Source organism: Euleptes europaea, chromosome 6 (assembly GCF_029931775.1).
Source record: "Euleptes europaea isolate rEulEur1 chromosome 6, rEulEur1.hap1, whole genome shotgun sequence".
NCBI lineage: Eukaryota > Metazoa > Chordata > Lepidosauria > Squamata > Sphaerodactylidae > Euleptes > Euleptes europaea.
Genome location: NC_079317.1, coordinates 23,354,881 through 23,426,969, shown reverse-complemented (window position 1 = coordinate 23,426,969; position 72,089 = coordinate 23,354,881). Strand labels below are relative to the sequence as shown.

The 72,089-nt window shown below is 41.8% G+C and overlaps 1 protein-coding gene across 1 annotated transcript; it reads right to left on the bottom strand.

Annotated features, from left to right (window-relative positions):
• Positions 1-22,246: 22,246 nt before the first annotated feature.
• DICER1 (dicer 1, ribonuclease III) lies at positions 22,247-68,289 on the bottom strand. The gene is made up of 28 exons (XM_056852257.1): positions 68,256-68,289; positions 64,955-65,050; positions 62,920-63,112; positions 61,902-62,064; positions 61,401-61,531; positions 59,301-59,435; positions 56,373-56,533; positions 56,058-56,226; positions 54,163-54,635; positions 51,984-52,116; positions 50,100-50,342; positions 49,324-49,478; positions 48,530-48,662; positions 47,722-47,797; positions 40,500-40,639; positions 38,867-39,046; positions 37,632-37,845; positions 37,208-37,361; positions 36,117-36,299; positions 35,300-35,405; positions 34,434-34,609; positions 33,236-34,019; positions 29,699-29,854; positions 26,004-26,886; positions 25,612-25,880; positions 23,900-24,062; positions 23,740-23,815; positions 22,247-23,317 (listed from the first exon to the last, which is right to left on the bottom strand). The coding sequence occupies exons 3-28, from the start codon at positions 63,061-63,063 to the stop codon at positions 23,152-23,154; spliced, it is 5,766 nt and encodes a 1,921-aa protein (XP_056708235.1). The 5' UTR covers positions 63,064-63,112; positions 64,955-65,050; positions 68,256-68,289; the 3' UTR covers positions 22,247-23,151.
• Positions 68,290-72,089: the final 3,800 nt, after the last annotated feature.

The window sequence follows — 72,089 nt, the reverse complement described above, 5'->3', positions numbered from 1 at the left end:
AACTTGTGTGTCCTAAGACACACGGAGTGAGAGAAAGCGGCAGACAGGGTCTCCCCGGTTATTATCTTGTTTCGCTGGCTTCTTCAGACTATATGTTTCCTGTTATCTATAACAATAATAATTTTATTTTATTATTGTTATAGATAACAGGAAACATATAGTCTGAAGAAGCCAGCAAAACAAGATAAAAACCTGGATCTTGTCATATTATATTTGGTAACGCTCAAGCTGTGCACAGCAGCGGCAGCAACTCTCAGCTGGGCACAGCAGCAATATCTCTAAGGAACCTTGCCCAATTGGCCAGCAATGATCAGCTGACTACAGGAGCAAGTGCATCTCTTTGGCATTCGCGGCGCAAAGGATCCACGCAGCCGCGTTGAATTTAATGTTTAAAAAATCCCTGGTGAACCACATTACTATACAGTGGATTACAATATAGTTAAGATTTTGATCTGCAAACAGCACGGGACTGCAACGGCATAGGATCTCGTTGATCTCAGGGGACTATTGTTTACAATCAATACCCATTTGTTATATACTGTAATTGTATGAGAAATAGTTCACTGTATCATTATTTTGTATGTTGGCATATTGTTTTGTATAAGTAAGAAAGTACCTCAAGAGTAGTAAAATTGATTAGCGTTCTAGTGGCTGCGTACAGATAATTTTTCCTTAGGGATTTTTGCACAATTTCTACTTCAGTACCTGGAGGTTGGCAACCCTAAGGTGGCGACATTTGGCTGCAGGAATTTGGGGGCAACACGGAAATGACATGTTCCTGCCGCAAGAGCGAGAGGTGACCTCTGTTTCTGTCATGTCTGAGCTGTCTGCTCCCATCAGCGGAAAGCCTCCCGAGCCCGAAACACACAAGCTGCCTTTGGGCCCTGTTTCCAAATTCTACAAAACAGTAAATCCACTTGTTTTTATTTCTTTGTTCAGCAAACAGTTCTCTGTCTCGTATGGTAACCACTGTTTATATAGAGCAGTAACAACACAGCGCAGAGCACAATGAGATTATAGTATTACTTCAATATGTCCAAACCATAGTACCCCCCCACCCAAAATCAAACCTTTACAAACTATTGTTGGAACAGGTTGAGGTTCTATCTGAATCAACGATCTATGGCACAGAAAGGAAGAACTGGGCAGAATATTTTCCACAGCTGTCAAGCCTTATTTAAGAGGCAATATCCTATTTGGGAATTTAAAATTCAGATGCTGTTTATACCACATGCAATATTGTCAATCCCCTGATGAGCAGGATTTGATTACAGAGGGACAAAATGAGCCCTATACTATGGGAGGGGTTTGGGGGGCCAGCCACAGGAAACTGGGGGGCGTGTAAATTGTGCCTGGCTTTAAGAGCCCAGAGGGGGGAGACTGAGAAACCTCATCACATTTGAGGATATGTAAGAAAGAGGATATGCAAACTGAGACCACAAATAGACTCATGGGAACATTCACGTCCTATATATCCAAGCAAGATACAACGGTTGGAAATCTGCGATCACATCGTGTGCAGCTATTGAAAATACTAATAGCAGATGCTTGTGTGTGTGCGAGGGGAGGGGTTGGAACCACACTCTTGGAAGACAGGAGTACCCCTTTTCCCTCAACACCACTTTCCTGAGCTACTCAGAGCTGCTCTTTGTCTATGGGAAGAGAGTGTTCAGGTACCTATCAGTCATACAGGCTAAAAGAAACCGAATGACATAATCCCCCTAGCTGCCATTAGCTTTTTAAAGAGTTCTGCTGTTTTGCCTAGGAGTTGTTTTCGCCAAATAAGAAACAGGATACAAGTTGATTCTATGTTTGATAGAATTAGATCGGATCAGATTGGATAAATCAGATTGAGGTCCAGCCAGAAGCAAAAACAGCATCCTCTCCAGAGCAAATCTGAGACAAGATTAGGCTCACACATTCAAAGAAACAGTAAAGCTGAATCGGGCAAATGGGCCAAATCGTAGGGAAAGTTTGCTCAGGTCAAACTGTAGCAACCCTAAATACCATTTTAAATCCAAAGGTTGTATTTCTTTTTATTTTAAACAAAATATTTGTAATAAAGAAAAACAGTGTGCTGGCATTTTTGGAATTAGAAGATCCTGTTTTGGTGGAAGGTGGCATAAAAATGTTTTAAACAAACAAACAAATCAATCAATTTCCAGATTATAATCTTCTCATTTGTTTCTTTTTGTGTGAAAGCATTAGCTGTATGCACACACAGAGAGCATACTGAGTATATCCATTATAATTAATATCCAAAAATTCAAATAAAGTGTCTCATGCTTGCTTACTTACAATGTATGATACTGCCAACCAAATATTCAACTGGAATGTCCTTAATGTGTTTGATGCAAATATGTAAGTATTCATAATATCAAACATTCAGTGAAAGTATCTTGTAGTCAAAGCACTATGACCAGATCTCAGAACTCTAAAAAAAGGCCTTAAATGTTCAAATGTCCTAAAAATACCATAGCTGAACATTCATCAGATTTTAAGTATCATCGTGTTAAATTATGTCTGCTATTTTCTGTTGGTATTTTTTTTCAGTATTGAAAGGAAGGAACCCCTCCCCCAAAACTATATCAAATTACCATCAAAATGTACTTTTCCTTTCCAATTTTTTTGCAAAGTCCATGTGCATGTAAGAGCCAATGTGGTACAGTGTTTACCATGTTGGGTTAGGACTAGACATGTCTAAGTATAGATCCCACTATCTTAGCTAGGGAGCACCCAAGTAGATGTTGGGCCCGCCATTTTCTTTAAGACTAACCTACCTCACAGGGTTGTCAGGAGGATAAGATACTGGAGGAAAGCACCACAATCACCACCCTGAGCTCCTTAGAAGAAAGGTAGGATAAAAGGACAGAGAAAGGTAGGATAAAAGGACAGAGAAGCATAATATTCCATATTTTAGCTCACCATAAGTTCACAGATAACACTCTCATTTGTGATGAAAACAAATTTGAAATAGAAATTTTCATTCACAACCTCAAATTTCAGGTTTGTAAATTCAACCTAATTACATTTAACCTAATTTTTGAACTGGAATATGAAATTTCATTTTGAATGTACTTTAAGCCTTCTTGGACTTCACAATCAGCTCCCTCTTTTGGCGAACAGGATATGACCCAAACCAGTGAGTCATCAAGCATCCCTACAATAAATAAATCTGTTGCTTTTAATACCTGGAGGTTCTCAAGAACTGTTTATCTATTGATTGCATTTGCATCCTGTCTTTCTTCCTTTGTGGAACTTCAGGCAGCTTATATAGCGTTCCAGGAGGGCTTCCATCCAGACTGGAAAAAGACCAACAGCTTCTACAAAATGGGTTGTATAATGTACCCTCTAACCATTTTTTGGGTAAAGCTAAAGGACTGCATGTCCTGAAATGGATGGCCCAGGCTAGCCTGGTCTCATCCGATCTCAGAAGCTTAGCAGGTCAGCCCTGGTTAGTCCTTGGATGGGAGACCACCAATGAAGCCCAGTGTTGCTACGTGGAGGCAGGCAATGGCAAACTATCCCTGTTCATCTCTTGACTTGCAAACCCTACAGGGTCACCATAAATTGGCTGTGACCTTTTGGGCCTTTCAACCACCACTGGTCTGTATAGCCAGAGAACAGCATGGCTAGGCTATTCATTATGCTAGATATCACTGGTGCTAGATCCCCAATTTAAGTGAGAGAACTAAGATGCAGTTCATTAGTTGGAGATTCCCAGTACTCTGAATATCACTAATCAGCATTTGATTAGTAGGGAAGGGACCAAATCCAACCTCCCTGTTCACTGATATTTATAATATCTAAAGAAGAAGAAGAGCTGGTTTTTAGACCCCGATTTTCTCTACTTTTAAGGAGTCTCAAACCGGCTGACAATCTCCTTCCCTTCCTCTCCCTACAACAAACACCTTGTGAGGTAGGTGCGGCTGAGAGAGTTCTAAGAGAACCATGACTGGCCCAGCAGGCTTCATGTGTAGGAGTTGGGAAACAAACCCGGTTCTCTCCTGGTTCTGGGACTACACATCCGCCAACAGCCCTGTTGTTGTTTGGACAGAAGAACTAAATACAGTGATTTCATACCCAATTCACATCCAGCTAGGGATAAGTGCCACATGTGGCCCCTACCCAGACCAGGGCTAAAGAGAACCTTTTCCTTCTTAAGGGAAACTAGCCAAAATACACACAACCAAGTGGTTTTAAATGTAACACATAGCTTTTGATTTGTGTCACAAATATAGTTGCTGTTGGTGATGGATTGATCACCGAGGTGCCTTCTTCTAGTAAAGGAGGGATTTGAAAAAAAAATGGGGGCAACTTGGTTCATCGGATTCTGTTCATCTGCGACACAGGCTAGAGATTCACTGAAGGAATATGGGCCTGCTTTCCCTTCTGCTCTGCTGACATTGAGGTTATTATTTCTGACAAGACAGCGTTTTTGAGGGACATTAATCCTAACTCAATGCTTCTCAGGTGTTTTATCCTCTCTGAAAGGCTACCAATCCCCAAAGGGTCTTCTGCACTTGCTTGCGCTCTCTGGGACTGATCAACATCATGTTCTCTCCAGATCATGCCGTGGGGCCTATTTGCCATATTTTCTCGCACGGAGTTCTTTCTGAGAGGGCAAAGTGGAGAGACAAATGATTGCCCTCCTGACAGTAATATGACGCACAGCCAGAACGACTCTTTTGCATATGTGTGCATGTATGTGGCACAATTCAGGATGGAACCATTACCCAGGCTGTGCTCTTCCAACAGAGTTCAACAGGAACCTATCACTGACAGGTTTCAAGGGGCTTGAGAATTGACGTGAATCCTCCAGGATGCCTTCTAATCTGTCAGTATTCTAACAGCTGCCATTAAAAGTGGTGGATCCTGCCACATGACAGGGTTTGAACCTCTGTAGAAGCCTGGACAGTGTCACGTGACTGGAGTCAAACCATAAATACCACTCACTGAGCAGCATTTTACATGTCATGCCTTTATTACACAGTCCGATGCTGTTTCCTCTCCATAGTATCATGTAACATTTCTTGGAATTCCCTATAGTTTTTAGGTCAGTACTTAGAAAGCCTACAAGCCATGGAATTTTGTAAAATCAAATGGATTCTCTAAAGCCATTGAATGAACTAAAAGTAAAATGCCAGATGTACAGGTCTGATCTGGAAAGTACAATAATTATCTGAAGGAAAATATTTGTCCTGGATGAATAAAATCTGGTATTTTTTTTAAAGGGGGTATAGTGTACTTACTGATTTGTTCTCAGCTCTGCTTCTCTGTCCTACCCTGCTTATCCAGGTAAGGGTTGGCATCTCTTTCTTTTCTAGTAACGGATAAATCCCTCAATAATTGCATTCAGAACACTCCTAACTGAATTAACTCTTGGTTCTGATCTCTCTTGTAGGAACAAGGGAAAAAAAGACTTCACGGTTACCACACATTCCTTTGTTCATACAAATGAGAAACAGTAAATGAATGAAGGACAAGGAAAGGACACTGCCGCTTCCAGGAAGAAGGGAAATTAAGTCTGCATTTGTATGCACACTTTCTTGGAAGTAAATCCCATTGTACTCAGTGGGATTTGCTTCCAGATAAACATGCAGAGGATCAGTTGCTTCCTGCTGTTCACACTAGATAAATATGGAACAGAAGTATTTTGCGTGGACATTCTGGCATTAATCAACTAACTCAAGTAAGTTACCCGAGTTTCCTTACCTTACCTAAGTAAGTAAGTAGCCAAAGTAAGTTTATCACTGGAGAAAATATGGATAGGACATTAGTAATTATGTCACTTAAACCCTGCCACCACTCTGCAATATAGTTGTAGAACATACATGCACAATACTATTCCATCACAGAATCTCTGTTTTTTCCCCTTCTGCCTCCTCCATCTGTCCATTTGGAGAGGGGCTGTGGCTCAGCGGTAGAGCATCTGTTTGGTATGCAGAAAGTCCCAGGTTCAGTCCCCAGAATCTCTGGTGGAAAGGATTAGGTAGCTGGTGATGTGAAAGACCTCTACCTGAGACACTGGAGAGCTGCTGCCAGTCTGAATGGACAATACCTGCCTTGATAGACCAATAGCCTGATTCAGTATAAGGTAGCTTCATCCGTTCTCCCTTGCATTGACAATGAATGGGCTTCCTAGGCAGGACATCTACATTGTCCCTGTGATCCAGAGTATCATACATGCACCAAGATTTCCCATTAACTTCAGTGAAGCAACTGCTTTATATAAATAATTATAGCATTGGTGGGTGGTATTTATGATCAAGCAATATGTATTGCAGATTGTTGCTGTATACTGCAGCAAGACTACTTCCCAAAGCCAGGCTAACTTCCCACCATGGAAAACTGCGTCCAGTTTAGCAGGGCAGAAGATTGCATTTAGCAATTGTTGTTGTTATTTGCACAGTTTTCCATTTTTGTAACCCTGGTTCTGCTGCATTGTTTATTAAAGGCCTTTGCTGTCTGAGTTAACACTTTTTTAAAATGTTGTAGTACACCTTGAGTCTCGATGAGAAAGGCAGGCTATAAATGAAGTAAGTAAGTAAAAGTAAGTAAGTAAATAAATAAATAGATACATTTTATGTGGATTTGCCAGCACAACAATGATCACAAAGAGACATCCATGAAAAATTCAGCCCAGGGATTGCATACGGCGCAGACAGCAATTTGACCACAGTAGCAACAGAAGTTTTTAGTATGTAGCATAAGGAAGGCCGCTTACCACACAGGCACCAAAATTTTTAAAATGCTCACAAAGTGGTCAGAAACTACAGCCAAAAGAACTTTGGGAGAAATTGCAGTTCTCATAACATTTCTGGAAATTAGAAGGTTGCCAGTCTCATAGTGGGAGCATATTTATAGTGAACTTCAATGTTATCTGTGTTTCGAACATAACTTCATTCTGCCCATTAACTTTCGTGATGATTCAGTGGTTTACTCTGCCACGGGTAAAAAGCCTTTCTGGGCTATCAGCTTGTAGCAAAACAAAATGGCACAGTGAATGCTCACTCAGGATAACAGATCTGGACATTTATCCTAAGGCTTGTTTCTGATACAGTAACATCACCTATCCATAAAGAAGGCAGTTCTCGGCTGGCAATCCTTGGGAGCACTAGAAGGACGGAGATCTTGGAAGTCATTATAACATCCTAGGAATTTCAAAATATTTATGGTAAAACCATAGAGATTTTTGAAATTGAGCCTTCCAGTTTTACCATAGAGATTTCTGAAATTCTTTGGGTGTCGTGATGTCACTTTCTGCTCTGAAACAGGAAGTGATTTCCAGGTACTTTCCCTGCCCATTCTCCAAACACACACACACACACCCAGCTCGTCCGTTAAGTTAGGGCAGGTTACAGGGAGAATCATTGGGAGGTTTCCCACCATTACTGGGTAAGTGGTAACCCTACCTATCCAACATTCAAACCACATAACATTTTGTTGGTCTTGTTTTTGTGATCTCCCTTCCCTCCTTCCTGTTATGTCACCATTATGATTGTGAGTGCTATGTAAAATATAACTAATGAGTATCATGGACATCTCTTGGATAATTCATATGACGTCAGCATCAACTCTGGTCAGACCAGCATCATTTTTTTGACTATCTTGTAATTTTTAAAAACAATTTGGGACGTTTTTTTACAAGCTCAGCAGTCTGTGCTGTGTCCCATAATCCTGCGAATGCTTATGTAGCCCTTTCAAAACAAACAAAAGAAGTAGACTAAGTAGGCAGGGAAATGGGTGTGGCACACAGCTATGGCCTGACTGGCAGTAATAAAATAAATGAAAGAAGAGTCTTGAGCTACAATACTAGCTACGGTTTCCAGTCCTATACTGGCAGGGCCCCACCATGGCAACTGTGGACATGACTCCACTACTTCACTGTGGATTGTATCCAGCCAGTTTTTCCTAGCCATTTCCCCTTATTATCAGGGTTGCCAGCACTGGGTTGGAAAATTCCTGGAGATTTGTGGGATGCAGACTGGGGAGACTGGAGTGTGGGGAGGGGTAGGAGCTAAGTGAGGATGTGATGTCAGAGCCCACCCTCTGAAGCTGCCATTATTTCCTGGGGAAGCAACCTCTGTAGTGTGAACAGTTGTAATTAGGGCTGTGCATATCGATAAACCCAAACTGAAAATAACCCCGAAATTAGCTGTTTCGGCAATAATTGGGTTTATTTTTGGCCAAATACCAAAAACTGGGAATCTGCCCAAAGCCAAATTGGCAATTCCCGAAAAGCCAAACAGACGTTCGGCTTTTACGGCTATTCGCCTTTGCTCAGATGCATGGCTCTGTGCCTTCTCCCATTTTTCTATCTTTGACTGGTTTTCTTAGCACCCTATAGTTGGGGCCCTTTTGAGGTAGGAGTTGTGTTATCGGAGCCAACTTGGTCTGCCCAACCTTCCAGGGACATCACCAGATCCTTAGGTGCCAGCCTGCCAATCGGCTCTTTCCGCCAGTCCTCTGCAATGCTGACCTTCTAAACCAATTGACAGCTCGGCTCTCACAAATGCCTGGAGGATGGGGGCAACCTTCTGTCCCAAATTTCCCCAAACTCCAGTGTCCATCTAAGGAGAGTCCCTTGCAGCTGTGCTGCAAATTGGGTTACTCTACCCTGGAAAGCGCCCCCTATGGAGCCTCAATAATAAATTCTATACACTTTAATGGACCCAATTTTTTTTTCCAGGAAACCCGGAAATAAAGCTGAATGTCCATTTACCGGTATGGGTTTTCAGCTTATTTCAGGTTTACTGAAAAAATTCAGGCTCAATAAACCCAAACCCAAAATTTACCATTTTTTGTTTGTTTTTGCACAGCCCTAGTTGTAATTCTGGGAGGTTTGCAATCCTAATGACAGCTCCCATTTCACATGTCTTTAATAACACATAGGCCTGATTGTTGGAAGCCACCCTGAGCTCGACTTGGTTAGGAAAGGGCAAGGTATAAACAAACAAACAAACCTCCAGGTGGGAGCTGGGAATCTCCTAGAATTATAGCTGATTTCTAGACCACATAGATGGCTTGTTTATTGTTTATTTATTTAAAACATTTATTCCATTTCTCCTGGAGAAAATGGCTGCTTTGGAAGATAGACTGTATGGCATTATACTCTACCAATGTCCCTCCCCTCCCTAAACCCCACCCTCCCAGGCTCCATCCTTAAATCTTCAGGTATTTATGAACCCAAAGCTGGCAACCCTATGTAGGCCTTATGAATCTCAGCATAGCTTTTTTGGCTGGTCAAAGAGGATGCCTCCTTCCTTTTCCATTGGCAGAAATCCAACCCTGTACCTGCCATAATGTCTAATTGCCAACCTCCAGGTGGGGCCTAGCGATCTCCTGGAATTACAGCTGATCTTCAGACAACAGACATCAGTTCCACTGGAGAAAATGGCTCCTTTGGAGGGTGGACCCTATACCATTATATCCCATTGGTTTTCCTCCCCTTCCCAAAACTCACCATCCCAGGTTTCACCTCCCAAATTTCCAGGAATTTCCCCACCTGAAGCTGGCAACCCTACTTAATGCCTAGTCCCTGCTTGAGTCCAGATGTGGTAGAACCCAATGGTAGAGCATCTGCTTTGCATGCAGAAGGTCCCAGGTTCAATCCCCGGCATCTCCAGTTAAAGGGACTAGGCAAGTAGGTGATGTGAAAGACCTCAGCCTGAGACCCTGGAGAGCCGCTGCCGGTCTGAGTAGACAATACTGACTTTGATGGACCAAGGGTCTGATTCAGTATAAGGCAGCTTCATATGTCTGTCTCTTTTATGTTTGTACCCTGAACAGTATGCTTAACTGCTGGGATTCTCCCGCCACCAACCCCAAGGCTCTTGAAAACATTTTCATAACACAGTTAAAAAGGGGAAGGGGGGTCATTTTCTTTCCCTTCACCCTCCTCTGTAGTTTTCATTTGTCGTCTATAATTTATGCCCCTACACAATTCATTGCTGAAAATAAATACTGAAACCCAAGAGAAAAGCTCTGTGCAGGATTTGTAAAGTTTTTTTTTTCCACCCTCTTTAAGTCACACCAAAGTGCCAAGAATATGGAAGTTGTGGTTAACTTCAGCTCTAGTCTTATTAGTAGTCTCTGGGAGTACTGTAAAACAGAGTTAGCGTTCGTTTCACCCCCGTCCCCTCCTTGACTAGCCTCTATTGTGTCTGTTGAGCTGCGCTGCTCTGCCTTGAGCACAGTCCCTAGCCATTGCAACCTTCTATTAAAACCACCTGCGGGCCTCTGTCAGCGGAGGCGAACACTGTCAAATAAATGGGGCTGCTTAAGCCAATACAAGTCATTAGGAAGAAGGTGAATTAGAGATTTTGACGTTGCCAATAGGAGCTATCTGTGATCAATTGATCCCTTCCTCTGATAAAGTGGGGCTCCGCAGACGACACCCACTCCCCCGCGCTCTCCCTGGCCTCATCCACCTAGGCTTCAAGCCCTGGATCCAATTAGGAGTGAGGAATACCAGGCCCAAGCCTGTGCTGAAAGGCCATCAGTAGGCCCAGCCATTAATAACTCTCCAGTGCGCTGTACATTGTAATTGTCAGGCTGCAATTTACAGTAATCCTCCGATGCAAAAAAAAAAAAAAGAAAGAAAGAAAGAAAAAAAGAGCAAGAAAGAAAGGAGGAGAAGCCGGGGCGGGGGGACGACTTAAAGAGCTGCAGCTGATTTGAAATTCATACAACCAGTTGAAAGAGAGAAAAACAAGATGCATGGGTTAAAAGGCCAAGCCGAGCAAGTGTGCGCGTTGAGTGACAGACATTTTAGTACTAGCAGGGGACCATATTTTAAAAGGTCACTGAAAACTCTTGGCTTGGGCCCTCCGACAAACAATGAACTTTCCATATATTTATTTGCCATCTCTCTGTTTTTACAGCAAGCCGAATAAATGAGTTAAATGACGTTGCGGGGGCCTGCACACTGTCAGCACAGGTTATAAGTCATTATTAAACGCCATCAAATCAGACTCAACCCGGCCTAGGCAACGAGACTAAAAGTTATTTGCATTCCTTCTGTCATAAAAAATCATATCCCCTTACCCCGAGACTTTCGTTTCTTTATTAAATGCAGCCACAAGAGTATTTCAGGTCTGGCAACGTGAGTTCAGGAAACCTTACTCTGTATAACTCAGTGTAACAGTTTAGAACTGATTCCACTAAAATGTCCCAGTTGAGTGTATCTGGGCACTCAATCAAGAAACACATATTACTTTTAAATAAGATTAGCCTTTCTATTTTGCTGCTTAAGTTAAAAACTTTTCATGTCATTCTCTGGCTTTATGTAAACCTTCATTCTGTTTAGGAGAATGAAGGGCTCCAAATTATATATATATATAAATAAAAACACCCTCAGGCTAGAGAGGTGTCTTAACAAACCTCACCTCGGGGCTGTGTGGTGACAATAAAGCGCCATTAAATAAGATGAATTTCCCTTGTGTTGCTTCCCTGGGTTTGCAATTATGCCTGAGCTGCAAATGCCCTTTTCCTTTCACAATGGGAAAAGCAGAACATCGAGTCAAGGACTTACATGACCTATCCCTCTGTCTCTCCCCCACCCCCAAAATCACAGGTGATCTGCAGCTGTTTATTAAACATTGATGTTCAGTTGTTTTTTCATATATCACAGTTCAATTTTGTGCAGGTTGATGCAGAATAAAGTCTGGTTGTATTCAGTTGGGCTATTCCCTAGTAAGCTTGAACGGGGTTGCAGCCCAAAGCTGTAGCCACTTACTGCTGGATATTGCTCTGTAGGAATCTTTTGCAACTGGATTGGCTTGTGCACACAGAAAATCCACTTATGAATGACTGCTATAGGGTAATCCTCCACAAACACCTGGTTGGTCACTGTGTGAACAGACTGCTGGACTTGATGGACCTTGGTTTGATCCAGCATGTTCTTATGTTCTTAAGTGGTTGTCATGGTGCCCACTTCTACCCCAAAGCAAAGAGCCAATCTGGCCTTCTTCAGCTTCACTGGAGTAGGAGGAGCTCCAGAAAATCCCAGGAGGCATCACCCTTACATCTCCCATTTGGGAAACATCTGCCTCCATCCACTGTAGGAGGATGCTTGGCTGGGAACCATATACTATTTTGTACACTCTTCCAGTGTTTCGTAGTTGGGACTTCCTCCTTGACAGCCATTTTGTTGAAGTGCTCACGAATAGTTTTGAAAATTCCAAAAAGTGCCCATGAATTCAACAAAGTTGGGGACCCCTGCTGTTGGGCAATGATTAGGCAATATCTAGTTTTGTGTGGACACAGGGCAAGCCAGACCTGGAGGAGGCCAGAATGGGGACCTATATTGGTTTTGTGCATACTTGCTAACCTGTAAGCATGTGGACTCCTCTATGGTCTCCTTCCTTGCACTTTGAGATGTACAGATGTGGCCTTGCTCTCTGTCCTATTTATGAAGGTGAGCTCAGAGAGGACCTATTTCATGGAATGTTGCTCTCAGGGTCAGCTTCCTTCTGTCGATTACTCAAAAGGGACACCATTGTGTAAGTACAGAATGTAAGGAAGCAAAACACAGGAGCAAAAGTATATCACAAAGTGCTAAATATAATATGATACAAGCTACGTAACATAAACAGCAGGACCAATGACAGTGCAACTATATATCTGTCCTCATAGCTATAAATAGCCAAGTAAATAACACAAGATTACGATCCCCAAATTGGCTAGCATGTGTTATAAAAGTCCAATATTGGTACAAAAGCCTGCAAGAGTATACGTAGTGGTGGATCTTCTTATTTTCAGATGTCCTTCAGCCAGGTACAAGAGAAAAAGCAGGTTCCAAATGTCAAGAAAAGTTTTCTTTCCTTCTGTCAATTAGCAAAAACCTATCTTGATTTATATGTATTTTAGACTACTGGCAGAGATGGTTTATTATTTTCTGTGCTCTTTTCACAAAGAATTGCTTAGAACTATTGACACTGATATGTTATAGGGTTTGCTTTATCTTTGTTATATTTGCTTTTCTCATGCCTTTAAGGCAGTGTAGGTTTTGTGGAACGTCAACAACATTTTAATTTAAGGGTTGGCACTCTACCAAGTATTATTTGATCACAAAAAAATTGCCAAATATTTCATGAACTCAGGAATGCCATTATGTAGAGGCCAGAGTCCCAGTGTGGTGTAGTGGTTAGAGCAGTGTTTCTCAACTAGGGTTCCACGAGAAATTGCTAGGGATTCTGCGAGAAATAGCGATGAATAGGCTAATCATACGTAAATCATACGTAGGGATTCCCTGACATATTAATATAATTTCAAGGGTTCTGCAAGGGTAAAAAGGTTGAGAAATGCTGGGTTAGAGTGTCAGATTAGGATCTAGAAAGCCCAGGTTTGAATCTCCACTCTGCCATGAAAGCTAGCTGGGTGCTTGAGGGCTAGTTGCACTTAGCCTCACCTACCTCATAGGGTTGTTGTGGGAATAAATGGAGAACAGAACAATGTAAGATGCTTTTTGTCCCCACTGGGAAGGCAGGGTATAAATGAAGTAAATAAATAAAATTGTAATTATGATGACATGCCTAAGTAAGGGAAGCTTGCCCCCGAGTACTGCAGCCATCAAAGATATACCTAGTAGCATAACAAACCACCTTCTCATGGCCACCTGCTATTACTGCATGCATCTCTATATGAGAATTGGCTTGTTGCCTACTAAACACACCTACTTTTAAAAACTGACTTAAAAATACTTGCCATTCTTTTGCTTCATTTTCTTATAGTTCCATTTAAAAAAATGAAACCGGAGTTTCAGGAGAAAAGGCAAAGGAGAACAGTTTGGTGAAGAATTGCTCACATTTATCAGAAACCTTACCTAACATTGTTAAGGAGCAATAATTCTTAACAGTTCTAAGCTAATTTGATAAAGAGATAGGAGCCAATTGTAGCATATTTTTCCAGCTTACCTTTTCTTGGGAAAGTAATTGAGCACATGGTGACAGAGCAACTCCAGAGCTTCTCATCTGCCCTTCAGCCTTCCTAATCGGTCTTTAGGCCTGGGTATGGGATGATGGGTTTGATGCACACACGAAGCTTTACTGAACCAGACCATTGGCATATCACAGCTAGTATTGTATATCTGACTGGCAGTGGCTCTCCAGGGTCTCAGGTCAAGGACTTTCACTTCATCTTGTTAACCTGACCTTGTACACCAGAGATTGAATATGGGACCCTTCTACAGGTAAAGCTGATGCTCTTCCACTGAGCTATGGCCCTTCCCCCAACAATCTGTCTGCAAATGGGCAAAGGGAATGTGCTCTACTGGTTTTGCCTTGATCTGCTTTTAACACTGTTGACTACTCCATTCTGTTGGTAGACCTTGAAACTGGAGTTGGGATAGGTGGGATGACTCTTAAAGGTAAAGGTCCCCTGTGCAAGCACCGAGTCATTCCTGACCCATGGGGTGACATCACATCCCGACGTTTACTAGGCAGACTTTGTTTATGGGGTGGCTTGCCAGTGCCTTCCCCAGTCATCTTCCCTTTACCCCCAGCAAGCTGGGTACTCATTTTACTGACATTGGAAGGATGGAAGGCTGAGTCAACCTTGAGCCGGCTACCTGAAACTGACTTCTGTCAGTATTGAACTCCGGTCATGAGCAGAGCTTCGACTGCAGTACTGCAGCTGACCACTCTGCACAATCTTAAATCATGTCTGATTGGGTTCAGAAGATTGTTACTGTGGATTCAAAAGGCCTGGATCCACCTGTTTCAGTGAATTGAGGGATTTCCACCCAAGAACTTTATTCCAGTAGACATTTTAGGCTGTAGTGGGAGGACTAGCAAGAAAACCATGCTCCATAAGCAATGATTCCATCTACAGAAACTGTTCACTGGATCTAAGCCTTTGTCAGCTGTTTGAGAATCAGTATGGTGGACTAAGTATGGTTGTGTTATCTCCCATACTTTTGAATATTTCTATTAGAGCTTTGAACAAAGTTATCTGAAGCTTTGGGACTGGGTGTCATCAATATGCTGATGGCATCAAACTATACGTCTCTTTCCATAAGCTCCCAGAGACTGCCATCTTGATCTTGAGTTAATGTCTCATAACAATGATCAAGTTGCTGAGGAAAAACTGGTTGAACCTGATTCTAGGCAGGGCACTGGTAATAGTGGTTGGGAAGGCTGGTACCCTGGAAAGGACTGAACTGCCTGCTTTGGACGGGATGGATCTTTTAAAAACTGACCCCATTACAAGTTTCTGAGTTTGATTACATCCTGTCCTTCCGCTCGACAAGTGAGTTTGATGACCATTGCAGGTGGGTAACCATGTTAGTCTGTAGCAGCAGAACAAAATCATATTAGCCTGTAGTAGTAGAACAAAAGTCCACTAGCCCCTTAAAGACTAACACCATTGTTCTAGGTTATAAACTTCTGTAAGTCAAAACTTCATTATTCACAGTGTAATCCTAGGAAGAGTCATACTGTGACAAGCCCCTTTTTTCCTATTAAGGGGACACATACAAAGCCTCCTAAGATTTTGGGGATCTAGGTTCCTTTGGAACTATAAACCATCCCCTCAGTTTCCAGGTATTCTACAGGTAGCGAGCGTGTAGGCTTTGGGTCTGCTGCTGAGCGACTAATTTTGTGGAGCACAAGGAGATTATATATTAATCTAGCCTGAGTGATCACAATAAACAACTACGATTTATTTATTCACTGGTTGGTTTTAAAGGAACGAACCAGCAGCACAGGTCTCCAGGTAGACAAAGCTGAAACCTTGCTGAGGCACAAAAAAGCCGGTTGTGACTTCAGAGAGTAGTTCTACAATGCTTTCTGGCACAGACAGACTTTTATTGACTAGCCACTAGGATGGATCCTCTCTCACACACAGGATTCCCCCACCCACACACACACCAGCCTGCCCTTTCCCTAGAGTCTGACTCAACGGTGCAAGGTCTGCTCATCATCAGAGACAGGCCTAACAATAGAGCACTCTCTTCTCTCCCAGAGATAGAGCTAAACCGCTCTGCCGCACTAGCAGGCACAACCACCCTTAACTCTGTCTGCACTTTTTTCCTGAGCCAGACCTGAACTGTCCCTGCTCTCTCCCTGAGGCAGAACTCCACTCCCCCTTCTCCTGCGTTCCCTCCAACATCTCACCCCCCCTTCCCAAAGGTGACTGGATGCTGGAGCAGCACTCCTATGGGTGCCGGATGATTTTCCCTTCAGGGGCAGGACAGCCTCCTGTCCATCACACACACCAAAGCCTCTTCAAATCCTTCAATGGATTTTAAAAGCTCTCTCTCTGCTTATGGCTGCAGTCAAAAACTCTTCGACAATTGCACTTACCTGGATGTTTGAACTCTGTAAAAGAAACTGTCAAGTCATTGATAAGCAACAACATTTAATACTTACCTTATCTTTTTGATCTTTTGTATTTTAAAATATTGTCGAAGGCTTTCACGGTCAGAGTTCATTGGTTCTTGTAGGTTATCCGGGCTGTGTAACCGTGGTCTTGGTATTTTCTTTCCTGATGTTTCGCCAGCAGCTGTGGCAGGCATCTTCAGAGGAGTAACACTATTTTTTTGTATTTTGTGTATTGTTTGTTGTATGTGTTTTCACTGTACACCTCTTTGCACTTAATATATTTAATTGCATTGGAAATTTGTGGTTTTTGTTTTCTCCATATTATTTTAAAGCAACAAATCTCAGATCAGCACTGAATGAAGTGAGTGGGAAAATCCTCTTGCACAAATAGAACTTTTATGCATACTGCTTATAACATTTTCCACTGCCCTTCTATCTTGGCAGAAAAGTAACCGGTCACCTTTCTAAAGTGAGCCAGTTCACAGGACATCTTTATAAAGTCTTAAATTGGTCAGTTGAAAGACAGTAGAAGGACTATTAAAGAATCCGAGCACTGTACTTTTTAAAAAACTTTGGCTCATAAATTAAATATTGTTTATTATATACTGCCCCTCCCACCATAAAAATGTCCACATATAGAGCTGGGGGTAGAAGCAAAGGCTGATTCCTGTAAGAGGTGCAAAAGGATCGGGGGGGGGGGGTCTGGTCCGGGGTGAACGAACAGCTGTAACCTTCAGTGCTTTGATACTTCTTGAAAGGCAAGACAAGAGGGATAACCTTGGGATCACACTGGTCCAGCAAGGCATGCAAACAGGACTGGATCCCAGGACATAATTCAAATGAGCAAAGGGGGGGGGGCAATCTCTAACTTAGTACCAAAGTGTAACTGTGGTGGCTCTGATCACCTGGCTGAGATGTGGGGGGTTGACATTCCCTGAGATCACCCCCCACACACACACACAATAAGTAATATCTTCTGTCAAAATGGCAGTTATTTGTTTAGCAGTATGTGCACATTTTTTAGCTGTGCAAGATGTTTTTAAAACGCTGATCTGAGATTTGTTGCTTTAAAATAATAAGTAAAATATTCGGAGGAAAATTGACTTCTGCAGAATTTCTCTTTACAGCCTTTAAAACTCATTACATTGTTAAGGCTCATTATGTAACTTTAGAGAACAAATCCTCATGAAAACATTTTAAGGTCTAATCAAGCTGTATGCATCCAGTATCCATTCTTGCTATAAGCTGTCATAAAACCGGGCATTCCACGGAATAACTCAGAGCTCTACAAGCAATTCATAAACATATTTCATGACCAATTTCTGCAGTAACTTCACAACTGTAGTCAAAATACATAAAGTCAGAATTCATTATCTATGGTACAAAGTTGCATTTATTCTATAGAGGGTTTACTCTGCTACTCTGCTCAGCATCTGTTGGAGGAAGGTTCTTTGGGACAGAGGAAGGCTTCGCACTTAGGTAAGTGGAGTGATAGGACACAACCCTATATATATTTCATATGCAATAAGACCTCCCGTGCCAAAACACTAACACAGAGATAAACCGCTGAGACAAAAATTGTTTCATTCTGTACTGAAATGGACCTGGCTCTAACATGGAATATAAAGCTGAAAACTCCCAGCTTTTACAGAGAGGAATGCAGAATAGGGCGTTAAGAAATAAAACTGAAGAGCAAGAGGCCAATCAAATGAGTGTCATGGTGGTACAACAAACGCTCAGCATCCAACAATTAAGAGTCTCCCAACATTTTGTAACTGGCCCTAGGTCCCCTGGCAGTCATTTTGTGATGGCTACGCCCCCCCATGACGTCCATTATATGTTCTCAAAATAATCAGGATGACCCACCCCATTGGTATTTCACCTGCCTAATGCTGAAGTTCCAATGTGATGCATAAAGCAAACAACTGTGGCATCAGCAACTATCCCAAAATATTTTGTGAATGTCTGAAAACAGGTATCTTTCCAACCTCCCTTTTCAGACACACACACACACACACAGAATTCAATTGAGATGCTTCAGGATATATTATTTGAGTGTTCAGAGATTCACAACATTGAGCTTGGATCCAGTGCAAAATTTGTGCAAGTGGAAGTGCAAGAAAAAGCCGCTTGTGCCAAGTCACACTTACTGTATCTCCACTTGCATTTTCACAAGATCTTTCTGGGCACTATAATATATAGGGTGAAAAATGCTAATGTTGCACAACACCTTGCACAAGCAGAACTGTGCTGAATCTGTTTCTGCTTGCACACCACTAGATCAAACCTTTGGCTGGGTTGTCAGTATTAGTGTTACTGTCAAATCACACCAAATTTCAGACATTCACTGACATATCTGTTGATTTCTTAAACTAATGGGCAGTTCACTTCAATTAGAAAAACGATTGAGAAATATTTTGTACAAACCTTTCCAGGAAAAAAAAGCAAGCACACAAGTGAACAGACCATAACTTTATTGGAGATATATTCAGCTACAATTATTACAAAAATCTATTAAAGGTAATTGTGATCCATAAGGTGCAGACTGCAAATTTCTGCAGCATGATTACAGTATGAATGAATTACATTTTATGTCCCTTAGACAACTGCAGCATGTGATGGGAAATATTTTATTGTCCATCAAATTACGTTATTCATTCTACTTGATTTTAACCACCTCTTAAAGTCAAACTATTTACAATAAAAAGCCTGCAATTTTCAAATGCCTGTTCAGCTTGCTTCTCTCTCTAGATAACTTGCTGCTATGGTAAACTGAGTGCATCTAACACATCAATTTAGACAGTCTGTGGTTGTTACCCAAATTAAATGGAAAGCAGGGGGGGAAATCTTTACTAATATTTTGGAGACAAAATGCTTGTAATAAATGAAGAATTACTCTTGGAAAGTTGCACGTAACTGATTTGACTTCTGCTGGTGAAAGCAGTTAGATTTTAATTACATTTTACAGTTGCACATGTTAGGGTTTAAAGACACAAATGTATGAGTATTAATGCACCTTCACTTGTTGAAAATATTTGCCATTAAGGATGTAAAATTGTCCTAGGTTCCCATCCTGTTTGCATCGGTCACACACAATACATTTCAGTACATTCATTGAGGAACGTAGGCGGACAGCCGGTTTATGCCACCTGCAGGTGCGGTCCCACACTTTAAGGGACGGCTCAGAGCTGAACCTAGTCTGTGCTCATATTGATAAAAGCTTTTGTTTAATTCTCTGCTCTGCACTCCTCACTTAAAGGAAGAATTTAATCGACAGTTAATATACACTTGACCAGTGATCCTTTATAACGTGGGGAAGGTGAAAGGATATTCTAAAAATTGTCAACAAATTCAAAGAACAATATAATATGGCATAATTAAAATGACAAAAAGTTTTAAATCCTTTAAAAAAAACATAGCAAAATGCCACAGACATTAACAAATGATCTATTTCAGTTGTGCAAATTAAGTGACACCGTTGCAGGCATTCTAGTGATCTTTTTTTCTTTTCTTTCTTTTCTAATCCAGTAAATCAAATCAGCAGCAAGGCCCAGTCCCCATTTTCCCTCTATTAAGTATATTTCTCCTTGAAATGAGGTAAAGCATGGTAACAAGTGCAATGCTTATTTGTGCTCTATGAACAGAACAGCACAAAACAAAGCCATAAAAAAATTAAAATGCAGCATAGTTAGGATTGTTAAAAAAAAAAAGTACAGTATAACAGAACAAAAAAAAAGGAAGGGGGGAGATTCCAAAACTAGGTTTATGCCTCCTCTATTTGCATGAGGAATGTGTGTGGTTGATTTTTTGAAGACAGGTTTGCCACGGGTCTATTTCCTTGCTTGTAGCATATCAAAGGCTTTCAAACCCAACTTTCAAAAAAACAATCAGGATTAGGCATTGTCTAATACCCTAATTATATATTTTAAAGGGTAAAGCAGTTGCACAGCACAGAAACCAGTGTGATTTCTGCATCTAAGAGCGCTAGGAAATATGTGAATGACATCATACAGCGAAAAGGTGTGGCGTCATGCAAAACAATCAGCAGGAAAACCCCTACTCAAATCAGTCTTTCCAATCAGCTCCTTGCACATTCAGGGAGGACGCTGAATTCTCCTGGTATATAATACAACCAAAGTCTCCTATTGCCGCCAGGCTACACTGTAATCTCAGGAAATATGTTCACTGAATTTTTCCATTTCACGAAACTGGTTTAGACTTTGGGCAAGTCATAAAAAAAATAATTAGTACACATTTGACTGGGATAATACAGGCTGTTTTGAATATATGGATGTTTTAATTTTTCATAAGTGATATATGGGTCTGCAGAGAAGAACTACCAGCATTAATAACTATTATTTCCTAGAGCTGCAAAACTTTCATTCAGGATTACAGTTGCGCATTTAAGATTGTGTTCCTTAATGAACTTCCTATACAGCTTTATTCTTGCACAGTGAACTTCAACAGCAATTCTCAATCCAGTTACCATTGAAAAGTCCCATTAAACTGTTGTTAAAAAATACTTTAAGTCAGCAGTACCTAAAAAATGTAACAGATGTTTCCACAATCCAAAACTATGTGCATGAGGGGGACAATGCTACATGCATAACTAGAGGCTTCTTTCAGTTTCTGAAGGCAGCTACTCCCATTGCTGAAGACTCAAGCCATTTTTTAAAAGCTGAAAAAGCAGCTAGCCTCTATGGCCGTAAGGGCACTGGGGTGGAAACAAACATGTTTTGAGATGCACGCGGAATTTGTTCAATTTGGGGGACCACATGCTTTGTGTTTTCTCTAATATACTACTCTGTCAGTGTGACTGAGACCCCTTCACAAATATTTTAGTTCACTGGCATTACTAGAAAATCTAAGCAAAAAAAAATAATTGTTATTCAAAACTAAATTTCATATTTCAGACAAGTGTAACATCCCCAGCCTCTCAGGTATGTTTGTTCTCATTTAAATAGGTAAACCAGATTTCCTTCCTCCCCCCTTTAAATCTTGAATGAGTCGGGTCTGGGGGGGGGGTTGTCTTTAAAAGCAGAAAATACAGTATTTATTTGTAAAAGGGCACATAAAACAGCATCAAGAGCCGACCACTGTCCGGGAAACCATTTAAAAAAATCTTGCTCAGCTTTCTGAAACTTCAAGCATAATTAATGGGGCAAAATTGCAGCAAACCTCTATTGATATTGGTGGGAGCACAAGACAGCCCACCGCTTTTTTCTTTAAAAAAAAAAGGTAAATTAAGAGGTATTATAGTTACAGTGCAAAAATTAAAATTTCAAGCATAATACAAACACATAGCACCAAAACAGAAAAACAATGCATGCAAAAAAAAAGGGGGGGGGCGAGAAAGACAAAAGAACAAAGAAGAACTGAGGTATTTAAGTGAAGGATGCCTACAGATACCTAAAGAAATTAGGCATAGCCTAAAAAAAGTATGCTTTCATATCAGCTGAAACAATAATAATGAGCTACTTACTCTACATTAAAGGACCTAAATCACAGATGTATCAAAAAGTATGGCAGTTTCTCTCACGACAACTTCCATGGCATTTTAAACAGCACAGCTTTGGTAAATGAAATATGCATGCAATTCTTAAAAGTACAGTAAGAAATTTATGTGGAAATTGCTCTTAAAGGTGTAAAGGTGCTCCATTTGTTAAATATGTATCCAATATAAAATCTGCAGCATATTTTAGGTGCGATATGTTGAAGGTTCTCTCCCCCTGCCCTCCCCAAAAGCAACAGTTTGCACTGTGCGATTAGCTACTGTTACAACGTTCTGATACTGGAAACAACATCTTCAGTCCATCAAGGAAATCCTCCTGCACAAGCTCCTTGAAGTGAAAGAGGGTTCTATTACATGAGCGATGGATCGTGCCCAGTCTAGCTCTTGGTTTTTGTAACAATGGAAATTTGGAAGAGACTTTTTTTGTTTTGTTTTCAATATCAAAAACAAAAATCTGTACTAACAATTTCCTCTGAATCGTTAAAAATAACCACACTACATATATATGAATATGAATTCTATTACAGTCCTGTAATAAGTTAAGTCACAGCTAAACTACCCTGTTGTACTGCAAATACAGAGCCGTATCATAAAATGCATTCTAAAAATGAAGGGAATGTAAAACAGTTGTGCTCCGAAGAGACCAGAAATTAAAGGTTGCAATTAATGAGGGTTTTATATACTTTTAAGGCAAGAACCTTTCAAATGCAAGACTACGCGGGCATCCATTTTCTCTCTCTCAGATGCCAGACATTTCAATTAAAAACCTGTCCCTAACAAATAAGTGCAATAATGATTGGGAATGCCATCTTAATGCCAAGATGGCACGGAAAGAACAAGGACAATACTGGCACACTTATCCTTTACACCAAATCATCCAGTACAGTTTATAAACTGCTTTGTGACTGGCACTAGTGCACAGATTTGAGAAATTTCAAGATTTTTATATACATATACACATGTATATATATAAAAATCTAGTAACTGCGTTCGGCAAAAGCTCCCTGGCCTTTAACACTAAGCAAAGCTGTACTGACAAAGTAAATCAAATGTTACCTGACAACAATTTTGAACACTTGCTAAATGTTATCATTAAAGCACTCTTGTGATTAAACAAAGCAGAAGTGAGGAAAGAAGACAAAGATTGTGTTTGCGCAAAAAGAAAAAAAAACCTATCACTACAATTAGTTCCAAAATTATGTATATATGTTAAATGTTGTTAGCTATTTTTGTTATCAAATTTTAAATGCTGTCTTCAATTTGTTCCTCTCAACATCAACTTTAAAATCTCTCCTTTTTTTCCCAAGAGGTGTCTCAGCTATTTGGAACCTGAGGTTGATTTGCTTTGAGGCTTCGTAGAGCTCTTCGCGCTGCGGCAGATTTGGCGATCCGATAGCTTCTTCCAACACCTTTAAACTTTCCCTTCCCTACAACTTCCACGGTTACTCTGACTTTTCCATCATAGGTTCTCTCTGCAGGGCTGCACCAGTTTTTTGGGGGGGAGAGTAAGAAAAACAGAAATAAACATATAAATTACAGCCAGCATAGTCAGAAGGGAATTAATTCCCTTCCACAGAACTATGTTAATCCACAGCACAAACCACACTGTGAACCTCAAAGTAATTTACTGCAAGAACTTTCACAGGGGTAACTGCCTACTTCACCAGATGCATGCAAACATGTGACTATGCAGATAAACACAAAGAAATAGAAAGCATCAAGGCTGTTGGTATTTCCCAAATGGACGCAAAATGTGTTTTCCACTTCAACAGTATCGTGCATTATTTCACTTATCTTTGCAATCTTTCTGCACAGCTGTATTTAAACCACTTTACAGCAAGGCCACTGTAATTCAATGTATTTTGCATGATTTCAAGAGATGCCCAGAAAACAGATCCTTACCTAAATTTAGCTGTCTCTGGCTCCATCTCCAGTAGCTCTCGTACTGGGGAACGGGGAACATTTGCAGAGAATTTTTCTGTGATGAAAAAATTTATATTTTTAACCCTACTAATAGAAACCATGAACTACTGAAATTTTCTTCTGAGAGCTCTTACGTTACCTATTAACGGCCTCATCATTGGATAGTACACTTGCCAAACCATTTCCAGAGACATTCCACTATCCATGTAAATGGCACCAGCAAGAGATTCAAATATATCCCCCATGGCCTTTGGTACTTCTATATCTTCTTCTTTTTCTTCATCTTCTTCAGATCTTCGGAGCTACAAATTAAATAAAATCTCACTTTACAAAAGTCCTTGCAAAGTATCCATCCTTTTTAAAATACACACACAAAAATGCATTCACTTGGACTACCCTGTTCCTTGTAAAAAAAATTTAATCATTTGAATGTTGGTTAAGCAAGGAAAGATCGGCCACTTTAAATTTAGATTGTGCTTACTTAAATTCAGATTTAAGCATGTATCTATAAAAATAACCACCTAAACAGCCCAATCAATTTGATTTCACTAAAGTATCATTAGCTACTATCTCTGGTTAAACAAAAATGGTGTGATCTTCTCCCTGTGTGAGGGCAACAGCGCCCACAAGTGGAGAGATTCCTTACAAGACTCAAGTTATTCAGGATCTAAAATGCAGGTTACTCACAAAGTGCAGAGGGATCAGGCACACAAACCTCCCATTCCATGTATTTTCCTAGCCTGCAGCTTCTGTGTACACTCTTTCTTTGGAGGTTTTTAAGCAGAGGCTAAATGGAAATCTGACAGTAATGCTGATTCTTTGAACTTAGGAAGATCATGAGAGGGAGGGCAGGAAGGGATGAGCCAGTGCTCGGCTCTTGTGGCCCTTTCTTACTTGCCCAAGATAATGCCGATTGTCACTTTGAGGTCAGGAAGCAATTTCCCTCCAGGCCAGATTGGCCAGGGATCCTGGAGGGGTTTTTTTGGCCATCTTCTGGGCATGCAGCTGGGGTCACTGAGGGAGTGGGGGAGGAGGTAGTTGTGAATTTTGTGTTGTGCAGGGGGTTGGACTAGATGACCCTTGAGGTCCCTTCCAGATGTATGTTTCTATGAAGGTGATGGGGGGGGGGAAGAAAAGGGCTCTATTCAGCTCCCCAAGGATCTTTCCATGTACATGTGCTACATCCTCATGCAAAGAAGGATCAGAAGCAAAATTCTGTTTCAATGTGACCAATTCATAGGCAAGGCTATAGGTATGCTGTGAGTTTGCAGCAGTTACAGCCCAGGATGTGGGATTGTGTATGGTATTTAGCATCTGGAAACCCCTCAGCTTTCATCTTTTGAACAAATAGTTTCTAGCCCTTACCCATGAAGCTACAACTGAAAGTGAGTACTGGCCAACACCAGATGAGATATCCGAAGCAAGAAACGGGGCCAAATATGACTCCCAGCGGATGGGAACAGCATCCAGCATCCTATATTACTTCCTCTACTCCTCACATTTAGCAAAATGAGACTCAGGCATGAGTAAAATTAATATTTATGCCGAATAAGAGAAATTATCTACATTTGTCCCTTTTGCAAAATGTATACAAATGTATATAGGTCCAGTTTTTTTTCCACATTCTTTTTTTATTGTCAGAAAATGTAAAGAACAGATTTGAGGAACACACACAGCCCTCACTGCAGGGTCAGTAGTTCAGGACAGTTGTAGCAAGTCGCCAATAACTAGTTATTTGAACCAAGTTATATTTCGTTAAAAAACAAACCAAAACCCATCACTGGCTTGTGGTTCTTGGAAATGAGGCAACATGCTAAGTGGAAGTCAAAACTACTTTCCTACAGTACTCACCTCTGAATCCATTCCTTGCATTTCATTTTTTTCCATCTGAAACTGCACAAAGTCATCAATAACATGGAACAGCTCAGGAGAGACCGCTTTGAAGTACTTGTGGTAGTCATACTTTACAGCCAAAGAGGCAAAGATGGTGTTGTTAACGAGAGCAGATCGCAGGTCTGTCAGAACTCCGGGAGAGTGCTGCCGTGGGTCTTCGTAAAGGTGCTTGGTTATGAGGTAGTCCAAAATTGCATCTCCCAGGAATTCCAACCGCTGGTAACAATCTTAACACACACAAGAGTCGAGGGAAGGGAGGGAATACACAACAATACAGTTTAGCATTCCTTTCAAAGCAATCTGCATTCCTTCACATTTAATGCAAAAAGAGATTTTTTCAAATGACTTACCGGTAATGGTGTTGTAATGATAAGAGGCATGAGTAAATGCCTGGAGTAGGTAAGCCTTGTTCTTAAAACTGTAGTTAATTTTCTTCTCAAAGTTTTCAAAGCCAGATATAAGGTGATTTAAGGTTCTCTCAGCATCTGGATGATCAAACATACATCTTGGCGGAATCTTTAAACAGCCGTAAACCAAGTCTTTATACAAAGAAAACTCTTGATTGGCTAGAGAGGCAGAAATACAGTTTGCTGAAGGATGTTTCTGTTGGCTGTTCAAATGGTCTCTGCAACCGTATGGAACACTGTCCCCGTCAGTTTTTTTAATTATCGGAAGCACTTTCAGGCCCAGCGAACAGAGGAAAAGCTGGGCAGCTCTCTCACCACAGCTGGTCAGGTAGCAGCCCAGAAGGGCTTCCACACAGTCTGCAATGCTTTTGTCAGCGATGCACTGTTCTGTGTGCAAATCATACGAGATGGACTGTTTCCCAGCATCGATGCCGCAATTCTCCTCCGACGGATTCCAGAAACCGACGACAAAGTCATCTTCCTCCACGGCCTTGCTCGGGTCTAGATAGCACATTGCATCCCAAGAGCTGTAGTCAAAATCGTCAAAATCTGACGAAAACTGGACGTTAGACAAGGATGACTTCTTGGGCGCTTTCCATTCATAGCTGTTGTCAGCGGGCGAAAAGGGGGAGAGGGATATTTTCTTCACAAATGCTCCAGAGCCCATCAGCATATTGTCAATGAACTTGATATGCTCCTGATCGTACTCTAAAAAGTCATCTTCCAAGTCAGCTTCCTCCTTGGGTACCTGCCACATCAAATCATCGTCATCGTCATCGTCGTACTCATCATCAAGTTTTCCATTCGACAGCAGGCCCTCCTTTGTCTGGAAAAGGAGTAAAATAAAATTTGAAGGAGGCGTATTAAACTTTACTACAAAAATTAAAAATTTCACAACTTCATAGTGGCTGATGGTGTAACTAAACTAATTTTAAGTCTGTTTTTTATTAGCTCCATTGGATGTAGACACACAATGGTTCACACAAAGAACTACAGATTTGAGAAAATGTGAGTGACAAAAATACAAGAATACTGCAATCAGATCTAGGATTTATTATTTGCTCCAACACATGAATTAAAAACTAAGCACACCGTTTAATCTGGATTTGTATGATTATCATTACCAAAGAGTGCTCCTCACTTCCCCTATATGTGCAAACTTTGGCTCCTGGATGCATTAAAAAACAGTCCCCAGTGTAGGGTTTACAGGATTCCCCAAGGTCTATTTAAAATCCCAGGCACATTCTCGTATCAATATTCCAGCACTGAAATGTGTTTAGTGATAAATAAGCATCTACAGTGAGAAAACAGAAATCCTCATTTTTCTGGGCTACTATAAATGTAATTGTGCTTAAGCAGAAAAATGGCAATTTTTCACATTAGTAAATAGAGCCGTTTGCAGAACAGCTACAAACCCATTTGGTTAGCATGAATGAAACCAGTTTAGACAATGTCTAAGCATATCCACATACACATGCAAGAGCTCTAGACCAAATATTTTAATCAAGGTTTGACATTCATGTAAACATCTGCTTGGATAATACCGAAACACTGAGTTGGGAATTTGAGAACTTGGTAAATACTACGGCTTCAATGAATGTTTTGGTTTTCAAACACAAATTGTATCTGGGAGACTACAGCAAAATAGGAACAATTTAGACCTAGCACAGATAACAATTCTCTTGCTGTTTGCTAATATATTTTTCAGTTATGATTTGGGACAAATATATGAAGTAAACTAAGCTGGCAGTGAAACACTCTTCCGTAGAAATAAGCTGCATCCATAATCAAAATGGGTCCTTGTTAGTGCTCACTCTAAGGAGCCAGTGTGGTGTAGTGGTTAAGAGCGGGGGACTAATCTGGAGAACCACGTTCGATTCCCTGCTTTTCCACATGAAGCCTGCTGGGTGACCTTGGGCCAGTCAGAGTTCTCTCAGGACTCTCTCAGCCCAACCTACCTCACAAGGTACCTGTTGTGGGGAGGGGAAGGTGGTTGTAATCCACTTTGAGACCCTTTAAGTTACAGAAAATTAAGGTAAAAAAGCCAACTATTCTTCTTCTTCTTAGACTGGAGCAAAAAAAAAAGGCTTGGGGGCGGTTCAGATGGACAGCCAAACCATGGCGAGCCTCAGGTTCACTCATCTGTTCCCCCTGACCCTCTTGTGCTAGGGCACTTTCTGGTTATTGACAAGGCGCAGTTTGTTGGCTCAGAATAAATGCCAAACTCTGATTCGCTGACAAACAGGAAGTATGAAAGGGTACTGGGGAGAAGGGAGGGAGTACACAATTGACTCTTGCTCCCAACCTCTAAGCTGAGCCATTATCTACGTGACCTTCTAAAACTTTTGACTAAGGTCAAAGGTTTCTGGGCAAGCCTAACAGTCATGAGACAAGACCAAAAGGCAACAGGTGGCTAAATTAAAAAAACAAACAGAAGGTAGGACTAAACACGCAGTTCTAACAGAAGTAAGTAAGCTGTGCCCCCCCCCCCCACTGCAAGACCTGCATTGGGCCCAGTGCTTCTTCAATTAGCCACAAATTATCTGGAGTCAGAGGTGAGCAGTGACAGAGCCAAGTTTACAGCTATCATATTATTTAGGATTATGAAAAAATGAAGACAACTCAAGAGCTCCAGAAGGACAGCATGGTAAGCTTGCCTATGTGAAGTGGCCCTGAAATTATCTGATTTTGTTTTTAAATGGGCTTTCGTTTGCAGTTAGAACATCCGTGCATATTCTTTCATAAAAGGAATTTACTGCACACATACCATGCTAAATAATACCTTCTTAATATACATTGTCCCTGACCTCGATGGCCCAGGCTAGCCTGATCTCGTCAGATCTCAGAAGCTAAGCAGGGTCAGCCCTGGTTAGTATTTGGATGGGAGACAACCAAGGAATACCAGGGTTGCTGTGCAGAGGAAGGCACTGGCAAACCACCTCTGTTAGTCTCTTGCCTTGAAAACCCCAAAAAGGAGTTGCCATAAGTCGACTGCGACTTGTCGGCACTTTACACACACACACACACACACACACACACAATATACATTGTAATATTTTATTTCCTGAAGAGTGGGGGCAGATGGAGGGCTCAGTGTTTTAACACATTTATACAATACTTAGAATGTTTTACTGTGCAATAAACATTCCAATAGATTTTTAATATTTTGGTATACCCTCTGGTGGTTTTGTCATCAAAGCATGCATTGAAAAAAATTCTGTTCATCTATGCACCATTTCTGATCTTGATTCTGACTTTCTACTTTCCAACTTCAAAGCAAGGAAAAGCTCTTATGCTCACAGTTCACCACTATGCAAATTTATCCTGGTCTAAACCCTATGCAGAATAACTCTGCATAGGACTGCACCATCAGTTTTGTACTGTTTATTAAACAGTGTAATGCTAACAAATTTCGCTAACAATGGACATGTGAATCTTTTTGACAACAGGCATTCTTGTTGATAAAATGAAATGTGAGAGGACTCGGTCAAAAACCATCAGTGCCAATGGTTTATGTAAGATAATGCTTTATACTGAATAAGGGCTTCAAAGGCCCCACTCACTTTCCTCTTTCATTTGTAATGATATGCTCATAGATGGAAACATTTAATTGTAAATTCATTTCAGCAGTGGCTTACCATTTCATCTTTTCCCCATTTGTCTGTGTTATTCTTGTCTTGGTTTACTATGTAACCAGGTGGAAGCCAGTTGACAGGTGGATCAAAAATAGATACCACCATGCGACTAGGAAGCCCTTTCTTTTTCCCAAGACGATACAAATTACAATTGCTGACCTTTAAGAAAAAGTATTTATCATAATCTATAGATATTTACACAAAAGAACACAAAGCAAGTTTAGGCTATACGTGTGTGTGTGTGTGTACACACACACACACACACACATGCTATTACAGGAAAAAATTCCCTTTTATATTCAAACCAACATAGACAAAACATATACAACATTTCATAATTAAACTGCTCAGATTCGGTTTGCAACCTTGTGTTGACCAAAACACTTTAACATGAAGAATGTTCATATGAAGAATGCCCCAGATTTATAGGCAAAACACAGCTGCTTTATTATTTCAAAAAAGCGTAAGCAAAAGAGAGCCACAAATGGACTGCAGAGTAAATCAACAATGGTTCAATGGAAAAGATCAGATTTCGGTCTTGTATTTTTCTTTAGGAATACAAAAATTAATGCTAAACTTACACAGTTCCATGAGCAGAACAGAAAGGAAAGTCAGATTTTGCCCAATTCTCTCTTCTCGCTGCAGTGCCCTTACCTGTATGCCTTCCTGTCCATGCAAAAACTGCAACTTCCAGTGACCGTTTTTCAGGGTTCAAGGGGGACTTGTTGGAGAAAAATCCACCACCACAAGAAGATTCAACTCATTGCTATTTAAGCCAGGAAATTTACATGGTGAAGGTAGTACAATGGCTAATAAACTGGAGCTTGGCTGTGGGAAATAAGTTCAAATTCCTACTGAGCTATAAAGATCAGTGAGTGGCTTTGGGCAAGTCAGTGTAAGCGTATCCTACTTTATAGGATTTCCTACAAGGTTTCACAGAGAGTAAAAGCTCTTTATTGGAAAGGTGGGATAATAATATATCCAGCAAAGGATTTCCAAGGTGGAATATGCAAGGTGGGATAAAATATTGCTTTCCGACGCTATGCCTTAATATGAGAATTCCATAAATACTTTAGAGCACCTAAATATTGCAGCAACTTTCAAGTAAATTAAGGTTAGTCTATGTCTACAATTTTCAAAAGGTTGCAATTTTTGATCTCTGCTTTTTCTTGGTACAGTTTTTAGGGTGAAGTCAATAGATTTCCCCCTTTTTTATTTTGTCCCTACTTATTTCAACTTTCGCTTAATTAAGCTCACGTCGCCTACTCTATCCACCAATTCTATGTAGAGTTGCCATGTTCCATGTGACACTTGGAGATCTCCCACAATTACAACTGATCTCAAGACTTCAGACATCAGTTCCCCTGGAGAAAATGGCTGCTTTGGAGGGTGGACTCTGTGGTATCACATCCTTGCTGAGGTCCCTCCCAAAACACCACTCTCCCCAAGCAAACGCCCCCCCCAACATTCCAGGACTTCCCAACCTGAAATTGGCAACCCTAATTCTATGAGAAATATGGAATCACAGCAAATGAAATCTGGTGGTCTGATGCAATATGTAATAGCAATATTTGCATAGCGTTTTGCTGAAATCTGCATCTGAAAGTCACATTTCTTACTAAATTCCTCAGCTCGGCATACATCTCTAAACTTGGGAGGGGGTGAAAATTATAATAAATTATTTTTTACTCTGTAATACCTGAAGATACCCTGATCAAACACGTATGGTAAATGTCTTGTGAGCCTAAGCATAATGGCTGTCTCAAGCTAAGATTGTTTTGAGAAGCATAAACTTTTCAGATATATAACCCAACTGCCCCTGATTAGTGATGATCAAGGTCCCACAAGGATCAGAATTGGGACTAGGGGTGTGCATTCGGATGTGCCAAACAACAAAATAAGCTGAAAAATACCAGTTGGCCGAAAAAAGGCTCCCTTTAACAGCAGCTGAAAAATATGAATCCCAACAAGCCGGAAAAAGCCAGCTTTTTCTGGCTTTTCTGTGATTGCTGGTTACTGTTAAGAGGCATCTACAGAAGCAAAAAAACAAAACAAAAAAAGCCTATGGGGAATCTATCCTAGGCCCTGATTTTTTTAAAGGTAGATGCACCAAATTCACAACATAGCTGCTGGTGAATCTCCTTACAAGAATCCCCAAATTTGGTAGATTGGGTCAGGGGGATGCAATTTTATTGGCCCCCATTTTTTCCATTTCCCCCTGACCCAATCTTTATCAACCCCCCCCCTAGAGTGTAATGGAGTTGAACATTTTCAAGATTCCTGAAAAAAGCCAGGAAAAAAACCCCATACTGATATAGGGATTTGTCATTTTTCGTAAATTCTGAAATTTTTCAGGTGCAATATACCCGAATCTGAAAAATGCTGAATTTTTTTGTGTGCACACCCCAAATGGGGACCAGTGCTATTTAATTTGTTCATAATTGATCTGGAATTGGAGCGAGCAGAGTAGTTGCCAAGTTTGTGGATGTTACCAAATTATTCAGGATGGTGAAAAGCTACCGTAAGATCTATCTAAAAAAGCGTGAGTGGGCAACATGAGAAGAGCTGTTCAATGTAAAAGAGTAATTTTTAATGACGGGAACTGGTAGAGACTGAAAGGGAAAGAGATCTTGGGGTTGAGGTGGGCTCTCTGTGCAGCTGCCGTAAAAAACTACGAACTCCTTGCTGTGGATTACTAGGATAGGGACTGAAAATAAAAGGGCCAATATTATGATACCCCTGTGTGGACTGATGGTGTGGCTTCATTTGGAATACTATGTGCACTGCTGGTCACCATATCTCAATAGAATATTGTACTGAAAATACAGAGGAAGGCAACCAAGACAATTAAACGTTGGAGCGCCTTTCATTTGAGAAAAGGCTAAAGTCTGGGGCTTTTAAATTCAGAAAAAAAGATGACTGGGGAGCAGATCTGACAAAAGTTCATAAAGTCATCCAATTTCTCCACCACATGTATAGAGAGACCTTTTTCTCCCTCTCTCAAGTTTTAGAACTTGGGGGCTCAACATTATTTAGCTGTGGAATTCATGGCCAATGGGCATAGTGATGGAGCAGATGGTTTTAAAATGGGATTAGACAGATTAAGGGAGGAGAGGTCTACAAATGGCTACTAGCCATGGTCACTAAAGAGATCTCCATGTTCAGAGGTAGGAAACATCTGAAAGCCAGTATTAGGAACAACATCAAGGGAGAGCCTTGGCCTCTATGCCCTATTTGTTTGCCCTCCATGGCAAATTGCTGGCCAGTGTGTGAAACAGGATGCTGGACTAGGGGAACCACTGGTCTAATCCAGTAAGGCTATTCTTCATACCTTCTGGTTCTAGAAATTCCTAAGAGTCCTTAAACAATTAATTTGCAGTAGCGTTTGTACTGTAGAATCATAGAACATATTAACAAATATATTCAATGGCTGAAATTCTCAAGGCAGATTATGATAATACTATTGGCACATCTAACATTCAATGAAGTTACCTATTTCTGTCTTTTACAAAATATTTAGAATGTGGAAATCCTACTCACTTTTTTGCTTCTCATATATGACAGGCGTCCCTCATGAGCATCGGGATAAGTGCAAAACAAGTAAGTAGTGATGGCATGCTTTAGAAACGAATCACCAAGCATTTCAAGCCGCTCCAGATTAAATCCATCGCTAGCATTTGAAAGAGTCAAAGCCTGAAGAATGAGACCAGGGTTTGGGCCAAGGGTTTTTGAGGAGTATCCATTGCAAGGGCTTACTGCAGAATCCATTTTGTCTTTTGAAAGAGTACAAGTATCTGAAGCACTGCTGGTCATTGCCATTTTGGGGCATCCATCTGAGGTAGATTTGTTAGCATTTCCATCAAGATATTTATGACTCAGTAGAGTACATTCATTGCTGGGCTTGAGCTGGTTCTCACTGTTGTATAAATTCTGAATAGGATACGAGGTAGTTGGTTGTACAGGTATTTCCTGCTTGCAGTAATTTAGCTGATTTCCTTGGCAAAAGTCTCTGCTAGCTAAGTCGCAATTGCCATTGGCAAGGTTTTTATTGTAAGAAACACCATTAATGGTTGCCAGTTCTACTGAGACATCACTCTGGAGCTTACTGGGTGACTCATCAATCAATGTTCTGTAGTTCACAGACATTTGGTCATGCTTTTCTGCAGAAGAGGTTCTATTAGCACCTTGATGTGCAGCATTTTCAGGGACTACAATTGCGCTGTACTTACAGTGATTTTCATTCTCTGCCAGAGAGGAGCAGGCAGCAGAAATGAAGGATTTGCTGTCAATAGATTTCTTCCAGCCAAAATCCAGATTAGGGTATCTGTGAGATAAAATGATCTAATTAACAAAGAAATCATGTGTATGTTCATGCTGGTGCTTTCCACCCACAGTCATCCTACTGCATTAAAAAACTGCTTTTGAAGCACAATTTCACAAATACTTTTGAACATGCCGGTAGAACAGTCTGTGCAGTGCTGTACTGGTTAAGTTCTATAGCAATTCTCATGCTTGCATAAACAGAAAATCATCTCTAGATTTAGTTTTACTGTTGCTGCTCAACAACCTAGTGCCCTTAAGTTTTCTGCAAGTGTAAGTCACTTACTACGTTGCAGAAGGGCACCTTTGGATCCAACTGTACATTGTCCATTGAAAAGTTACAAGTTCAGCATATGCAGAATTTCAAGCTAATGTTCAACATAACGATAAGGGAGTTAAAATATAGTAAATACAATACCTGAAATCCGCAGGAAGTGACTTTACTCCTACACCAGCATCAATGGCGGTTTGGGATCTGAGTTCCTCGGCTGTCAAAAGGCAGTGTAGACGATAAAGAATGCTTGGGAGACAAACAGCTTTTCTCCACAGTGATGCTGGAATAGGATGTATAGCACAGAGTTCTGGAACAAGGATCTATAATAAAGAAAAACATTACTCTTTCAATGTCCACAATTACCCTTTAATGATAATAATCAAATGGAAAATACTAATGGTCAGGCTCTACGTTTACGGTGCCTTTGCAGTTTAAAGAATTTTTTTGGAAGCATTACATCAATGATAACTATCTCTGTATAAATTACCAAAAATCTATAAGAATTTGCCTGATAGAGGTTGATACTGTAATCTTCCTAGAGCTGATTTTTATCACATGTAGCATACGTGAATTTGAACTAAAACTATTAGCAATCCTGTCTCGATGTAAGGCAAGCTGGTTTTGGTTCTGATTTAACTAGCAATTGAGGCTTTTTTGCTTAATTATATACCACAGGTTTCTAATAACCTGCTTTCTATTTTGTTACATACCACAGCTGCTAGAATCGTACTTGCAAAGCACTGGAAATAAACCATGGCACGGACTATTCACGGACGGACACAAAAAAACCTTAGAGACGTATCAGCTGATCAGATTGACGGTACTGAGGAATGGGAAGAATGTTCAACAGATAGCCAAAATTGAACTCCAGAGCAAGTCTAAGTCATGTTATCTCACCAAGTAGGGTCATTATTTTGTTTTTCTTTTATGTATTTTTCCCTGTATACTGTGTGTTTTTAAATATGTTTAAAATTCATAATAATTTTTTAAAAAGGAAAATACGCCATTACCTGTTTATTCTGCAAACTTTCCCACTTAGCTTTTCTCTTCTCAGCACTGCTTAATGGAAGAGCTTTTCCTTTCTGATTCAAATGACGAGGAGTCAAAAGATTAAGCCTAAAAATAGATGTTATGAAAACATTTAGTTTAAATGACTTGTGGGACAGTCCTATGCAGTCACACCCTTCTAACCCCACTGAAGTCAACGGCTTTGAAAAGTGGCAACTTCACTTAGTTAGAAGTCAGCATGACTTACGAAAGCTCATATTGAAATAAACATTGCTAGTCTTGAAGGTGCCACTGGACTTCTGTGTTATTTTGCTACAACAGACAGGGCTACACCTTTGCAATAGTAGTGTTAGACAGAAGCAGTTGGCTGGAGGGGGAGAAAGTAAGGGGGGAAAAGGCTTGATTTACAGGAAGATGTTAAGGGTATGAATTTGTGGATCCCTTCTGAGACATCTCTAACTTTATAGAAACGTTTCTTTTCCATGAAATATATAGAAGCTTTACCCAAACAAAACCACCAAATTCACTTTAAATTTTCACTTTAAGCAGAGCCCAATAGCAACTCTAGTTAATGCCCGTTTTCTGAAAACGGGTACCGAAATAGCGGGAGAAAGTATGAAGCCACATATAAAAATCATCACTCAATTTGGAAACTTTATGGTATATATTTTTACACTGCAATCATAAGCAGTTACTCCCTTCTGCTTAGCATTGCACTGTTAATCACATACACAAAAACGATTGTAAACAACTACATGATTAACGAGCAGCCCTGAATTCAAATGAACATTCCTTTTAAGTTCTCAGAAAGCTCTTTACCTTGAAGATGTATGGTCCACATCCAGCAATGGCTGGTTGAGATTGGTCAGGTCAAGATTATACTTGGTTTTATAATATTCAGCAAAAGTTTCATATTCTGGGGAAGGAAATTTGCTCAATGGAGTAAGATCTGTGTAGACATCAGCAACATAGAATCGATGAGGCTGATCAAAATTTCGATACCTAGAAAGAAGTAAATGTTTGGGATTATAATGTCAAGTGCTAAACTGAACAAGCTTCCTAACAGATCCTGAGTTTGAAATGCTTCTACTGCTGAAATTCCCCCCTTTGTCCTAATTAGTCTGATGTCAGGTATTAGCGAAAGGCTCAAAATATTTATATTAAAAAGTAGAGGGACACAGGATGAGTTGCTTGGTTCTTTGGATCCTGAGCATTACACTTCAACAGAAACAGGAAAGCCAAGACCATTTAAAAGAAACAAAGGATTTACCATACGGGCTGGATATAGCCAGCTTTTTCGCTCTATCTTGCCCAATCTTCCTCTTTATTACAACCCCTAACCCACAATACTTTTATCCATGCAAGTTCCATGGGCCACATCATGGACTCTGTGGTGGTCAAAAGGACCCCTTCCTCCTTTTTTTCACCAGTGGAAAAGCAAGTTGGTTCCAACCCTATGTTTTAAGAACACAAGTATAATGATACAGATTTTAGGCTTTTGTCCTTGTTTAAATGTCATTATCAACCCAGAATCTGTCTTGTTTCTTTTTTCAATGTATGCTTGAAGTTGCATAAATATTCAAGGTTTATGTATTGCTTCCTTAGTTTTCTACATCTGTGCTAGCAACAGTGCTAATAACCTCCATGCCTTCCTGTTACCTATTTTAAAGTCAAGTTAACTGTACTACAAAATCGCACCAAGTAGTGATAATTTCATACTGAGCAATTACTGGGAATGAGAGTACCTTGTTACAAAAAAACTGTTATTTTCTACTTTATCAAAAAACCCTATCAGACAGCCAGAAAGTTCTAAACCAGATGATTTACATACCCTTATGTTTGCATCTGTGAAATGTTAGCGAGCCAACAATATTTGTTAGAAACACACACACAGATCACAAAGTGCTCACCTTGGAATGATAACCGCATCCTGGTAATCTTCTAATTTGAAAATAAAAGGTGTTTCTTTTGTATACTGTGTGCTGGGAATGCCGGTACGAGCTTCAGATTTTTCAATATCTTCCATAAATTTAAAATCAATATCCAAAGTGCTGGAACCATCAACTTAAACAAAGAAAGATCTTTTTTACTTATCTGATTACGTTTCAAAGCTGAATGTTCTTTCCATAATGTGCTTTTAGATTCTTAATGCATATTTCCAAGGGGTAGCTATGTTAAGTATGTTGCAATAAAACCAACCATTCCTTCAAAGCTGGTTGTTTCTGGTACAGATTATACAATGTGACGCCACTGTGATACTATCCTTCCCTCAAACTTTAACCCCCACCTAAATAGAACCATACACATGAATATTTTTTTTAAGTTCCTTCTTACCAACATTAAGAGGTAGAACACAGTAGGCTGAATCAGCATCCGTAGGTCTGAATTCTAGTGCAGGTTTCTCAAGCCGAAGAATGTGAGAGAAAATGTACTGGTGAAGTCTTGTGATCAACTCGAGCATTTGTAAAGATAAAGTGAAACCTGATTTCTTCAGCTCAATAGATATGGTCACCTCTCCTGAGCGGGTATATACAGGAAAGTGAGGAATCTAAGTATAGAAAACAAACCAGAGGAAGTCAATGTGTTTCCTGCAAGGCACGGACACAAGTATAAACAATGGTTAGACTGTAACACAAAACTATTGTTGAACATGTAGAACAGTGGATCCCAAAGTGGGCAGTACCACCCCCTGGGGGGGGGATTACCTAGGGGGTACTAAGAGACAAGGGGGCAGCAGGGGGGTGCCAGAGGTGGGCCCCTTCAACTGTGTAGTTGGATATGGTAGGGGGCACTGGGGTTGAGTTTGTGGAACCAAAGGCCCGAAAAGTTTGGGAACCAGTGATGTAGAGCAACGGCATACGATTTCATAAACAGAGCTAACATTTTTAGCAACTTATTCCTATTAATGTTTTTTTGTGATCAGAAACTCAAAGGAACAATGTGTCAACAGCTGGTTCAGTTTCCAAGCTAGCAGAAAGAAAGTTATACAATGGCTCTGTTCAGATGTAACATGGAACCATGGTTTAAGTTAACTATTGGTAGTTAGTTAAACCAGGACTTAGGTGCTGTGGAACACAGGCAGGATAATGCTGCTGTAGTTGTCTTGTTTGTGGGCTTTCTAGAGGCACCTGGTTGACCACTGTGTGAACAGACTGCTAGACTTTGATGGGCCTCGGTCTGACCCAGCATGGCTGTTCTTATGTTCATATGAGACTTGCCTTGCAAGTGATCACTCAACAACAGTCGTTTCAGGGCCTTCTTCCCCACCCCCACCCTGCGAAGACATGGCTGGTATCCTGGCCTGCACTGCAGCACTGACTAGAGGGCAAAGCCTCCTCACATTAGCCAACTGCACTGTGAAGGTAGGGAAGTGGAATACTCAGCTACTCTCAATATGGTAAGCGGCAATTCAACAAAGGAAGCCACCTAGCCTTTCCTTGACTTCAGTGGATTTAAAAGTGACAACTCTGCTTAGGGTGGTACTGTTAGTTATGTGATACTCTGGCCCCTTTACAAAATCTAGGACATCTTAATGCATAATACAAGTGTACAAACACATATTTTGCTACCTGAGGTATAGGTTTGGCTGTCAGTATTCCAAAGCATCTTGTAGTATCCTCAGGAGGATAAAGCTTCCGCCGCCTGAAGTTGAGCTCGTCAGGTAGAGGTGTAGTTAATACCATTCCGATTACATAAAGGTAACATGGTTGATCAGGTTTCGGATAACTATTCCTCAAACATTCTGGAATCTACAAAGACAGCACAGAACTATTTATCAAGTTTGCTTAACTGTGGATATATTTTTGGCAAGTATCTGATGAAAAGATTAACCACAAAATTATCATTAAAAATGGAAAATCAGTCAGAATAAAGGAATATATTGGATTGGAAACCATGACTTCCTTCCACCAAGTTTTCCTCCAACAAAGGAAGCCTTTCTCCACTGAAGGAACAGCTTGTGAAAAAGTCATAGAAGCCAACTTAGCGGATGGTAGTTACAGGGTTGGATTCAACTGGCTTTCTGATTCAGCCTCACCCAATTCCCCTACAGTTCCCATCCCCATGTGGTTTTTGCCCATATAAATCCCATGATCCCAGCAGAGCCTTTCGTCATGGTCAACGGGGGACCCCCCCTTTTCCTTTTTTTTTTTTTAAATCAGCAGAAAAGTTGGTTGGGTCCAACCCATAATGAGTTTAGACTACAGGAAAAACTGGCACTATCAGTCACAGGAAACTTCTTCTACATAACTGGATAATTTCCATCATATACAAATGTTGTCTCATGAGGAACTGTAAACACTAAAGCAGCAAATACACCACAGCTCGTGGAATGGAGCGAACTCACGAAGCAGGCTCTAGCCTACAAAAGCTGATGCTCAGTAAGTTGGACAGTCATTAAGGTGACACAGGAATCTGTTTACGCCCTCTTAATTTATATCCCTCTTGTGCATAAAGGTCAGGTAAAGGTCCCCTGTGCAAGCACTGGGTCATTCCTGACCCATGGGGTGACGTCACATCCTGACGTTTCCTAGGCAGACTCTGTTTATGGGGTGGTTTGCCAGTGCCTTCCCCAGTCATCTTCCCTTTACCCCCAGAAAGCTGGGTACTCATTTGACCGACCTCAGAAGGGTGGAAGGCTGAGTCAACCTTGAGCTGGCTACCTGAAACCAACTTGTGCATAAAAGCAGGGCATAAATACACCTGAAGTTGATGCAATGAAGTAGCTCATTAGCTGCTATTTAAATATCAAACGCTAAAAAAAAAAATACTTCCTTAAAATTTTTATTTCAGCTAAGAATGGTTTCAGATTTTACAACACCACGGAGTATGGCGGGGAGAGGTGCAAGCGGCTTTCGTTTACGATTAGTCCGCAACACCCTTCCAATTAAAAAAAAATGACTGCTGCGTCTTCCCTGTCTCGAATGTACATCTTCTGAATTGGGGAGATGCCAGCACTGTATTCTATTCCTCTCTTCCACACCACTGCATTTAAAGATGGCTCATATTCATTGGTAAGCATGGAACAACGGTGTTGTTTCAATGCAGCAAGTAACATAAAAACAATACTGTATGTAGAACCTCAGGATTACAAAAACTTCAGGTTGTTTACATCATCCTTTGCCATAAAAGTTAGAATCATCACACTCTCTCACACACACACTGTAACAACCAAAGGCAGTGAGAGCACAGAACTATACTAACAGCTTTAGGGTAGCATTGCCTTCGTTTTGTGGAGCCTGGCCTTCCTGGAACATTGGTTTCTTCTTCGTCGTGCAAATCCAGCTCTTCCTCATATTTTACTGTCTCTTTTCCAACAGGCATCAAGTGGTCATCCAGTTCACCTAAAATGCATCAAGTAATAAAATAATAAAATCCAGTATTGATCTATTTGCTATGGCTATCAGCTGCCACACTTTCCATGGCTAAAGGGTTATTGTTTTAGACACCAGACTGTATTGTGAAGTGTCTGAAAACAATCCTATGTATGCTTACTATGAGGCAAGTGCCACTAGGTTCATGGGAACTTACAAGCAAGTTCTCATAGGAGTTCAGCCTTTGAAAAACGCAGCCCTCCCTTATGGACAACAAAGTTAAATCACCAACAAAATTTCAAATACTGAGGATTTTAAAAACCGTCTAAAGTAACTGCACCAGCATTCCCACTGTGATTTCCATGACCACTTGAAATATTCCAGGCAGCTGATATATAACAAGTTGTAAAAAGGACTACTAAACCACACAGATGTCAGGCTGCTATCTCGGTTTCGTTATTGCCTCTGTCTCTGTGCTGTATTGTCTGCCCCCCAAGGTCGCATGCCTAAGCCTAAGCCTGGGAACTCAGCTCCTGGGAAACTGTATTCCTGCGTGTAATCTCCCGCCTTTCCTGCCTTATAATATCTCCCAGCTAGTGAGCCTTTCATAGCTGTCATTTTATTCGTTTGCACTGTATGCCTATTTGATCAGTAAAATCCACCTGTTTGGACTCTATACGACTTTGTGGTGATTTCTGGTTCTGTGGGCCAAGGGCTGACATTATGACAGCTATCCCACATCTTCACCGTTCTCCTAGCCAGGCTGGAGCCCAGGGGGGTTCGCCTGCCACTTGGATGGGAGCTGTGCAGCTCTCCAGGTGATCTACTACCCTGGAGCCCTTCTCAGAGGACCCTACTCTGTTACAGGACTTAATTGCTGAACTTTTCCGGACGAACCGAGAGGTTTGCCGCTTGAGGGGACTGGTACACGCGCAGTGGCAATCTCTTACAGGACGTCTCTGGATGTTAACATCGGAGGATACTGATGCTCGTTTAGATCTTCAGGACTTGGATCAATTACTGGACGATGCTCGATTGGCGACTGAGGATTTACAAATATTAACTGGACTTCTGGATAATCTTATTTCTCGACAAACTCTTTCTACCATGGCGGGAGCCCCACCGGAGGGTTTTTCCCTGATCCCGGATGCGGCCAGCTGCCAGGCTGAGGCCAAGCGAGTCGCTATTAGCACCGCTCTTCTCCTTGTGGAATGTACAAAGGACACCCCGGTAGCCACCTTGGCTCAAGTTTTGACCCCGACGTTTGGAGCCGAGGCATCCGCACTGGCGGTTCGAGTACAACCTCTGCTGGGCGGGGAACCTGACCCCATACTCTTGCTCCTCGAGACAGAACTTTTGCCGCGCATTACGGCAGAGGCTGCCCTAAGACTTGAGAACGCCAAAGTTCTTGCGGATCAGCAAGCCGCCGAAGCGGCTAGGGTCGCAAGAGAGAGAGAGGCGGCGGAAGCAGCCAGGGCGGCTGCAGCAAGGAATCAGGCGAACGTGGGCACGCGCCCCAAGGACTATGTACTGGGACTATCAGGTCTCACCTTTTCCCCGGCGTTTGTCCCGTCGCGTACGACCCAACGCGCACGCCGTTTGGCTGACCGACGTCGAGACTCAGATGAGTCTGAAGACGAGGATTTATATGGGGATAGCTCTCAATGGGCCACGAGCTTCCGAACCAGTAAGCCTCATCTTACTGGGGGCCCAAGTGAGGAGGTTCATCTTTTACGAGCCCAGAATCGGGAGCTCTCCGACCGTGTGGATCAACTCCAAGAAGTAATGGAACTTATGCTTCACGAGAACAGGCAATTACAACAAACCCTGATAGCTCAGAGACAGCCCGTTCCGATACCGGGTCAGGCGGTACCCGTACAACCACCCGCTAATGTGCCTGCTCCACCCTTACCTCCTGGAGCTCCTGTTGCTCCTCCGCTCCGACCACCCGTGCAACCACCTGCTAATGTGCCTGCTCCACCCTTGCCTCCTGGAGCTCCTGTTGCTCCTCCGCCCGGACCACCCGTGCAACCGGGTCAGCCCGCGCCCGGCCCTTGGAAGCAACTCAAATTGAGGACTACGTATGACGGATCTCTTGAGACTTTGCCTTGTTTCTTGCATCAAGTGGACAGTTATATGCGAGAACAAGGTCAACTTTTCCCCACGGAAGATAGCCGGGTGCGGTACGTAGCTTCCCTCCTGACAGGCAAAGCGGCTGACTGGATGGTCCTCCAGTTTGACACCCGCTCTCGTGCGATTCGTTCCCTCAACAACTTCATGACTGCCCTGAGAAGGAGGTTTGAGGACCCCTTCCTGGGAGAAAGAGCCAAAACGGAACTTTTACAATTAAAACAAGGCTCTGCTACAGTTCGGGAATTTGCCGATGAATTTCAGCGACTGGCAAGTAAAATTGTAGGTTGGCCCGAGACCACCCTAATCCATCATTTCAGGGAAGCCTTGCATCCTGACATTCTGAACTGGTCTTACATGCGGGGCGATCCCGATACCCTCGAAGGCTGGATCCTATTAGCCGAGGAAGTGGAAAGCCGCCGCCGCTTTATTTCTCTCGTCCGTCAAAAGCACAAGGAGAAGGGCACCCAAAAGCCTCAACCCAAGGCACCACTGCTCGTCCCACGAAATCCCCCACGTCCGCTCCAGGAACGTGAAGTCCGATTTCAGAGGGGTGCCTGTCTTACATGCGGAGAAATGGGCCACTTTGCAGCCGTTTGCCCACGCCGCCAGGAATTATTTCGTCCCAGCACGACAACCCGCGCCCGAGGTCGTCCACCACGCAGAGGCACCGCGGCCACCCGCAGCGCAGCTCCGGGAAGGCCCACACCCTCTGCACTCCATGCCGGGGACCCAGCCTCCCTGCCTGCTTCCAACGACCCCGCCGGGTCTCGGATTACAAGTGCCCCATTGGGGGACAGCTTTCCCTCTTCGGATGAGGAAAACCCTTGGATTTCTCCAGCCTTAAACCTGGAATCTCCCCTCGACTTGTCAAAAAACGGCTCCGGTCTGTGGTGAATGGAGCATCTCCACAGACCTCTCAGGATCTTCCTATCAAACCGAATGCTCCTACCAAAATCAAAGAAGTGGACTCCACCGTCTACGTAGATGCAGTTTTACAACAACTTAACGGAGGTCCACAAATCCCCGTCAAAGCACTAATTGACTCCGGTTGCTGTCGCACTCTCATAAGCGAAGCCACGTTTGCTGCCCTCAGAGCCGACTCAGAGGCTTTACCCGCCCCCGTCCAATTTGCTCAAATGGACGGGAGCCAATTCCAGGGGGGTCCAGTTGATCATCGCACCATAGGGGTGGCAATGGGAATTGGTTCCCACTGGGAACAAATAGACTTCACTATAGCCCCTATCCGATTTGAAGTGGTCTTGGGAATTAACTGGATTAAAGGACATAGTCCCAGTATTGATTGGGAAACAGACACTATTTCTTTCGCTAGTCCCACCTGCGACCAGCATCGGCAAAACTTTGCTCTGCCATTTCCGCCCGTTCCAGCGTTAACCTCTACTGCCCCAGTACCACCGGCTCTACCCGCTGTATACCGGGACTTTGAAGATGTCTTCGACCTTAAGGAATGTGATGCCTTACCCCCCCACCGGGCCTCAGACTGTGCGATTGAAGTAGTAAAGGACTGCACATTAACCAAAAGTAAGATTTACCCTATGAGCGCTTCCGAGCGCACTGTCCTCCGGGACTTTTTGGACAAAAACCTCGCCAGAGGGTTCATTCGCCCTTCGAATGCCCCAAACTCGGCCCCCGCGTTTTTCGTCCGGAAAAAAGAGGGCGACCTTCGCCTGTGCATTGACTTCAGAAAGCTCAATGCGGTTACCCAGACCAACGCCTATCCTATCCCATTAATATCGGATATTTTGGGACAATTACAGGAAGGCCGTGTGTTCTCTAAATTAGACTTGGTGGAAGCCTACTACCGAGTCCGTATCCGCGAAGGAGATGAACACCTCACTGCCTTCTCTAGCTGTTTCGGAATGTATGAATTCCTTGTAATGCCGTTCGGATTAAAAGGGGCCCCGGGGGTCTTCATGCAACTCATCAATGAAATCCTACATGACCTTCTATATCGTGGGGTGGTGGTCTACTTAGATGACATTCTCATTTATTCGAAAACTATGGACGAGCATGTGACTCTGGTCAGAGAAGTTCTACAACGCCTGCGTAACCATCAACTGTTCGCTAAACTAGCTAAGTGTGAATTTCACCAAAGCAAACTCACGTTTTTGGGATACATCATCTCCCACCAAGGTCTTCGCATGGACCCCGCCAAAGTCCAAGCCGTCCTCGATTGGACTCCCCCCACCAACCGTAAGCAAGTACAGCAATTTCTGGGATTTGCAAACTTCTATCGGGGATTCATCCCTAACTTCGCCCAAGTGGCTCTACCCATTACGGACCTGCTGAAAACTAAAGGAAAAGTAAGCTCGGCTGCCTTGCCCTCCGCAAAGATCCTATGGACTGAGCAATGCCAAGCCGCCTTTCTGGCCCTCAAACGCCTCTTCACTTCGGAGCCGGTGCTACGGCACCCAGACCCAAATCAAATGTTCATTGTGCAAGTCGATGCTTCCGATGTAGCCATGGGAGGGGCTCTCCTCCAGCAAGGACCGGACGGTCTTCTTCACCCTTGCGCTTACTTTTCAAAAAAATTTGCGCACGCTCAATTAAACTGGCCCATCTGGGAGAAAGAGGCCTCTGCAGTTCATCATGCACTGACTTTATGGCGGCAATTCTTGGAAGGGTCTAAAATACCCTTTGAAGTTTGGACCGATCACAAAAATCTAGCTGCCCTCACGGGGTCCCATAAGCTATCGGCGAAACAACAACGGTGGGCGGAGTTCTTTGCTCAGTTCCGTTTCACCCTGAAGCACGTCCCTGGGAAGCAGAACGTTCTCGCGGATGCCCTCTCCCGTTTACCACAATATCCGGTAAAACTCGAAAGACCCACCAACTCTCTGTTCACCCCTATGCAACGTGGGGCCCTACCTATGCTGGCTGTGCAAACCCGATCCCAGCATCAACATACCTCGCAAGCTCCGCCAGCCCAACCGGCTGCCCAGCCGCCACCGCAACAGACCGGAGTTCCCGCCCCTCCTACCCCTCCGACCGCTCAGCCGCCTGCAGTCTGCGCGCCGCCACACGTAAGCACTAGCCCTATAACTATTTCTCAGATCTCCAGAACCGACGGGGGGGCTCCCTCCAAACTCCCCATCTCCGAATCCTTTTTAACTGTCCTTCGGGACCAGTGCCTTTTAGAACGTTCCGCTCATACCCTACCTCCTGGTGTTTTGGAACAAGGGGGGTCCTGGTACAAAGACTCAAAATTGTATGTACCCAAAGCTCTCCGGAAGGACGTTTTACATTTAGCTCATGGAGCCAAAACAGCTGGGCACTTTGGGTTTCTGAAGACCCTTCACTTATTGCGCAGACAATTCTGGTGGGGGGGAATGCGTTCCGACATTGACTCCTTCATCCGCAGCTGTCCCGTTTGTGCCGCTGCGAAACGATCGCAGGGCAAACCCCCAGGACTGCTACAACCTCTTGAAACGCCCAGCAAACCTTGGGAAGTGATCGCTATGGACTTCATGACTGATCTCCCTCTCAGTGGGGGTAAAACTGTGTTGTGGGTTGTTACTGATTTGTTTTCTAAGCAAATACATTTGATTCCATGTGCAGGGATCCCCTCTGCTCAGAAACTAGCCCGCCTCTTCGTGACGCATATATTTCGTTTACATTCGTTTCCGCGTAAAATAATTTGTGACCGCGGAAGTGGTTTCGTTTCTAAGTTTTGGAAAGCTTTCCTCAAGTTGGTGGGGGTGGAACAGGGATTGTCTAGTGCATACCATCCTCAAACTGATGGTCAAACTGAACGTGTCAATGCTGTACTCGAATGTTATTTGCGTTGTTATGTTAACTACCACCAGGATAACTGGGTGGAACTGCTACCTTTAGCAGAATATGCCTACAATAATGCCATGCATCAATCCACAGGTTTTAGCCCGTTTTTTGCTGTGTATGGACAAGATTTCAGTCCCATCGTTCCTACAGATGATGTAGAGGGGGAGGGGAACCCCGACATTGCCTCCTGGGCACACGCCCTCCGTACCACTTGGCCCTGGCTCGTTAGCAACCTCGACCGGGCCAAACGTAAATACAAAGCGCAAGCTGACAAACATCGCTCCCCCGGGGGTGATCTGCAAGTGGGTGCTTTGGTTTACCTTTCCACCAAAAACCTCCGGTCCACCCAACCGTGCCATAAACTCAGCGCCAAATTCATTGGCCCTTTCCCCATTACTCGGGTCATAAACCCTGTCACAGTGGAACTGGCTCTCCCCAAATCTTTGAGGCGTGTGCATCCTGTTTTCCACATAAGCCTCCTCAAACCCCATGTTGCTTCTCCACGGTGGCATCCGGACCCACCGCCTGCGCAACCCATCATGGTGGGGGGGGAAGAACACTTCGAAGTCTCCAAGATCCTTGACTCCCGTATTCACCATGGTACTCTCCAGTATCTAGTTCGTTGGAAACATTTCCCCCCTGCCTATGACGAATGGGTGCGCGCACGGGATGTCTCCGCCCCCGACCTCATTGACGCCTTTCACATTGCTTACCCGAACAGGCCAGCCCCCTTGCGAACTGGGAGGGGGCCTTGAGGGGAGCAGAATGTCAGGCTGCTATCTCGGTTTCGTTATTGCCTCTGTCTCTGTGCTGTATTGTCTGCCCCCCAAGGTCGCATGCCTAAGCCTAAGCCTGGGAACTCAGCTCCTGGGAAACTGTATTCCTGCGTGTAATCTCCCGCCTTTCCTGCCTTATAATATCTCCCAGCTAGTGAGCCTTTCATAGCTGTCATTTTATTCGTTTGCACTGTATGCCTATTTGATCAGTAAAATCCACCTGTTTGGACTCTATACGACTTTGTGGTGATTTCTGGTTCTGTGGGCCAAGGGCTGACAACAGATTAGAGTACATGTGAAATCATTAACAAGTGATTTATTATAATTATATGAAAAGAACTATCGGAACTGTTCCTTCATATTTCCACAGCCAATTAAATCATTTTTGCTTTTAAAGTTACTTACCAATTTTATGCAATTTTTCACAGCAAATAAGAGCCACAACTCTTTCTGCTAATCGTGTACAACTCATCGGAGGACCCTAGAAATAAATTGAAGGGAGCCTAGAATTAAGCATGCTGCAGTGTTCTAAAATATTAAATACACAATTCCCACAATGCAATTCAATGAAAACCTTTTGCTTCGCTTTTAATTCAGTCAATATTTTTACAAAAAAGACATCAGTTCCCAAACAAATGACACCAGATGTAACAATAATGAAGACAATTTCAAAAATAAGCCAAGCCCTACAAAGAACATACAAATGCACCCCATGCAAGTTGCTGTTTTACAACAAGGTGTGATGAGTGAGGTTCATGACACCGTAGTGCGTGCCATAACACACCTTTATAATGTTCAGGTAAACAGTCAAGGTTAACCAAAACATATTTTTGTTTACAGATCCCATCAGCCCCTAAGAAAGCTGCCAACAAAAACAGGTCCCAGGAAAAATCCCAGCCCTGGTACTTCCTCTGTCACTGGCACAGAACACGTCTTCCATTCAAGCACTGTTGTACCTGCCTGGTGGGGATGGAGAGGAAGAGGCCCTAGGGGTTTCTTTAGGGCCCTCGTGATTTCAATGTTTGGTGCACTGTCAACTTGTGCTCCGCTTGATGACTCAAACTTTGGCTGTGGCAGCATAAATCACTACTAGGACACGGGATCAGGAGCACAGAAGGCCTGCACCTAGCACTACAGCAAAGTCGAGTATTGTAAAGTAAGCACGAATGGAAAATTCATCTACAGTGCATAAATACAAACGCAAAGTACTTACAACAATTGATGCTCGAAGAGGAGAATTGATAGGCAGATAAAGTGTTGAGTAAAATGTGTTATCAGGGAGTTCTCTAGTCTTACACTTAGGAGCCAGGTGAGTAAATGGGTCACTGGGCAATCTAGCACAGTACCTATTAGATGCAAAATTGGGGGGGGGGGATAAATTAATCTAAGGATAGTGCTATATGGCTAGTTTACAGGATTACACTAGGTAGAGGGGGATCCATCTGTAAGATTTTCTCTCACAACATTTATGCAATATTTTTAAATCAATGCAGACTCCCCACAGGGATTTGGAATAACGGGAATAACACTCTTTAGCACAACACTGTTCCTGGGTCAGAAGCAATTCTGGACTAGAGCTTACTTTTTGGTTTTGCTGCGTAAGTCTTTACCCTATTTCATTCGCAATTGATATCATGATAAAAACAGTCACATGCCATGAAGTGATAGAAAAGCAAACAATCCTCTCTGAATTGGAGACATGTTGATCGGCACATGCTTAATACAATCAGGAAAGTGGAAGGACAAGAAGTAGTTCCTACTTCTGCTACAATGTCCCCGTATCAATTTTTCCTCCTGCAACTGAGAGGGCCAAGAAGGCCCTCGGACCACTATTCACCACTAGCTGCCATCGATAACATTAAATGATTTAAAAAAACCCACATCTTTCTTCATTAATACATTAATAGAGGGCAGCTAATCTTTACTATTATACAGTATTATGGTGGTAATTAGGCTGGTTTATGATAGAGGTTTAAAAGAAATTCAGTGAAGATATCAAAAGCATACCTATTAATATGTCCTATAGCAGTGTTTATCGTGACTTTTGGACCGCCATCTTCCGGTCTCAAAACATACGGCGGAAAGATGTCATCGTCATCTACAATGGGTTCATTTTCTGTTTCGCTAGTATCTACAGACTTAGAGCATTTGTTCCTTAAGATCTGCGGGGGGTGGGGGGGAACCAGACAAAATGATGAGAATTCTGATACGAGTTTTTTATTGATCATTAACAAAGCTACTATAAAAATTACAATGAGCTCCGAATGATAATATTCATAACATACAGCACTGAGGCCAAACTACCTGCCACACTCAGACCTCCTAGAGACCAACTAGCATACTCATATTTTTTTTAAAAAATACTGATTGGCCTGCAAAGATCGGAGTGGCCACCCATTCGGCCAGACTACTACCTAGCTCTTCGTCTGTGTAACAAACTAGGTGGTATCGTGGATAACCCTGTGATTCCTCCAGCCCTGGCTTGTCTTCCTGGCTCCAGCTCCCATGAACTAACTCACTAGCCTTCTCACCTAGCCCTCTTTCTCCTGCTACTTGTCAAAACCTCACCCTACGCTAAGTTTGGATTCTTACCTCACCGACTCTCTAGCACCCAGTTCTACTCTTTCCCGAGTTTGTCGCGTTTCTTTCAGTAAGCCATTTTCATGTTTTGGGCCCAGAGGGTGACGTCACCTCCTTCCTCCCCGTTTCTCTCACCATTTAAGAGTCCTGCAAAAGCTTTTCATGAACGATGCCCAGTCTGTTTTTTTTTTCACCCTACGTACCTTCTCAATGGCTTTGTAGGTTTTAAGATCTTCATCGAAACCTTTGATTTTGTCTGAATCTGCTAACATGATGTAGTTTGAGATTGGTGCCCTGGCTCTTCCTTTGGACTGCACATATGAACGGTACTCTGTGGGCAAATCAAAACGAACCACCAAATTGCATTTTGGGATGTCAACGCCCTCTTCTACAATACTGGTTGCAATTAGCAAGTTGGTCTCGTGTGCTCGAAATTTTCTAAGTACCTACAAAAGTAACCGAGAAGATACATTTCTAAGTGAAGTTGCAAGATCATCAGCTTGGCAGAAACTGAATAAAAGGTACTTTCAAAAGTCAAGAAAATAACCAACTGTAATACATTTGCTAAATAAATAAACCAGTTTGAAATTCAATGCTCGATACAAAGCAAATTATGGTTAGAAAGTAGTTTCAAAGGATTCTAAAAAGCTTTCATCTTATTTCCATCTTTTGCTTGTTTCCTTTTTTGTAGTGCAGTCTTTCTTGTATAACGTGCATTGATCTCATACCTGGCTGCCAGGTAATTGAGAAATTCCACACTCACTTTAAAATGCCAACAGAGGCCTCAACAAATTTTGAATGCCACTTTGAACTACCACTAAGAAGCCGCTTCTATCTTCAGAATGCTACATACCTACATTGTTACAACGGCTCTGTAAGGTAGGCCAAGGTTGTCCCTATAATGCAGAGGGGTGTTGACGCAGATACAGCAACTTGCCTGAACACATCTATTGTCTGTTGCAGGGATTAAATTTAAACCAGAAAGCTTCAAGCCACTACAACAACTCTCAGGTTTCAGAATTCTCTTCATTGGACTCTTAACAAGTCAATTTAAAATGACACGGAGTTCCATGATATACGACGGTTCTAGTGGTAACAAATTTTGCATGGAGATACCACCACTAAAAGGATAAACTGTACTGAATATTTTTAGCTCTATTTAAGTGTTACATTATTTTTTAAAAAAATCTTTACTTTTTTTGTTATTACATCACTTCCTGTTTTACAATTCAGGATTTGAAGATATAATTGTCAAGCCCACTAAAAATCCAATGTTGTGAATGAAAAAGGTCTTTTTGAATTGCACTTCAGTATACAATATAGAAACCAAGCCAGCATGCCAACGTAGCTACAATAAAACACTGCTACAAACCTACTTGTTTGACATGGGTAATGAATGCCTGAAATCTGACCAAAGAGTAGCTATGATCACATATCAAATATTCTGGCACAAATATTCCACATTGTATTTGACTGTCCTGTTCCTCCATAAAAGGAAGCATGCTCCTGCTATGAAAGCAGAGTAGCAATTCATCCCAAGCATGCACTAATGCAAATCATGTATAGAATCATTTGAAACGTATTTTTATAAAGGGGTGGCATTTTGGTGTTTTTAAAAATTATTCACTAATAAGACACCACAAACCCATGGATTAAAATTGTACCAAAACCTCAAAACAGAAATAGAGACTGGAAACGTGCTATCAAACAGCATTTTGACAAATGACTGCAGTTTAAAGGCAAATATACAGATTTTTACCCTGAAGTGTGTTCAATATAAACCTAAGCTCATAAGCAGTAAAGCTACAATTATCACAAAAAGCACATAAGACTTAGCCAACTTCACTAACACTACAAATGAAATGACTGATCAAAACCACAATTCTCTATTGGTGATGTTTTAAATGCAAACATACTTAGATTTAGAAAAGTAAAACACATTCCTTCTATGAAGGTTGATAAATACACAAAAGCTTCACCAACAACTATGCAAGGCCCTCAAACCAGGGAATTTCCTGGACTTGGCAAAGGTTTCAAATGCAAAGCGAAACACAGCATTTTTGGACAATTATTTTCATTAAAGTTACCTCTTCCTGCTTTCGAAACTCTACTTCCATCTGTTTGCTACGTGGCTGATTCTTTCCAATGCCATGTCCAGTTATAAAATTGCTGCTGATGTAAGCCAGCTCTGGGTCTTGCTTGCCAGCCTCCTTTATCAACCTAAACATAGCATATGCATTTTAGAAGTCGTATGCAGTTGAGAAAACGTTAAATGCGAATCATTCATTTGGCAATGGAGGTATGATGGCTTACTCTGGGGGTGTATATTTATCTATGTTCTATACAGACACACTCAGCTTTGTCATTCTCTCTTTAAAAACCGATAAAACATACATCTATACACACACAAACATATATATACACACACACATATGTTTACATTCCCTCCAGTAGTACTATAACCGATACTGACAAGGAAAGCTTTACACATTTTTTTCTTAACTGCAGAAGGTATCATTTTAAAGACTGAGCACCAAGTCAACAGCAAGTTTTCTTTTAAACAAGGATTGACACAAAAATAATGGACTTAACAGACCTGTAGGGGTTATGTAACCCACTATGCACTGAAACAAGATCCTGATTCTGACAACCTAGCTAATTTTTCTGGAAGACCAAAAACCATGTATATTGATGTTCTTGTGCCTCTTAGTGGTCGATGGTTCCAGGAGCCATTACAAGCAGCTATGGCTGGCCCCTGCTTCGCTCCACACTATTGGCAAGGAAAGAGCCACTGTCTATTCACTCTTATACCTGCTGCGCCTCTTTGCCTTGCCAGCGAAAGCACATGAACTGCTGTACTGATGGGTTTTCTTTCCTTGTACTCTTTGCAGGCAGCTGGTTTCCCCTCTCAACTGCCACTGCCAAAATATGAATTCTCGCGTGGTTTGCTGCTGGCTAGTGAATGAGACAGCGAACCCTCAAGTTCTAAGAAGTATTTTACAACAGACAATTACTGGAAATGAAAATATTAAACAGCAAGATTTCCCCTCATCTGCTGCAGACTTCTCCACTTCTTGTCTTCCCGGGTTATGTTCCGTCCAAGGTCTGTTAAGTGTGAGTTGTACTATACACAATAATCCCCCTTCTGGAATAAGGAAATTAGCACCCTACTTCCTATAGCCTCCTTTCCTTCCTAATTTCGATAAAATCTGATAGCGTGAATAATAATTGCTGTTTCTACATAATTTCAGTACCTATATTCATTTTCATACAAATTCAATTATCCAAAAGCCATAGTTCGCAGGTCAGTTTAAAAAAACTGAGAGCAAAAATAATAATGTATTCATGATTTTAAATCTGCTTTACTTTTGTTCCTGAAATTCATATCGTAATGAGGCTTTGGTTTCTCAGTCTATGAAGCAAGATGGCATCAACATACATAAACATCTCCCTTCCAAGATTTTAAAAACCACAGCAGCAAGTTGTTTTTATCTACATGTCACCAAATAAATTGTACAAATATCTACTATCTTTTTCTATGCATCCTGTACCTTTCCCTTTACCTGAAGTCAAAACCATTAATGAGCCTCTATCAGAACCATTCAGAGATCTTGATCACAGAATATTTCACACAATTTAGACATTAAAGCCTTACCACCTTGGATTATACTAAAGTCATATTGAAATGGACCCAGCTATCCTCCAAGGAACCTTTCTCCTTAGATTGGAGGAAAACTTCAAACTTCACCCAAAAGGAAAGGGGAGGAGGTTTGCTCAGTGGAGTAGCAGGTAGATGTAGGACCCACCCCACTGTATTAGCAGATACTGATTCTATAGTGCCTATTCACTGTATTGTGGATATTATTTACCTTCTTGTACCAAACGTGTTGATACAGATTTGCACACCAAAAAAGGGGGGGAGAAACAGACTATTTAGACATAATTCCTAAACAAATTAGGGTTGCCAGGTTCCCCCTGGCCACTGGGGGGGGGGGGGGTAGGATTGCCAGGTCTAGGTTGGGAAACTCCTGGAGATTTGGGGATGGCGCCTGGGGAGGACAGGGACCTCAGTGGGGTACCATGCCATATAGTCCACCTTCCAAAGCACCTATTCTTCTCCAGAGGAACTGATCTCTGTAGTCTGGAGATGAGGTGTAATTCTGGGGGGTCCCCAGGTCCCACCTGGAGGCTGGCATCCCTAAAATTAATCCACATTAGCATATTTTTTGTACCCAATATTTATTTTATATTTCCATTTGATTTTACCTGTTTAGAACAACTGCTGTGTATCTTCTTTCCACAAAAATTATTCCACATAAGATATTAGTAAAGGGAGAAGGGAAGTTAGTCTCAGTTTTCTCTTTCTCCTCAATTTCTTCATCCTCATCCTCATCTTCCGAATCACTCCAAGACACATAATTATCCTGGTTCCTATTATTATACCACTCGACGCTTTCAAACTGCTGCCGTTCATAGGGCTTATATTTACGCAGGATTTCAAGCAGTTTTATGACTTTCGGAGTTACAAATTTCAGGTCAAGTGAGGCAGGCGAGAAGTGCTCTTCACAGAGTGCATGGATTTTCCTTAGGAAAGTGTCTGTAAACAATAAAAATTTCCGGTGCAGCTCCTCTTGCTCATGTTTAATGTACTTCTGCAGCTCTCTCACCATCATCCCAGCTACTTTATCGGCACACCAAGGTCCCAGAACAAGCAACACTGCTCGGCAGTCAGACAGTATCTGCAAACAAAAAGCCATTCATCGGTTTAGTACAGCAGGGTAACGAACACAGCTTTTGTAGGGCCCCTTAAACTGTATATAAGGAAAACAATGATTCTGAAAGCGTAAACTATTAAGTTTCTTTGTAGATAAACTAAGGATCAAGACAGGGTTTACTGTTCTCCACACATTTCATTTTAGGAGCAGCCATACACACTGTGAACACATGAAGCTGCCTTATACTTGAGTCAGACCTCTGGTCTATCGAAGTCACTATTGTCTACTCAGACTGGTAGCGCCTCTCCAGGGTATCAGGCAGAGGTATTCCACATCACCTACTGCCTGGTTCTTCTTCTTTTTTAACTGGAGATGCTGGGGATTGAAACTGGGACCTCCTGCGTGCCAACCAGTTGCTGTACCACTGAGCCATGGATCTCCTCCAACATCCCCAAAGACCAGTTATAATTTCAAGTGGAATTGCACCTATACTTGATTATGGTTAAAGAAATCCATATGGCCACATAACCGAGCATGTGGAAAGTTCTGAATGCTGAAATTCTAGTCTAGAAACAAGGCAAAACTTGATATGCATTTGTCACAGCCATCACACCAAAGACATCCCTTTTATAAGAATATAGAATTCCCATGAAAACACAACAAGTTAAATAGTGTTAATATAGTTCAACATCTGTCCTTTCAAAGCATGTTTCTTTTTGTTGTTACTTTAAAAAAACTTCTATTCTTTTTACTTTAATAAGTAATTAATCTTGTTGGAATACCACTGAGTGAAGCAGACAAAAGTATTAATACACTCAGAGAATGACCTAAGAATATTATTCATACATTTATTTCCAATAACATAAATGTTAAATGAGGAAGGGATATTGCTCCAGGATCCTGAGCACTAAATTAACCACCGTTTTCTTAATTTAGACTAGGAAAAGTGTTGGCAGTTTCCGTATTAACAGTCTTTGCTTCAAACTGTTGCTCGTTTGTTATCATATCTTTCAGATACTGTCAAATAAATTTCAGATCAGGCAAACAAAAGGACAGATTCTGTGACACATAAAGCCTTGGTACTGGGAGGGAGGTAAATGAGGAAACAGCTGTGTGACTGCGTTGGCTCTAGAAACGTATCAGGAATGCTCAGCTATTTTGTCTTCCATGATCAGAAGCGCAAGTCCCGGCTTCCATATTTTTAAATTATTTCAAGTTTCATCCACGAAGGTCAGAGACTTGACTTTGATTTTTCAAACAGACTAGCTACTAACGTGTACAAATTGTTGCGTGGCGTGAAAGGAACACTTATGGTATTTCTAGGTGGAAGGAGTCAGGCTTTCTATAGGCTCGGCTGAGAAGCATACTGGGAAAAAACCAAACCTCTTTTTAAGCAGATCTAGAAGCAAATTACAGTTAAGCAAACTGAGCAATGTGTATCCTTACCTGTTTAGAAATTAAGGTAGAATCTCTCTCTCTACAATGTATAGGTATGTTGCAATCATTCAAGAAGCTGAGCGCATCATCCAGCTCAGTTAACAGCCTTTCATAGAGACCACTTTTGTCAGAGTATGGTCCACAATCTACCACAATCTCACATGGCTGAGAAGTATACCTTTAGCATGAAAAACAAATATTTTTGTCACACATTTAATTTTTGTGAACAAGTTGAGCCCTTCTGGACCAGACAGCTCCCGCCTGAAATGTTTTATAAATAGCATTCAGCAAATGTAAATGTCATTCAAATTTATCAAAACATACCTGTCCAAGACCACGAGATCAGTTGCTGTCTCAGCGCTGCTCTTTAGAATTTTCTCCAGTTTTTGAATCTTTTCTTCCAACTCTGCTGGGTCACATTTCCCATTTAAAATGGAGGCTGTAAGTCCCAAGATTCGAGGGCATGAGGGACAACTCTCACAGAGCTGAAAAATACACCAAATGACTCTTAAGGATGTCAATTTTGCTCCTGCGTTGGGACACTACCCAATGGTGGGGAGGAAAAAAAGTGAACAGTGGAGATCTGGCACCCCCACAGTGTCAAACCGAGGGGGTTTGACAGACTTACAGTGTAATCCTAAGCAGAATCAAACCCTTCTAAACCCACTGACTTTAATGGGCCTAGAAGGGAGCAAATCTGCTTGGGGATTCAAGTGGGACTGACTCAGAAATGTCTGTGTCTGACTTTCTGCCTCCAGGGGAGGTACAGAGATATGGACTAATGACATCATTTAGACTGGGCTGGTGTACCAAGCTAGGATGTTGTTGCCGTTGCCTCCATAAAGTGGAAGAGTGTGTCAAACTTATTTAGCATATTTTTATCTCACCCTTCTCCTAGCTCAGTGTAGCATATATTATTTCCTCTTCTCCATTTTATCCTCACCATGACCCTGTGAAGGAGACCAAAAGCAACTGGCCCACTGTCACACTTGGCAGAATGGGGAACTGAACCCAGTTCTTCCAAACTCTAACCACTACACCACAGTAGCTCATACTGGGCTTTAGTAGACCCAAACCCTAGTGGCAGACACTGATTTGGAAACATTCAAAACCTACCAGATTATTTCTTAACAAGAATCAATGATGTTTTCATGCTGATGCTCCTGAACAGTGGATGTAGGTTTACAGCCCAATGTCTTAGCTCATAAGACTTTTAACCAGAAATATATAAAATATCCTAATTTCTTAAGAGATTTTCCGTCCAGTATGGCAAATCCAAATAGCAATGCAACTAGACAAATTAACCTGGAACATTATAGTTAGTTTAATGAAATAAACTATGGGGAGGGGCCGTGACTCAGTGGTAGCCTATGCTTGGCATGCAGAAGGTCCCAGGTTCAATTCCTGGCATCTCCAGTTAAAGGGACTAGGCAAGTAGGTGATGTGAAAGACTTCTGCCTGAGACCCTGGAGAGCTGCTGCCGGTTTGAGTAGACAATACTGACTTCGATGGACCAAGGGTCTTATTCAGTATAAGGCAGCTTCATGTGTTAATGTTATAGTTTAATTAAAACAACAACAACAAGCAAACACTCATAATGGAATTTATAACAAGGCGACTAAATAACTGCTTTCATGTCATGTTCAGATATTCATGGAACATAACACAGATTCATTGGGTAAGCTATGAAGAAGGAAGAGGAGGAGAGTTGGTTTTTATATGCTGATTTTCTCTACCTTTTAAGGAGAACCAAACCAGCTTACAATCTCCTTCCCTTCCTCTCCCCACAACAGACACCTTGTGAGGTAGGTGAGGCTGACTTCCAAACAGGCCGGGTAACACAGTTTGAGGAGATGGAGGAAACAACAAACAGAATAAAAAGCCTTGGATGCAGATTTAAGAGTGAGTGAGTGAGAGGGAGGGAGGGGGAGGGAGGGGGAGGGAGGGGGAGGGAGGGGGAGGGAGGGGGAGGGAGGGGGAGGGAGGGAGGGGGAGGGAGGGGGAGGGAGGGGGAGGGGGAGGGGGAGGGAGGGGAGGGGGAGGGAGAGGGAGGGAGAGGGAGAGGGAGGGAGAGGGAGGGAGAGAGGGAGGGAGAGAGGGAGGGAGAGAGGGAGAGAGAGAGGGAGAGAGAGAGGGAGAGAGAGAGGGAGAGAGAGAGGGAGAGAGAGAGGGAGAGAGAGAAAGAATTGGTTGGGCAGATTGCAGAGAACTGGGTACAGAGAGTGCTGAGCTAAATTAGGAGAACGGATTAGATTTATAGGGAGTATTGAGCCTCTGGCAACATTGCATAAAAGTAACGATCATTTTTGTTTTCAGCAATAAAAAGTGACGCTGGCCTTGTAAAAATGTTATGCAGTAAATTTTGCAGCCTCGTAGGAGGTCAGGCCAGGTAACCTGGATAGCTTAAGGTGATTCCATCTACCCACTGTATACTCCCAAGCAAGTAACCTAATGCTCTACAAAAGGGCTGTACAGACTCGACTGAAGTCCTGGTTTTACTGTGCAATGTCATGCAACAATTACTCCCCAATTTTTTTTAACACATGGTGCCAGTAAGAGAGTCACAGTAATTTCTCTGCCAGCTCACCCATTTGACAGTTTCATAGGAAGCTGCCAACACTTAATACAGCACCTCATGCCAGACCCTCGTAATGGAAAGAGCATTAGCAGAGTCTGCCTCCATCAGCCACTACGTGGGGGCAACTGAACATTGTTTCCAGGCACACAGTTGGTCTCCACAAGAAGCTTTGTACACTCATTGTAAAAAGAGTTCTCCTAGCCGCTAACGCCACTGCCCATTTTCTGCCTGTGCAGGCTCTGTTCCTTTTTGCATTCATTCCAGCAGCATTTGCTTCTCCCAGAGCAGATTTCCCATCTAACACTCAATTCCTTGGAGGAATGAACTGCGAGAAAATTTACAGGAGTGAATGTTGTGCCGGATGAGCGAACCACAGTTTCAGCACTAGTCTGGGAGGGCACGGCAGAACTGTAAGAAAGCATATTCTCCAGTTCTGGCTCCCTGCAGTGACTTCTAGCATGCTCCCTTTTCTCAGAGAGTAGCAAAGGAAGAAGGGGGCTGGATTATATGCAAGTCCACAATTAAGCGGGCCAACCCTCAAAATGGATCAGCAACAACAAAATGTCAGGGTAACTGAAGTGTTAGTGCATATTACGCAATGCCTTCAGCTCGACTTTATGATTTGTATATCAAAAGTGAAAAGTTAGGAGATGCAGATAGATCGTACCGCCTACCTTCATAATTTCTCGATAAGGGTGATTCTGGATTGCAAGATGGCACTCATCAAAAATAAGGAGATTAATGTTTGACAGGGATAAATGCTCATTTTTTAAAACATTCAAAGCTACATGACAAGTCATCACCAGAACCTGAAATATGAACAGAAGCAAGCATTTCAAAAGGTTATTCGTAGGGCAAGACAGCATTAATAATCAGTCTAACTTTTCTTCAGTATATGAACATTCAAGACACAAGAATTTGATCTCTTGCTTGAAAATTACACAATAACTCTGCCAATGGGCCACTCTACTGAGATTACACTCTTATGCCAATTCCACCTAGTCTAAGTGCCAAACTGAGGAGTCATTAAAACAATGGATGTCCTGCTGAAAACTGTTGTCTTAGCTCCCTTCTCCCCCTCCAATAAATGTCTAGTAAAACTTACTTCATCCATTTTGTGTTCCCTGATCCCACCAGCCAAGGAGGTGGAGCTTTTGGAGATTTATCAAGCAGAGTGACATCACCTCCGGGTTTCCCCCAGAAGTATCGTAACACCATTCGCTGAGAGTTACTCCCGTATTGCTGCCCTAACCCTCCTGCCAACTCCCGGCCACTGCCTACCATGCACACTGGGGTTTTTTTTAGTCACATGTACACTTTCATGCTAGCTTTCCCCTATTCAGGTATTACCAATGCATTTTGAATGTACAGAGCACTTCCTAGTAACATCTCCGTTTTGGTAGCAATTTTGAAGTGTGCCATGCATTCAGCGGTGAAGTACAGAGCAGGGGCTACACTTCAGTTAATGTGGAAAGGACTGTGCCTAATGCTATTCCTGTTTCTTCCCCGGACATAACCCTTCTCTGCCCAGCTTTGACTTCTGTAGTACAGCTGAACCATCACAAGAGATCTGTTCCTTTGATGCAGCACCACAAAGTTGCCTTAATTCAGCATTCCTTGAGCCTGTTTTTTACACCGTACCATAGGAACAGGTCTAAACAGTGATGGTTATGGAGGCTAGACATTTTATATGATTGGAAGGAAGTCTTACAGTACAAAATAACATACTCTAACATACTCTAATAGATATTACATACTAAATCACTCATTGAAAATAAAAATTTCTATGCGCTGTATATCTCTGACAATGAATTGACAGAGGAAGTATTTATTCTACACAGTACAGAGATTTTACAGTAATTCCTCCCCACCCCCAGAACTTTCAGCACCTTCATCAAATTACAATTCTGAGGAGTCTCTGGGGGAAGACATAACAGTTAAGTCTACAGAGTTGATCTACCCAAAGACTAATCAAATGAATTAGTACAAATATAACTCTTAAGTAAAAGTAAATCAAATAATTATTTAAATCGCAAGAAAAAGCTGTGCTCCTTTCAAAGAATGCAGTAAACATGCTGCTGGGGAGAATTTTAAAGAATATACATCATGAGCTGTTTCTAAAATCATCACTTCTTTGCCTTCTCAAGGTTTTATTCGTCATCTTTGCTGCACCAAGGAATGATCAATGCAACTCAGGGGCTTCTACCAGTAAGCTCCAAGATTTCAATGGGGCTGTTACAGTGCTTCCATGTTGTTCAGCTGCAGTGCAAATCAGTAGCTTAACAAAGCATCTCAAGCTTCTCCAAATAAATGTACTCCTGCTCCTCCAAGAAAAAAAAATCTTGAAGAAGCACGAACTACTAATAATTATCAAAAAGTAACAACAAATAGAACAAAAGAACTGAACAATTCCAAGGGGGGGAAAACATATTTTACAGTTATTTTAATCCCAGAACCCAGGGAAGACTACTTTAGAAGCAACAAAATAGTATAATTTGGCAACAGCTAATTTTCATTCAAACGGTTGAGGGAACCAGAAGCAGCATCTGATGTAACATTGGGGCTACATTAATCTTACTGCACTACTGAGTGCAGGAAAGCTGCTATGCAAAACAAAATAAAAACCTATTTTGCACACTTTGGTTTTTCCACATGTTTTCCTGGATCCGCAGCATTACCTACTTCCTGGAAATCAGAACAACTTTAAACTTTGGCACTGGTTTATTTTACAGACACTTAGGGTAATAATTATGGAGAGACATGATTTTCCTTACTTGGTATTTAGCAAATTCTTGGTTCCATTTCTCTTTTGTCCACAAGTCGGTTATTTCTAAACTCGAATACTCTCCCACCTTGAGATCGGAATGAGTTCGAACAGTTGACACTTGCTGAGCAACTTGATTTGCTTTAAGGAAGAGATGGAGTTCCAGCAATTAAGTAACTTTTGTATTGTCAGTTTGACACGTTAAATATAATAACCTTAACTAAAACAATATACAGACTTGTCATGGCAAGTTGTTCAGTTATAATTAGCTTCTAGAATATGTACATAATTAAGCAGGTATAGGTGTAAATGATAACCATTTACTTCACTCAAATATGAAAGACAATCCCATACATAACTTTAAGTCATCTTAACAAAGGCAGTAACTTCACTTTAGTTAGCATTTTCCTGGAAAAGGTAATACTGCCCCTAATTATTTTTTTTAACATTGAACATTTTCTCAGACACATACCGGTTATGCCCCTTATAAAAGGTTACATGACTTGCTTACCAGAATTGACCAAAAATACTGTTCTCTTTCCATTTTTGTTGAAGTCTCCCCTGATCTGATACGACAGTTCTTTAATGAGTAGTACTGCAATAAAAGTCTTCCCTGAGCCAGTGTTTAAACAGACTATTGTATTATGATCCAGAGCTGCTTCCAGCAGTTCAACCTGTATTGGCAAATAATATATTTTAAAATTAATGCTTATTTTAAAAATCTCTAAAAATGTATCTAGGGAGATTTCAGATAAACCAATGAAACACCCTCAAAGCCACAGATTTCACTCAGGCCAATGAGGTCCACCAAAAAGTGCCTTCTTTGGTTTAGAAACACATTCAATGGCCCAATAAGCCCTCATGAAGCAACTTACTGGAATAATTCCTGTGAGCGTTGATGCAGCTCTACTATTACAGTGGATTACCATGTAGTTTCCAAAGGATTATTCTGCAAGCAGGATCTCTCTCCCCAGAAAAAAATATTCCAAAACAACCTTTTTGCGTTAATTAGCTCACAGGATCTATGTTTTGAAGAGTTACAATGCGAGCAGCAAATTTTCTGCCACAATCATCCCTACCAGTATTATTAATCAGAGCTTTGCGGCGGCAGAAGTTGTGCAGTTTCAGCTTTTCTAAGTGACATTCTAATCTTCCCAAAACCACTTGAAAATGCAAAGCAGGGGTGCCAGAAGTTCAGAAGTACTGAATGTTTTGCTTGGAGTTCTCTGTGGGGTCATGCATTATGATTATGAGCACAATAGTCAAAGCCTTCTGTTATATTTGTAATGTGACAATCATCACAGCTCTGGTAAGATATTTACTAGTCTAAACCCAACTCTGTTAACTTGAGCAACAGCTGGTGATGACAAATGCCTCTGGAATTAGCAGAGGAGTGAACCAAGGTGAAGAGATCCTCTAAAAGAAATCCATGGTTAAAATATGGATACCAGCCTCTTGGCCAGTCTCCAATACGCAGCTAGGATTAATTTTGCTTTATTGGTGTCATATATTAATACTGCCTCTAGTACCTGATATTTTCTTGGCGTGTATATGTTATCATGAATTGCTTCTTGTTGCCACGGCAGTCCAAAAAAAGGACCCATTGGCGAGGAAGCAGGGGTCATGAGCTGTAGTCCTGCCATGCTGAGGGACTGCAAAGCAGGGCTTTTCATTCATTCATCCAGTGTTTCTGTCATTGCATTTTTGTTCCAGCACAGCTTACTGTAAGAAGGGGGAAAGAGCATTAACATAATATACAAACCAAACAGTTGGTAATTCATATCTACAGAACAAATCAAAAATATTTAAACTGGTTAAGGGGTCATGAGGTTGTAGGCTCTCCTCCCCCAACTTCTTCCCTCTCAAATGTGAATCCTCCTAACCTTTCTCGTACTAACCTTAATAGCTGGTTTCATATTCTAGTTAAGATAGAACCCTGGATAACACTAACAATAGTTAATGGCAGCATGATAGGGTTGCCAACCTCCAGGTACTAGCTGGAGATCTCCTGCTATTACAACTGATCTCCAGCCGATAGAGATCAGCTCACCTGGAGAAAATGGCCGCTTTGGCAATTGGACTCTATGGCATTGAAGTCCCTCCTCGCTCCAAACCCCAGCCTCCTCAGGCTCTGTTCCAAAAACCTCCCGCCGGTGGCGAAGAGGGACCTGGCAACCCTACAGCATGACCTTAAGCCATAAGTAAGTCAAGCAGGGGAAATTCATGGTTGAGGAAGAAATGGGGCAAGGACAGTGCAATCAGGTTGATCCCACCTCCAAAATAGCTATGTTTCAAGAGCAGTTTGCATTATGACATTGACCCATAACAATACGATTTACAGTTCATGATACATAAATCCCTCATCACCAACATACTCATTTCAAGTCCTGATCCATCCATTACTCAAGTAAACCATTATTAATACAAAATTGCAAACCCAAAAATGGAATGTGATGTTATACTTTTTTCTATTTATTTCTCTCCCCTCTGTTTTTGTATCCCCTAAAAACCTAATAATTTTTTTAAAAAAAGAATGGTGAACCTTCCTAATAAACTGCAATGTTTAGCAATCTGAAACATATTCTAAAGCCCTAGTGCTCCTCAGAATTTGGGAAGGCCAAAACAGCAATACCAGCAAGGAAGAGAAGGAATTAGAAAACACAAAATCCTTAAATTGTGTTTCCCATATCAGTTGAGGAAGGATCATGAAGATATGCATTGTCCCCAGGTGAAACCATCTAATCCCATCTGCTGGTGAAGAGGAGGGGAAAAGAGCCTAACTTGCCTACTCCAAAGACACATCAGACTACAGACATACAGAAGAGGAAGAGTTGGTTTTTATACCCCGCTTTTCTCTACCGAAAGGAGTCTCAAAGCATAAGCAGGAAAATCTATTACATCTTAAAATAAAGCTATATAGTCTTTTGATTTTACCAGATGCCTTTTGGAGACTTTCCTCTGCAGTAAGCTTGCTCCACATTTTCAGTGTTGCTTACATCTAATAGTATATTTAAAATATCTGCCTTTTCTTGCTTATTATTTTAGACAGAATATATACTTTGAAAATACACTTATTGTCAAGTTATATTACATAAATACAAAAATGTTATGATCTCTTTAATAAACACATGATGGTACATGAAGATACCCAATTATAGTGCTCAAGTCACATAAAAGGTAAAGGTCCCCTGTGCAAGCACTGGGTCATTCCTGACCCATGGGGTGACGTCACATCCTGACGTTTCCAAGGCAGACTTTGTTTACGGGGTGGTTTGCCAGTGCCTTCCCCAGTCACATACAATACAGCTTTTTCTAACAATATTTTGTATTACTAGCAATACCTGTTCTTCTGGTAAGAGTATAAATACTGTAGCAGTAGATAGATGCACAAAAAAAAACCCACCCACACATTGAAATATCATGTTTTTAGTCACAAGAAAATTAACTGACCCAGAACATGATCCAAAGTTCTCTTTCAAGGACTGTTCTTAAAGAAATGCCAGTGTTAAGTTCAGTATGAATAAAAATATGCATTACGGGTCCCATTAAGAACCACAGACTTACTGTATTAATTTCTGTCACCTCTGTGTGTACGTTCTCTGAACTGCATTTCGACACCATTATATCAGCTTGCAAGTTAATCACGTCGCTGCCAAGCTCCTGCAAAAATAAAGAAAATTTATTAAAGAAAATGAAGCTTAAATACTCAGTTACAATGGGCAGTATCCAACACTTGTTTGCTTATATCAGAAGATCACTTAAGCTAGCAAGGGGTTCCCCCCCCCACTGCAGACCCCCACAATATTCTCAGCAGGGCTCCTAGGGGCCACATGAAGCCCAGGAGCCCCATTTAAAGGGCATGGTCTGCTGCATCAACAGAGGGAAGGCAGGAAAGTTGCATTCTGTGATGTGTAGCATGTAGATACAACAGATCTACAGCATGTAGATACAACCCATTCTTTCAATCAAAATATCTGAAATACTGACTGACATGACATTTCTTATTACAATGAATATTTTTCAGTATTACGTTAATTGATACTTTTAAAGATCATAAATACATTACTAAATAGAGAGAGAAGCCAGTTGGTCCCTTGCATACATAATTATATATGAAGCCTTTGCTCTGTGAGTAAAGCTTACAGCTTGCGGAGAGCAGCTAATGGGACGCAGAGAAAGGAGTCAGCAACAGGAAACTCCGGCATATTTATTTAGAAAACGTATATGCTGTTTCTCTAGAGACTGATTTGAGGCAGTTCACAAGGTAAAACAATACAACAAAATCATTAAAACAGCCAACTATCAATCAATAATAAAAACCTATTAAAAAGCAGTTTAAAAACAGCCTAAGAATGATATTCAAACCGTCCTACAGCCTAGAAGGAGAACATAAAAGCCATAAAAAATGCTTAAACTCCTCAGTTAAAAGCCTCACTAAAAAGCAGCACTATTGTAGGAAACTATTGTAGGTACCAGGTGAGCCTCAAGGGGGGGCATTCCAAAGGCAAAAGTACGCAGCAATGTATGCACCCAGGGGTCAGAAGGATACATCGTACAACTGTGCTGACCCCTCAATATTTAAGATCTCTCCAGCATATAAATCTTAAAAAAAATAAAATTATTCAGTTAGTGATGACGTAGAACAATTAATCCTTATAGCCACAAGCTTATGACAGGGAGAATTAAGACTCTAAAAAGCACAAATGTGGATATGGTATTATAAAATTATAATATACCATCTATACAATAATGAATCATCACTAATTATGCAGCTGCTAGTACCATTTTGAGGAATCCAAAGTTCTCTCAAAGAGCAGCATTTCCCTAGTGCCAACCCCCTCCCTCCCCACACACAATTATTCTTCACTGTGAAATCCATGGGGCAAAATGCATGTCAAAGAGCTTGGAAGGGACCATGCTGGGACTGTCAATCGATCGCCTCCTTTAAAGTTGCTACTGCAGTCACTTCAATTAAAGGAGGCAATCTGCAGGGCAACCTATAGCATGACACTTCGCTCTCACTGACCAAAGCACTTCCAAATGCCAGAGGGAGGGATAATACAGTGGATAGACTCCTTGGAAGTGGCAGGACAGTTGCCAGTTTAAAGGAGATAAATATTTTCATGTGAGGGGGTGGGGGAGAGAGAGAATCTAGCATAAGCAAGGGTCATCCTTCCCCCTTTCTGTCTGGCGGCTTCACTGAATTCTAAACTTTTTTTCATTCAAATGAAATGGGACCTTTTACAGCCATTACCACTCCCTTGCCAACTGTCAGACATCTTCCCCTTCCTGTTCAGCCTTTTTACTGCTTAACCGTAGGGCGGGAAGCTGGCTTGCTCTCGACCTGGGACGGAGGGAGCGCTCTGAAGCTCCTAAAAGCTTTCCAGTCAGTTCTCCGAGGCTGGTCTGCGCAAGCGCAGATCCCATGCGGGACTGCACAGAAGCCACGAAGATGAACCTTCTTTTTTCCTTTCTCCCATTCCACTTCCCACTTGTCTTTTGCCATTTCCCCACATTTCCTAACCTAGCTTACCCTCAGAAGACAAAGGAAGTTTGGGAATAAAGACATGCTCCCAGGCAGGTCACTTGCACATTTGCTTAATCGCTCCTGGGGTACGAAGAAGCCCTCTTTCTGGGGAGAAAGGTAGGGAAGTAGGCAAGCTGTGAACTCCTTTTGACAGTGCTGCGGTTTTATAGTCGGCACTTTCTATTGTACACACTGTCAGGTCTGATCTCATCAGATTTCAGAAACTAAGCAGGGTTGGCCCTGGTTAGTACTTGGATGGGAGACCTCCTAGGAATACCAGGGTCATGATGTGGAGCTAGGCAGGCAATGGCAAACCATCTCTGAAGGTCTTGAAAACCCTACGGGGTTGCCATGAATCAGCTGTGACAGCTGTTACTTAACAGTGCGCGCACACACACAAATAAAACTGAACAAGTAACATGAGATTTTTGTCCCACTCTTTCTAAAAAATTCCCCAGAAGCTTCTGAAATACAGTTCTGCTTGGTAAGTCACCATGTGGTGGCAGTGGGGCAGAGGACTGAACGAAGGAGCTCCCCCTCACTGGCAGTCTTTAAGCAGAGGCTGGACAAGCACTTGTCAGGGATGCTCTAGGCTGATCCTACATTAAGCAGGACGTTGGACTAGATGGCCTGTATGGCCCCTTCCAACTCTATTTCTGCGGTTCTATAAAAAGGAGTAACCTGAGAAAGCATCGCTAGCCAAATGCAGCCGGAGTGGCAAGATACGTTAGGAAGGTGAGAATGGATGGGGTACAGAACAAATTTAGATTTTTGCATTAACCCATCACAACAAACCACAATTAGAACTAACCCCAGCAAGCCGGTACAAACCAGAGTTTGGAATCCCCACTTAGCACCCATTAATTTGGCACAGTTTATTTGGCAGATTGCTTTCAGACATCCTACTAAACCAAAGTTTAATCAAACCATGGTTTATAAACTGTGGCTTACATAGCTGCATTAAGACATCATGATAAACAAGAGCATTCATATTAATACATATCAAGATTACTAAATTACAAAGCTGCCAGTCACTCTGCAAGATGCATGGAATCTTTTTCCTAAAACCAGAATGATATACAGAATAATATTTTAAATTATTATCCAGATCAAGTCAGTAAAATGACCCTTCCACTAACTTTAAAAATAAAAATGCACAGACAGACAGTTACCCTGGGCTCTAAAAGCAGGTCAGGTTTCTAAATGCATGTATCACTCTATGAGTATTCCCTTCTGAACCATTTTGATAATGATCTTAAAATGTTAAAATGACTAAAAGCAAACTGAGTCTAGAACAAGAACAGCCCCTCAAATAACATTCAAAACTAGGGAACGTACCTTAGAATTATTTCAGAGCATTTTTTCTTCTTGAATCCTGATAGTGAGCTTTTCTGGAGTTTCCAAGCCTGTAATTTTGTTTCAACCTAGGTAACCTAGAAGGTAATATAATAAAAGCACATTTTAACCAACTCTAATAAAGCTAAGAGCCCCGTGGCGCAGAGTGGTAAGCTGCAGTACTGCAGTCAAAAGCTCTGCTCACAACCTGAGTTCGATCCCAACGGAAGTTGGTTTCAGGTAGCCGGCTCAAGGTTGACTCAGCCTTCCATCCTTCCCAGGTCGGTGAAATGAGTACCCAGCTTGCTGGGGGTAAAGTGTAGACGACTGGGGAAGGCACTGGCAAACCACCCCATAAAAACTAAGTCTGCCTCGTAAACGTCGGGATGTGACGTCACCCAATGGGTCAGGAATGACCCGGTGCTTGCACAGGGGACCTTTACCTTTAATAAAACCCAACCATGTCATGTGGCTGACTGCTTTCCTGTATTTTAATATTTCGTTCTGAAGCAACAGCACAAGGCCCTCAAAATCTAATCAGCATATGTCCTCTTTGGCCAAGGGTATACACAGTCCGTGTATGAAAGATCTGCTTTAAGGACTAAACATATTTTCTATTTTATCTGGTTTACCGAGATCCTTTTGCGGCTGGTTCTACTTCACTGTAAAAAAAATCTTAAGTAAATGCAATATCTACTGCTGTATTACAGTGACAAGCATCCATTTTATAGAATATATAAGGGTTCCCCAACCTTTTTGAACCTGAGGGCAAATTTGGAATACCAGCACAGGATGGTTGGAGCAGCAACAAAATGGCTGCCACAAAATGGCTGCCACAGGAGGCGGAGCCAGCCACAGAATAATCACCACAGCTTAACTTCAATAACACAGTGCAGATCCTTGAGCTGTGGTAGCAGCTGCTGCCAAAGCAACATTTAAAAGAAACTGCACAACCAATCAATTCTCCAATAGTCAATCAGAAGCATTGCTGGGCAAAAGCCCTACCTGGCCCTGCCTATTTCCCAAGAACATAGGCTTACCAGGTTCCGCCTTTGCTCCGGCGGGAGGCTATGGGGTTGCGGGTGCGATTTACAACCGGAAGTGCCGCCTCACGAGGGGCCCTTTCCTCTTAGTTTGAGTGGTAAAGCGGCCCTTTACCACTCAAACTAAGAGGAAAAGTGCCGCACACATGTGTTGGCGCACACATGCACATTTGCCCGCCAACCCTCAGGTGGTCGGCGGGCAGAGGGGCGAATTGCCGGGGATTTGCCCGCCACCACCGGGCACCTGGCAACCCTATAAGAACAGGTGGTGGGTGCCAGAAAAGGTGTCAGTGGACACCATAGTGCCCACGAGCACCACACTGGGAACCCTTGGAATATATCATACACAACTGTTATTTGTTACAGGGAAGACATACATAGCATCAGAGATTAACTGTTGATCAGACTCCTAGAAAAGGCAGCAGCATATTCCAAAACCTATGTTATGTCCTATTAATGTCTATATGGGTGGTGTAAAAATTAACAAACATCTCTCATGCTAAAATTAAATGTTTATGAGCTTTTGAATATGATTTTTATATACAATTTTTTAAAAAACCAAAATTTCATGCAGAAATACAAATAATTTTTAAAATTACATTTGCCATGGATCCATAGTTTTGGAACCATTGCTTTAAAGGTAAAGGGTTTGCCTCAGGAGTTAATATGAAACTGGGATAATGCTTTGAAATTGTTCCCCCTGTTCTCTTAAGAAGAATGAGAAATTGTTTTAGACAGGGTTAAAGACTTTTATTTATATATTAAGCCTTCCCCCCCCCAAAAAAAATGAGGACAAGATCTAACATAATTTGGCACCAAGTTTTAAACCACATGGAACAAATAATGTGATGTATTTTTTGCTTTTATAATCTCCTCCTTTTGTATATCTTATTTTTTGTGTGTGTATATAATTAAAAAAGAGAAACTTTTTCCAAGTAAAGTAGAACAGGAGTCAAAAGTCTGTTAGTCTCTAAAGCAGAGGTGTTGAACTCAATTGTTATGAGGGCCGGATATGACTTAAATGTTGTTTGGTCGGGCCGGGCCATGCCTTGCCAGCCCAGATGAAAGGGGGGGTGGCTGCCTCAGTTAGCTCACTGGCTGGATAAGAGCTTTCAAGGAGCTGGCCCGCAGGCCTTATATTTGACACCACTGCTCTGAAGTGTCAGTAGACTCTTGTTCTACTTCGTTGCTACGAACTAAGATGGCTACAAGTCTGGAATCTTTTCCCCCCAAAGCATTGTCCCATGGCACAAAGTGCACAGACCAAATTTTAAGGAATTTGTCATGAGATAGGGGAGATCCTACACAAGGTCAGAGGGGCTGGAGCTATCACTGAAGCAAAACCACTACAGGCCACTGCTGCATGGCTCATAGTTTCTGCCAAATAGCAAGAACCATGTTAGCAAACCCAGCCTTTTATTTATAAAAATAAATGATGGTGGAAAGTGCCATCAACCCACAGCTGACTTATGGCGACCTTGCAGGATTTTCAAGGCAAGAGATGTTTGGAGGTGGTTTGCCATTGCCTGCCTCCATGTCACGATCCTGGTATTCCCTGGTGGTCTCCCATCCAAATAGTGACCCTGCTTAGCTTCCGAGATTATTATTACTAACACACACACAAGCAATACCGGAAAAATCGGCATTATTCGGGATCCGCTTTTTCAACTCCCTTTTATTGGCACCATTTTTTAACCGGTAAAACCTCCCTGAAAGTACCGAATTCCTTTTCCCACCCCATCCACTTACAACTGACTGTATGATATACCTAGGCACAAAAGAATAGAAGTTTAACCAGCAGGCATCTGAAATACATACTGCCATTTTCTGTGCGGCAGGCCCTTGGAGCTCCTAAACTAACATACTGCTGGTCAGACTTCATGCCAAAGACTCAGCCAAGTTCTAGCACAAAACAGCAAGCTTACACCACATTAGCATGTAAATAGTGTCCATGCTCTCCTCTGTACAAAAGGCCTGTTGCAGCAGTCAGCCAGCCCTTCCTGTCTGAAGGCCAAAGGAACATACAACTTGCCAGAACAACGCCACACAGCAGCAACACCAGTTACAACAACAAATAAGCTATCCCTCTCTAGTGCAGAATCAGTCACCGGTACATTCCCTTTACTTAGCATTCCTGGAAGTGTTATACAGTATTATGGAGGAAAAATCAGTATCTAGAGTAGGATGCATATCATTTTGCTTCTTCTATACTATATAGTTCTTGTACATGACAAAGGAAGGAACGTTTGCACTATATGACAAAGGATAGCAGTGAAACAAGATATTTATGTATCCTTAATTTTGTTAGTATGCTGTCCAATAATAAGTATGATACTCTTAAAATATTATATAAATTGCTACATTTTATTCCTTCTACCACACTCTGGGGGTACTGATTCTATAAAATATAGGCATGACTACATTTGTTTCCTCATCGAAAAAACAATTATTTCTGTTAAGCATTATGAAGCCTATCCCGACTACATCTTAAAAATTCAAAAGCTGATACTGCATCCTGAATAAGCATTTGATTTGTAAGACAAACTTTTTTTTTTTAAGTTTAAAATGCCCCAGTCAGGGCTGCTGCTAGTGTTAGGCAGTTGAGAAATATATTCAACACAATCACTCCCCACTTTTAAAATAATTCATATAAGGGAAAAAAAATAAGTAATAAAATGTAGACTTATCTTATGATCAGATTGGCCAAGTCAATCCATCAGTACAAAATAAGCCTTGCAAATGTTTGATTTGTTTTCAAACAAAGCAGCAGGCAAGTGGTCAGATGATAGTATTT

Excerpts from the sequence above, each read along its gene's own strand:
- DICER1 (XM_056852257.1), bottom strand. The coding sequence starts at position 63,063 with ATGAAAAGCCCTGCTTTGCAGTCCCTCAGCATGGCAGGACTACAGCTC. Across the intron at positions 34,610-35,299 it reads AAAGTTTGCAGAATAAACAG|ATCCTTGTTCCAGAACTCTG; the intron begins GTAATGGCGTAT and ends TCTTTATTATAG. Across the intron at positions 24,063-25,611 it reads TGCAAGGAATGGATTCAGAG|CTCCGAAGATCTGAAGAAGA; the intron begins GTGAGTACTGTA and ends TTTAATTTGTAG.